Source organism: Sceloporus occidentalis, unplaced genomic scaffold (assembly GCF_023333645.1).
Source record: "Sceloporus occidentalis isolate IW3139 unplaced genomic scaffold, rSceOcc1.0.p SCAF_61, whole genome shotgun sequence".
NCBI lineage: Eukaryota > Metazoa > Chordata > Lepidosauria > Squamata > Phrynosomatidae > Sceloporus > Sceloporus occidentalis.
Genome location: NW_028317041.1, coordinates 3,376,604 through 3,448,692, shown reverse-complemented (window position 1 = coordinate 3,448,692; position 72,089 = coordinate 3,376,604). Strand labels below are relative to the sequence as shown.

The 72,089-nt window shown below is 38.6% G+C and overlaps 2 protein-coding genes across 2 annotated transcripts in view; one reads left to right on the top strand and one right to left on the bottom strand.

Moving 5' to 3' along the window:
• Positions 1 to 10,874, top strand: part of LOC149287417 (SWI/SNF-related matrix-associated actin-dependent regulator of chromatin subfamily A member 5-like) — a 17,468-nt gene extending 6,594 nt beyond the window's left edge. The window contains exons 5-24 of the mRNA XM_089492911.1: positions 108 to 208; positions 1,242 to 1,421; positions 2,786 to 2,941; positions 3,030 to 3,161; positions 3,263 to 3,331; positions 3,652 to 3,761; positions 3,937 to 4,163; positions 4,351 to 4,472; positions 4,675 to 4,827; positions 6,423 to 6,555; positions 6,935 to 7,083; positions 7,523 to 7,642; positions 7,897 to 8,007; positions 8,293 to 8,406; positions 8,499 to 8,621; positions 9,150 to 9,282; positions 9,395 to 9,513; positions 9,611 to 9,823; positions 10,459 to 10,569; positions 10,809 to 10,874. Of these exons, the coding sequence (XP_089349037.1) occupies positions 108 to 208; positions 1,242 to 1,421; positions 2,786 to 2,941; positions 3,030 to 3,161; positions 3,263 to 3,331; positions 3,652 to 3,761; positions 3,937 to 4,163; positions 4,351 to 4,472; positions 4,675 to 4,827; positions 6,423 to 6,555; positions 6,935 to 7,083; positions 7,523 to 7,642; positions 7,897 to 8,007; positions 8,293 to 8,406; positions 8,499 to 8,621; positions 9,150 to 9,282; positions 9,395 to 9,513; positions 9,611 to 9,823; positions 10,459 to 10,569; positions 10,809 to 10,874 (2,642 nt within the window). The remainder of the gene's footprint in view (positions 1 to 107; positions 209 to 1,241; positions 1,422 to 2,785; positions 2,942 to 3,029; positions 3,162 to 3,262; positions 3,332 to 3,651; positions 3,762 to 3,936; positions 4,164 to 4,350; positions 4,473 to 4,674; positions 4,828 to 6,422; positions 6,556 to 6,934; positions 7,084 to 7,522; positions 7,643 to 7,896; positions 8,008 to 8,292; positions 8,407 to 8,498; positions 8,622 to 9,149; positions 9,283 to 9,394; positions 9,514 to 9,610; positions 9,824 to 10,458; positions 10,570 to 10,808) is intronic.
• Positions 10,875 to 26,204: 15,330 nt separating this feature from the next.
• Positions 26,205 to 70,321, bottom strand: LOC149287416 (FRAS1-related extracellular matrix protein 2-like). Its single transcript, XM_089492910.1, has 24 exons — positions 65,290 to 70,321; positions 64,832 to 64,921; positions 53,967 to 54,113; positions 50,324 to 50,554; positions 49,791 to 49,916; positions 46,419 to 46,670; positions 43,273 to 43,422; positions 42,812 to 43,021; positions 41,921 to 42,118; positions 41,526 to 41,690; positions 40,859 to 41,041; positions 40,555 to 40,685; positions 39,526 to 39,684; positions 38,465 to 38,768; positions 37,315 to 37,446; positions 36,586 to 36,917; positions 30,996 to 31,188; positions 30,499 to 30,603; positions 29,873 to 30,000; positions 28,848 to 28,982; positions 28,634 to 28,760; positions 28,235 to 28,422; positions 27,608 to 27,754; positions 26,205 to 26,735 (listed from the first exon to the last, which is right to left on the bottom strand). The coding sequence occupies exons 1-24, from the start codon at positions 70,319 to 70,321 to the stop codon at positions 26,205 to 26,207; spliced, it is 9,396 nt and encodes a 3,131-aa protein (XP_089349036.1).
• Positions 70,322 to 72,089: the final 1,768 nt, after the last annotated feature.

Genomic DNA, 72,089 nt, shown 5'->3' with positions numbered 1-72,089 from the left:
AAATAGTAGCTTTTGAGTATTTCATGAAATGTTTCAGTGTGAGCTCTTAATCTATGTCCCTAATGTGCCTGATATTTAAACAGCTGTTTTATGTATTATATGATCAGATGTGAAAGGTGGTACACTAAGAGATTATCAAGTCAGAGGATTGAACTGGTTAATATCACTTTATGAGAATGGTATCAACGGAATCCTAGCTGATGAAATGGTAAGAGATTACTTGTGTTTAGCATTTACAACCACATTTGAGTAACTTTGTTCTGTTGGTGAAACATAAGTCAGACACAATTGTGCTTTTTATATTATTGAAGCCGCAATAGTTCTTTCAGTGCTTTGATTTTATTAATTTTGCCTTTGTCCATAACTTTTGACTGCAGTCATGTTGTCTGATATGTTGGGTTTTTGGCCAGAACAACCCCTGCAAATTCATCGGGTAGTTTCTGAGAACCAAACTGCAGATAAAAAAACATTATTTCATATAACACTTGGCACTACAGGCTGCCTCTGTCCCTTGTCTGCCCTACTGGCCCATCGTCCCTTCACCCCTTTTCAGCTACGTCATCTGCTCTCCCCTCTCTGGTTATTTTGCCGTCGGCGTGCGTGACTAAATGTAGAGCTTTGTCCTATTTCTGCTCTGTGTGTCTGAATTCAGTGGCAGTGTTTTTCCAACTTTGTGACCAACATAACGGGTCACATGAAGTTGCACGCTGGCAGCAATAGAGGGGAGGGCAGGTAAGGGGCTGGTGTGACTGAAGGGGGGCAATGGCAGATGTCACTGAAGGGGGACCAGTAGGAGAGATGAGGTGCTAAGAAAGCATGTCCTCTAAGTCGGTGTGTTTGCAGTGCCAGAGAGAGCGACAATTACTTGTTAGGGTTAATGAATCTACATCAAGGTCGCTGGGTGGGGGGCAGTTAGGTAGATGCTCAGGTGGCTAAAAAGGGCGTTATGATGCGCATAGATGATGTGAAGTGGTGCTAGGTAAAAGTGTTGGATTTTTGGTGTAATTGTTTATACTGTTAGAGACGCAAAGGGTAAGATTAATGAAACCATTGATGTCATCACTGTCCGCAAAAGTACATGGACTAGTGAACTTTATCTTTTAAAAGCAAAAAATTAAGTTTGGCATTAATGAAACTTGTTTTTTGTCATTGAATTAAAGAATTTATATTTTGACCAGTTATCGGAGTTATAGGAATGAAGTTGCATATTTGAATGAGTTGTTGTTGGTTTTGCTTTATAGGGTCTTGGTAAGACTCTGCAGACAATCAGTCTTCTAGGATACATGAAACATTACAGAAGCATCCCGGGGCCGCACATGGTGCTGGTACCAAAATCCACCTTGCATAACTGGATGTCAGAATTTAAAAGATGGGTGCCGACTTTACGTGCTGTCTGTTTGATTGGAGACAAAGATCACAGAGTAAGAAGCTATACATTTATATGAACCTTTTAATGTAAATGTAATCAATGTAGGGCTGCAACTAACGATTATTTTAATAATCGATTAGTTGGCCAATTTTTTTGTTTCGATTAATCCGATAAAAAAATGCAATTTTTTTTTCAATTTAAAATAATGTAATAAAAAACGTACAATTTACACTTTCATCTCTTTATTGCAATGGCCTCTCTCTCTCTATTCACCTTCTTATTTTACTGACATAATAACAAAAGCTACAAGAACCCAAACACAGTGTTTCTCAAACTAGGTTTTAATGCAAAGTTATTAGTAAATAATTATTCTTATGTTAACTATTTTTCAGATTTAATAAAAACTATGAGAAGAAAGCCTTGTTTAAATTTTTTTTCATTTACCAAACTGCCCCCGGTTATGCACATCTGATCCCCAGCTTGCCACTCCCATATATGCCTTATACCTCTTATATGCCAGATTCCACTGTGCCCCCTGATATGCCTTATACTCCTTATATGCCAGTGATATGCAACTGAGCCCCCTGATATACCTTTTACCCCCAGATATGTTTTATGCCCCCCTGGTATGCCTAATTCACCCATACACCACTCTGGCTCCTCCCCCTCCCATACACCACTCTGCCTCCTCCCCCTCCAATATACCACTTTGCCTCCTCCCCCCTCCCATACTCCACTCTGCCTCCTCCCCCCTCCCATACGCCACTCTGCCTCCTCCCCCCTCCCATACGCCACTCTGCCTCCTGTCGGCAACGGGGGTTCACAAGACACCAGGGAGCCGGGTAGAGAGGCAGAGTGGCGTATGGGAGGGGGAGGAGCCAGAGTGGTGTGTGGGAGGGTGGCTCCCATACACCCCTCTGACTCCTCCCCCTCCCATACACCGCTCTGCCTCTCTACCCGGCTCCGTTACTGACAGGAACTTTCACTGCAGCTTCATAGAAGCCTCAGCGTAAGTGAAGGTGAGTAACGGAGGCTGTCTGTGCGATGCAGACCCCCACTGGCTGATTTTCATTATCGATTATTATCGATTAGTTGTTTCAGCCCTATATCAATGACCAGGATAGTGGTATAGTTACCAGTTTCTAAAAATTCATTAACTAATAGTGACATAATGTGATACTACAATTTGTGACACTTATAGCAAACTCAAAAAATAGATTTAAAGGTTGAATTTTAAATAATGAACAGCTGTGAACGAGACAGTCTGGCCATTTATTGTGGCTTTAAAGCTCAAAAAGGAACATCAAATTTTCTGTGGATTAATTTTCCTTAAATGCCATCTATTAACCAGTTTTGTCAACAGTATTCTAATGCTTTATTATTCCCTTGTAATCTTATTTAATTTGTTTCTCTCAGGCTGCATTTGTACGTGATGTTCTACTTCCAGGAGAGTGGGATGTTTGTGTTACATCATATGAAATGCTTATTAAAGAGAAGTCTGTATTTAAGAAATTTAATTGGAGATACTTAGTTATTGATGAAGCCCACAGGATCAAAAATGAGAAATCCAAGGTACGCTTTTCTACATGTACAGCATAGTGTGCCCTTTTTTTGTTGTAAAATTTAAAACATTTAAACTTTTTTTTTTCCTTTCTAACAGCTCTCTGAAATTGTAAGAGAATTTAAGACCACGAATCGTTTGCTGCTCACAGGGACTCCACTGCAGAATAATTTGCATGAATTATGGGCACTTCTGAATTTTCTGCTGCCAGATGTTTTTAACTCTTCTGAGGTAATACTTTGTGATACTACTTTTCATGTCATTTACTTGGTATTCAAAGCAATTTATCAAAGGGAAAGAGATAATACGTGTGCATGTTTTTACTCCTATAGGATTTTGACTCTTGGTTTGATACCAACAACTGCCTTGGAGATCAAAAATTGGTTGAGCGCCTTCATATGGTAAATATTATTTTCTTAAAATAAAAAAAATATTATGAATCCATGTTTTGTTGATTTTACCCCATTATTTCAGCTGTTTTGTATTTAAAAAAAAAATGTTTTCATTGTCTTTGGTATCCCCTGCTTGTTTGGGCAGGCAAGTCAGCTAGATAGCTCAGCCAGGCGATTGTGGCTTAAAATAATGCTCCATTAGAGTACGTGAATGGAGGGCAAGGGCATTGAGAAGTGGGGATACGCAGCTTCTTGTAGAGTTTTTTTTATTTGTTTTTTTATTTTTATTCTCCTTGTTTCAATTCTTGATTGGATTTTTATTTTTGCAGGTATTAAGGCCATTTCTGCTACGTCGTATAAAAGCTGAAGTTGAGAAAAGTCTTCCACCTAAAAAAGAAGTTAAAATTTACGTAGGTCTTAGCAAAATGCAAAGAGAATGGTGAGTCTTCTCATTGGGAATAATAATGTATAGCCCTGTCGTGTATTGCCCAAAATTATCTAAATTCAGTAGTAAAAGTCACTCGTCCATTTAAAGTTTCCTAGCTGGATAAAGGGATTGATTTTTGAACCATGCAACCGAAGATAAAATGCTAAAATTGCCTTTTGCTTTGTAGGTACACAAGGATTTTAATGAAAGACATAGACATTTTAAATTCTTCAGGAAAGACAGACAAGATGCGACTTCTGAATATCCTGATGCAGTTGAGAAAATGTTGCAATCACCCTTATCTCTTTGATGGCGCAGAGCCTGGGCCGCCATACACAACAGATATGCACTTAGTTACAAATTCAGGGAAAATGGTAGTTCTGAACAAACTACTCCCCAAGCTAAAGGAGCAAGGTAATAAAATCTGTTGGTCAGAAGGACAAAGCCTTGTACATAAATAATGCATAATGGTTACTTGTTCAGGATAAGGTATCGGCATGTACTGTGGGGTTCAACTATAGGGAAGATATTCACGTGGCATACTAAAAAGCACAGCCCTGCTTTCTAAGGTAATTTTTTGCTTTCTTTTTCTGTTGTGTAGGTTCACGTGTACTAATTTTCAGCCAGATGACAAGAGTCCTGGATATCTTGGAAGATTACTGTATGTGGAGAAATTATGAGTACTGCAGACTTGATGGACAGACACCACATGATGACAGACAGGTAGGCTTTTTCATTCTTACTATTACATTATCTTTTATTAACACTTTGTTCATTAATTACTATGAAATATTGACATGCTGGATTTCCAGGGAATAGTTCCGTTTACTCCCCCTCTTCAGTGTTCAAAAAAATTGGGCGGGGGGGGATTGAGCATTACAAGAGAGATTTAAGACTATGTATATGTATTTTATTTGTTTTGCAGGAATCTATAATTGCCTTTAATGCACCTGCTAGTTCAAAGTTTATTTTCATGCTGAGCACTCGAGCTGGAGGGCTTGGAATAAATCTTGCCACAGCAGATGTTGTCATTATATATGATTCAGACTGGAACCCCCAAGTAGATCTTCAAGCCATGGTATGTAATGTAAACATTGGAGTAAATGTAATAGTTTATAGTATTTGAGAAAATTTACTCTGGGCTTGTTGCTGGTTATATTATTTGAACTCTCAAATATGCTGTGATAGCAGAATGACAATGAAACCTTTTTATGAAACAAAAAAATACACAAAAGGAAGGTGTGCTGTATCCGTGACCTATCGACAATAAATTCACATCACAGTGATAAAACGTGGTGTGTGTGTGTGTGTGTATATATATATATATATGTGTGTATATATATGTGTGTATGTATATATATATATATATATATGTGTGTGTGTATTTTATACATTTAAACATTATCCTTATGCAGTCTAAATATACCCAATGTTGGTTTATATGAAGAAGAAAAAATAAAAACCTAAAACTATAGCGTAGGGTTGGCAATGTGGATCCGGTTCTGCAATAAAACACAGGAAACATAAAAAGCATCTCCTGAGACAGCAGCATTTAAATAAAAATAAAAATTAAAATCACCAGTTCCTCCCTTACACATTCTGAAGATGGCATCTGCCCCTCCCTGAGCCTGGTTGCAATAGGTCAACAGTAAAGTGAAGAATAGAGCCAAAGAATCCTGTCCCGTTCCCAACTCACACAACGCGTTAAACTTTACTTGGGAGCTTGCTTAAGATGTGTAGGGATGCAATGAGGATTCCAGTATTTATTCCATCCTCCGCTTCAGGTGAAACCGGAACGTCTGTTTTCTAGTGTTAGTCTTGAAAGATCAAATAGACTCTGTGGCATCATTGGAGTTGTTTGTAAGTGCTATGGAAATCGCGCATGGTGCAAAGCTTGATCCCATAACAGCAGTGGAATATAACAAAGCTTATGTGCTAAAAATCCCAGTAAGCGTAACATAAATGAGTATCCCAAAACACTAATATTTAATAAAACACTACTGTAAAAATAATGCATGAAGTATAATTAAAAGTACATATACTAAAAAGCATGTTAATGATGGCAAGAATAATATATGCAAATGCAGAAAGCTTTTATAGACCTTTCTTTATATTGTGTATATGTTCTAAACACTTTTTTAAGGTTCTGAAGGGTACACCTTATTGTGGTGTTTGCCAATTTGTTTTAAATTGGGTGCTCCTGAGCGCAATCTTTTTTCAAAATGTTCTAATGTGTTTTAGTTGCGTTTTTTTTTTTGTTTGTTTTTTTCTTACCATTTTGGTTTTCTACTGCTTTTGGTGTTAATCAATGAAGTCTAGTAGTATTTAGCGATGTATGGAGAGTTTGTGTGTGGTTTTCAAGGTGATTTGGTGATAGAAATGTTTAAAGATTATATAACCTATACGAAGAAAGTGAGAAAAAAATATTAAAAGCAGAGAGATGTCAAAGTATGCTTCAGGGAGAGCAGTCGCTACATGGAATGGCTTAATGGTAGAAATGATAGATATACAGATTAGGCGTTTTGTTTTTATTTTATTTCTTTTGTTGACTGCGGGGCTATATATCAGGGTACTTTGAACAAGAGAACCGTTGAAATTGGGTGCAGCATGTTTGAAAACATTTTATTCTGAAACGTTAGAAAACCTTTTGTTTTTTTGTTTCTACGCCAATAGGACAGGGCACACAGGATTGGTCAAACAAAAACTGTGAGGGTCTTCAGATTTATCACAGACAACACCGTCGAAGAACGTATTGTGGAACGTGCAGAGACCAAACTGCGCTTAGACTCAATAGTAATTCAGCAAGGTAAGTGACTGATGTGTTCAACTTAACATCAAGGGGTTTCTCTTCTTTTATTAACCAGCTGTAAAAAAAAATAAAAAATAAATTAGAAATCAGGTTGTCGAGATTGGCCGTAAGGATGTTGTATAGCTCTCAGAGGCACAATGCATTGCTAGTGTAGATCAGCAAACAATTGCACATCTATTCATCTAATTGTTGGTTGTGAACTGTCAAGTTTCCTGTTGACCACTCCTGGCCTGTCAAGTTCCTTTATGGAAAATAATAAATCCGTAACTGCTCCTTGACCTCCGTGATGATTTTACTTTAATGTGCTCCTTTTTATGTAAACCTGAATATATGAGGGGAAAACTGTATATTCACAACAGAAATGTGTTGTCCTTAGGACGGTTAGTGGACCAGAATTTAAATAAGTTGGGAAAGGATGAAATGCTTCAAATGATCAGACATGGTGCCACTCATGTGTTTGCATCAAAGGACAGTGAAATCACTGATGAGGACATAGATGCAATTTTAGAAAGAGGAGAAAGAAAGGTAAGGATATTAATGTCTCCTGTGTGTGTTTGGGGGGGGGGGGTTATAAAAAGGTATTCCTGGTGAAATGTGGCCATATCACCATTGCACCTGACAACTGCACTGTCCTGCTTGTTGCTATAGAGATAAAACTACTTTTCAAACTGTACCAGAATCACTTTTTATACGCAAGTCCCAAATGTAACTGCTGAAATCCAGTCACAAGTAGTTTGTATAAATGAAAACTATGGTCATGACACAATTTGCCTCTTCTCAGGCCATATGGGTTCTTCACGTAACTCATCTTTTTTGTTGCTATTCACTGAATTTATCTTAGCTCCCCCAAGTCCAAGTTTTTGGTAGCTAACACTTGAGCTAATGTGTGTTTGGGATCAGTGTTTTAATTATATTTTCCCCCACATATATATCCTATATTTGACTTGAATTACTCCTTTTCCAGACTGCTGAAATGAAAGAGAAACTCTCAAATATGGGTGAAAGTTCACTGAGAAACTTTACTATGGATACTGATTCTAGTGTTTATAATTTTGAAGGAGAAGATTACAGAGAAAAACAAAAGGTAAATTATTTTTTCCCCAGCTGCATTAATCTATGTACAACTACGAGTGAACTGTTTCTATGTGCGATAGTGAAGCCACAGCCTGATATTTTGTAAATAATTTGTTGTTCCCTTTAAGCCACTATTAAAATAAACCTGGATATGAACACATTGCTGTTACAAACAACCTGTTTATCTATATTTAATAAAGACTTTAATGTTCCTTTTGGTAGTAGTTCTTCAGCTAATGTTTTGTTTTTTTCTTCTTCTGGAAGTTGGCATTTACCGAGTGGATTGAGCCTCCTAAAAGAGAACGTAAAGCTAATTACGCGGTGGATGCATATTTCAGGGAGGCACTTCGTGTCAGCGAGCCCAAAATTCCAAAGGTAAGTGATTGATGCAAAGTACTCGAATTGCCCTAGGTCATAGGAATTTTATTTTGAGTACAATTGGCTGTGAATACAACCTATGTTTAAATCTTCTCATATTGTGGTGTAATATCATACATGTTTGTAACCCTGCACACATATGTGTGTGTGTATATGTATGTGTATATGTATGTATATGTGTGTGTGTATATATATATATATATATATATATGTATACATATATTAGTCTGTGTGTGTGTATATATCATCCATTTACATGAGGATTTTTTGTTTTCCAACCAGGCTCCTAGACCTCCAAAACAGCCAAATGTTCAGGATTTCCAGTTTTTTCCTCCCCGTTTGTTTGAATTGTTAGAGAAAGAGATTCTCTACTACAGAAAAACAATTGGATACAAGGTAAGAATTGTTTCATGAGTGTAACAGTTTAGTAACGTTGTACTATTAATGTAATGTAATAATTGAGTTAATGTTTGGTATAACTATTTTAGGTGCCTCGTAATCCTGATTTGCCTAATGCAGCCCAAGCACAAAAGGAGGAGCAGTTAAAAATTGACGAAGCAGAGCCACTCAATGAAGAAGAGCTTGAAGAAAAAGAGAAGCTGCTTACGCAGGTATGTAAAGGGGTGCCGCATAAGGTGGAATCGTTTTATCTTGTTGAACTTATTATCCCTCTTGTGGATGTTGCTGACTCCATAGTTTAAGGACTGACCCCCCCCCAGTGTTGTCAGAAAAACTGCTTTTAGTCATATTTCCGCTTTCTTATCTTTTATGAGAATTTTGGATGTATTGTGCCATGTGGCCCATCTAGTTTTTGTAAAAGGGACAATTTACTGTCCCACCCCTCTGTCTGTGAGTACTTTTTATGCTTCCAACCACTTATGTAGTGCAAAGTTGTTTATAGTATAATTTTTCCATTGAAACATCTTTACTATTTATTTTTATTAGACAACTTCACTGATTGTTACACTCCTAAAATGAATTTCCTCCCTGTGACAAATTCTGTACGTTTCTTGTTTGCTGCTTGATTTGATTGGACAACATCACGGAGATAATCATTAAAGTGAACATCTTGCTTGTGGTTTTGGAAGACTTAGACATTGTGTGCCATAAGATGAAAAATATATTTCTTTACTCTTCAGGGTTTCACCAACTGGAATAAAAGAGACTTTAACCAGTTTATAAAGGCTAATGAAAAATGGGGTCGTGATGACATTGAAAATATTGCTCGAGAAGTAGAAGGCAAGACTCCAGAAGAAGTTGTTGAATATTCGGGTAATTATGTTAAACATTTGTAGTTATCATTTTAAGATATACGCTACATCTGCAGATTTTCCATGTTGTCTTCTTAAAGCTGTTGTGTAGTAATTAAATTTTCTTTTTAAAGCGGTCTTCTGGGATAGGTGCAATGAGCTTCAGGACATTGAGAAAATCATGGCGCAAATAGAAAGGGGTGAAGCTAGAATACAGAGGCGGATTAGTATTAAGAAAGCACTAGACACAAAGGTAATTTCATTTCAGTCTCTATTTTTAGATTGACTGCTACGTTAAATTTTGTCACCTTTCAGTTTGAGTTCTGAACATTGTTTTATTGCACTTGTAGATTGGCCGGTATAAGGCGCCTTTCCATCAGCTGAGGATATCCTACGGCACCAACAAAGGAAAAAACTACACAGAGGAAGAAGATCGTTTTCTTATTTGCATGCTACACAAGCTTGGCTTTGATAAAGAAAATGTATATGATGAACTTAGACAGTGCATCCGAAACTCTCCTCAATTCAGATTTGACTGGTTTTTGAAATCAAGGACTGCAATGGTAAAAAAAATCCCTTTAACTGCAGATGTACCTCTCAAGCTTTTTTTTTTTTTTTGGCCGAAGTTTACGGAAACACACGGCTTCTTGAACCCTTTAACAGATTTCACAGGACACCTGGGCCTTTGTTTAGTTTTAGGTCAGTTTTAAAGGGACAGTTTAGTGCCCCAAACACCTCTGCCACAGAAGAATGTACGTTTTTAGGTCTTCTGTGAGTACTTTCATACACATTCTTCCTAAACGGGGGGGGGGGGGAACAAAATACTTACCTGAGACAGAATTTCTAGCCATAGTGTTAAAACCTCCATGATCCAAAACTTTGTGCTGCAGATTGGCTGCTTAAACTGTCAGTTCAGTACCAATGCTTATTAAAGTAATTTTATTATGCCTTCCTCAAACTGGGAAGAAAAAAAAATGTTGCTTACCATTAAGAGCACCTGCAATTCCCCCTCCATGGTCCATTTTTTGCACTATTGGCCCTTTGGTCCCAACGAAACTCTTGCTTTGTCAGTTCACATAGGCAGTGTCTGCTGGCAATTTGTTCAGCGGAACACATCTGCAGGACTAATCAATGTATTAATTTTGAACAATTGCTCTTGAGATCCTTGAAAATTAAAATCTTATTTTATTTCTTCAAGGAACTGCAAAGGAGATGCAACACTCTAATCACTTTAATTGAAAGAGAGAATCTTGAGCTTGAAGAAAAGGAAAAAGCAGAGAAAAAGAAAAGAGGACCAAAGGCTTCATCGGTAATTTGTCTACATATAGCAAAATTCATAGGACTTTTTATCTTAAGTCTAACTGCTGTAGTTTGTTTATAAAATGCTGATTCTATTTTTATTGATCATGTGCCAAAATATCCATGTTTTCAGTCTAATTTGAAATCACTCAACTCAAAATGTGTTTTGTTTTTTTTTTTTAAATTGTTGGTTGGCTGACACTTCGTTTTCAATTTTAATTCCCAAAATGTATGTCTTTAATATTGCAGGCACAGAAACGAAAGATGGATGGGGCATCAGATGGCAGAGGAAGAAGAAAGAAGCTTAAGCTTTAAAATACAAATTTTGAATTTCCAATTTTCTGAAGTAGTTTTTTTACTTTACGGGTTTTCAAAAGATGTACTGTACAGTGATCAGTTATTTTCAACGTCATCAGCTCATCTGTTTACTAAACTAGGAACCATAGTACTTAGTGAATTTTTTTTAACCATTTGATGTAATAAAACAGGCTACATTGCTATTCATTAACATTTTTGCATTGTGTAGCTTAACTTGCGCACAATAGCCGTAAGAATACACACACATTTCATAATCATTGTGTGCCTCTTAGTCTATTTTGTAGTACTAGTCACATCTGTGAACGAGTCTATTTTGTGCTTCCACAAAAGTTTTGTAAATGAACCATGGAACTTCCTGTTTTAAGATGTAAAAATCTGTTTTCCCACAGTTAGAAACATCGGTGCCTTTCTAACCATTATCCACTGGTCCCTGATGTGGTACACTGCAGAATATTTGTAAATGCTGTTTTATTCTGCCGTGTCTGTCATGCAAAGTCTCGAAAGCAGTGGTAGAAGATACATATTTCCACTTTGTGGGACCAAATCTGCCAAATTGCTCAAGCAACTGGTATACTTTTGTTAAAAATATGGCTGAACGTCAGACGTAGTTGAATAATGTACTTCTAAGTGGGCTTCTACCCATCATATTTAAAAACAAAATCTGATCACTAATGACCTTTTGTCATTGTGTGCAATTAAGTTGATTAACATTTGCCACTAATATACTAAAATCTTTGTTAAAAAATGTAACCTTTAGGAGATTTGGGATAAAACTAGCACTGTGCGTTTGTTCTACAAAGTACTGAAAATGGGTGGTGCTTCTTAAGGTTTATCTGTACTTAAGGCCTGAGCAGCTTTGGTGTTTTCATTTAGCATATTTAATGAAAATGCTAAATTAAACACGTAGTGGCTTGGTAGAATATCCTTGGCTGAATCATGACTTTAAGCAAGAGATGGTGACCAAAGAGCATTACTAGTATAGCTATTCAGTAGGCATATTTACAACAAATCAAAGGACTCCAAACCTCCACTAAGTGGATCAAAACATCTGTGTCTGTTTTGTCCTTTTGTGTAAATATATTTATCCAGTGTGTTTTTCAAAAACTATTTTTACTTTTGGATACTACTTTTTGAATAAAAAAGTTTGACTACAAAGTGGAACTTCATTGTTGAGTCAGTGCCAACTTATTTTTTGTTTGATTTATGATATGCATTTTTCTACCTCATATTTCTACTAACATGCAGGTTGGAGGAGTTTATTCAGTATAGCAGATACGTTCCAACCTCTGCCTTTTCTGCACAAAGACTAAATACGGCCCTCTATAGTGTAGTGATAAATTGAATTTCTTGTCTATCTGTGCGCTGTGCAGTTTGTTGGGCAAGTTCAGTCTTTGAGGCTGCTATAGGTACTTTGGCAAATTTAAGCTTATTTTCCTCACTGAAACTCATGCTTTAGTGCCTGTTATCTTTTGCTGTATTTTATTTTAGAAAACAAGCACACCTGACCCTAAATAAATGTTCTTTTCTGTGTTGGCATCTTAAGGTTTTTTGTTTTGTTTTTAGACTGGATAAATTTTGTCCACTTAGTTCCCATATGCATATACCACTGTATGGGTTGTTATGAGTGTCAACTCCTGCAAACGTGTCATTACTGTAATTATGTACATGTTTGTGTTATTATATTCCAGTTTACACTTTTGTTTTGTAACACTTATTGGTATGTCTGTTCAGAAATATTTAGAGATATAATTTACTTTTTTATTGCATGTATTCCAAAAGTGATAGATGTCACTGAGATTTGTCTACTGATTGATATCATACGGCTATAGCCATTTTTCTCTATTTTCCTTGTGAAAAGGATGCCAAAACCTTATGTATCTTTTTTTTTGGTTGCTGGCCCAACATAATGTATCCACTTTAATGAAATGTATACTGATGTAGGTATAGTGAACATAGTCACAAAAACACATTTAAAAAGAAAAATAGAAGATGGCCATCTAGTGGGAGAGTAGGAGGCATAAACCTTGTGGGATACTTTAGATGATAGTTGTAAATAATGGGCATTAACCATTTGTGGGCTGGGGCACATTTTTCTTCTAGGGAGATGGGGCCATCCTCCTGTCTGATAAAACCAATGATCATGTTACCTTAAACTAGATATCTGAATAGTGTAAATTACACACACAGACACCCCCCTTGGTAAAGTGCAATTTGTTATTCAGATTCAAGATTATGAATGTCCCTCAAAGGGAAAATGGAGCCTAAAAGATATGCAGTTCCTTGGGCCCTAGCATAAATGAGGATTCCTCAACAGTTTATTCTCCAGCATTGGGATGGAAGCCACTTCTTCACTATCATGTCCAGCTTCCCACCTATGTCAGATTGTCCCTCAGCTGGTGGCTTCAGCAAAACCTGCTCTTAGTGGTCAATTGCTGGTCCACTTCAGACAAAGATCTTGACTACTGGTTACAGAATTCCTAATTGCCTCCAGATGTTGGCGGTGGAGAAAGCTCTCTGCCATTGACTGATGTATCCAGCTAGCAAGAACATCCTAATGCACCTGGGCCACCCTCATCAGTCAAGTAAATGGTCTCTTCACACACAGATTTTCAGCTGATCTCCCTGAGATGGGCTATACCTGAAACAACTGGTGCCATCCAGGGTCAGTACTCAAGAGCCTGCTTTCTTTTCTATGAATTTAGGAGACCAACCACTACCTGTGTGGATGTTTTCTCTCAAGCTTCAAATTTACATCTTGACTATATTTTTCCTCCCTTCCCTTTCATCACCAGCGTGATTCAGTCTTTACAAAGGAGGCTGACCACCAGGAGCTTTCGTGACACTCATATACATCAAAATTATTTCTCATTGGTCACTAAGTTACTTAGTGGAAACAATGACTTACAAAGTGCTTGGTTTTCAAATTGACCAAGCCAGAAGACACTTTAGCTAGACAAAAACAAACTAGCGTTCAGGATTGTCTCACTTCTAGGCTTACAGTGCCTTGCAAAACGTATTTATCCCCCTTGGCACTTTTCCTAATTTGTTGGATTACAACCTGGAATTAAAATGGATTTGTTGAGTGTTTGTTTCATTTGATTTACACAACATGCCTACCGCTTTGTTTCACAATAAAACAAATGTTTTGCATCTTCAAACAAGAAATAAAACAAAAAAAAAAATACAGAAAACTTGAGTGTGCATAACTATTCACCACCCACCAAAGTCAATACTTTGTAGAGCCAATTCCATTTTTTGTCAAGGCAAAACTGCTCCAGCTCCTTCAAGTTGGATAGGTTCCACTGGTGTACAGAAATCTTTAAGTCATATGAGAGATTCTCAATTGGATTGAGGTCTGGGCTTTAACTGGCCATTCCAAGATATTTAAATGCTTCCCCTTCAATCCCTCAAGTGTTACTTTAGTGAACCTCCGTCCCAGCCTCAAATCTCTGGAAGACTAAAACAGGTTTTCCTCAAGAATTTCTCTGAATTAAGCGCCATCCAGCACTCCTTCGATCCTGACCAGTTTCCCAGTCCCAGCCAATGATAAAACATCACCCTCTGCGTGATGCTGTCACCTCCATACTTTACTGTGGGGATAGTGTTCTCAATATGAGGTGAGAAGTTTTGGGTTGGCGCCAGACATAGCATTTTCCTTGATGACCAAAAAGCTTAATTTTATGTATGACTTAAAGTGGTCCTATAGACAGATACTCCAATCTGCTGTGGAGCTTTGTATCTCCCTCAGAGTTATCTTTGATCTCTTTGTTACCTCTCTGATTAATGCCCTCCTTGCCTGGTCCGTGAGTTTTTGTATACAGCCCTCTCTTGGCAGGTTTGTTTGTAATATTGGAATTAATGGTGCTCGGTGGGATGTTCGTAGTTTCGTATTTTTTTTTTATTTTTTTTTTAATAACCTGGCCCTGATCTGTACTTCTCTTCCCCATATTTGTCCTCGACCTGTTTGGAGAGCTCCTTGGTCTTCATGGCGCTGCTTGCTTGGTGTTGCCACTTACTGGGACCTTTCAGAACAGGTGTATATGACAGATCATGTGACACTTAGATTGCACACAGGTAGACTTGATTTAACTAAAACATTGCCCACATGCATCCCTTCCTAACACAAGATGTCACTAAGGCTCTTGTCCATGCCCTCATTCTCTCCCGCCTCGGTTATTGTAACTCTGTCTTAGCTGGTCTCCTTCTTACCCATCTCGCCCCTCTACAATTCACCATGAACGCTGCTTCTTGACTTACCTTCATCTCCCATCACTTTACTAACACCTCTTCCCTCTGTCAGTCTCTTCACTGGCTGTCTGTGTGCTTCAGGATTCATTTCAAAATCCTAACTCTTACTTTCAAATGCCTTCATAGCGAAATGCCTTCCCCTACGTACATCTCCTTACTCATCTCTTAATACATTCCTAACCTGTTTCTCTGCTAATCCAAAGATCTACTTCTGTCCTGTACAATTTCTAGCTCTCGTGCACGCTTACAAGATTCTCAAGGGCTACCCCTGTCTTCTGGAATGCCTTCCTTGGCTATCCGTCTTTCCCCCTGACTTCATCCTTCACATAATCCCTCAATACTTACTTTTTTAAGGACACTTACAACAGTGCACATTAACACCAAGGAGAAATCTGACTGCCGTTTTGGGGTCAAGAAGGAATTTTTTTCCCTGGTTAGGGCAAAATTGGAAAGAGCCAAACTGGGTTTTTTTGCCTTCTTTTGGATAAACAGCAACAAATTAACAGATATAGGAAAGGCGGAACTTTCAGCCTATATAACTATGTAACACCCTTCCATATTCGTTCAGCTCACTATTCCTAGTCCATCTCCTCGAATATTTATACTAATGTGGCTGGTCTATCCCTAACAATGGACTTTTACATATTGTGCAATACACCCTAACCCCCTCCAGATTGTGAGCTCATTTGCGCTTACCTTTTGTTTCTGTAAGTCAAATTGTTATGTTATATACTAATTGTTATGTCCTATTTACCCTTTGTACAGTGCTGCAGAATATGATGACGCTTTATAAAAAAATAAATAATAACTGCCAATCATTATCTCCACTGGCTTAACAGCATTGTAGGCCCTTCCCCCTCAAAAAAAATTATGTACACAAGTATACGCATACACTGCCCTTACAAACACCTGCCCATACACACACATATACAGTACAGATACTGTACATATACACTGCCCATATACACATATACAGTTCTGCTCAAAAGTTTGCATACCCTAGCAGAACTTGTGAAATGTTGGCATAAAAACGTATTTAAGGCTAATGATCATATGAAGCCATTTATTATTGCATAGTTGTTTGGCTCCTTTTTAAATCATAGTGATATCACCCGAATGGCCCTGGTCAAAAGTTTACATACCCTTGGATGTTTGGCCTTGTTACAGACACACAAGGTGACATACAAACAGGTTAAAAATAATGAGACGGGGCGTGGCCTGGCAACGGAGCTGCATGGACGTGTGAGAGACAAGCTCCGCCAGCACACGAGCGACACCGCGGCTAAACACAAGATTTTTACCGGGCAAAGTCTTCTCCAAGTAGCTTCTGGATTCCTGAAGCGGGGAAGATGTCTCACAAACATGGGAAGAAGACCCCGAGCAAGCTGCAACACTATTTTCCCAAGCGCACCAGGCCGGGGGTTGAAGACCAAGATGGCGACGAATCTTCCTTCCCGCCATCACAGCCTGAACACGCTGATGTGGATACTGACCTCGATCCTGATGCTCCCGTGACCCCAGCGATCCTGAGACACATGTTGGACTCCATTCAATCCTCTATGACAGGAGCCATTAAGGATATGCTTTCGGACTTGAAGCAGGATTTGGCACATTTGGGAGCGCGTACTGACCACATGGAGCAGAAATTTTCGGACTTTTCCTCTACCTTTAACGAGTTGGTCGACAGGCACAATGCTTTGGAAGATAATTATGCTGCGCTGCTTGCTAAGGTGGCCGATATTGAGGACCGCTCTCGGCGCAACAATTTAAGGATCAGAGGCGTCTCTGAAGAGGTAACAGCCGAATCCCTGCATACGTACCTACACTCTTTTTTTGCCACGCTCTTACCTGACGCCTCGGACTCGGACCTTCGGCTCGATAGAGCTCATCGGGTGCCGAAACCGAAGAACCTGCCGTCCACGGTTCCCAGGGATGTGGTTTTACGACTCCATTATTTTTCAACTAAGGAGGCTGTTATGCAACAGGCCCGTCAGCGTTCCTCTTTTCCAGCACCGTACGCGCACCTACACATTTTTGCGGACCTTTCTGCTGCCACTCTCGCTAAACGCCGCACCTTCATTCCAATTACCTTGGCCTTGCGAAAAAACCACATCTCTTATAGATGGGGCTTTCCCACGAAGCTCCTCATTACCAGGAACGGGTCTCTTCATATTGCCTGCACACCTATGGAGGGGCTTTATTTGCTGCAACAGTGGCACTTAGTCCACGAAGACGTCACGGCGATAGACCAAATGGATTCTACACCTGTTCCTCGACGTTCACCTACTGACGAGGACGTGGCGAGGCCCAGCAGAAAGCGGACAACGAAGCAACATCATTCCCGCTCTCATGCGAAGGCTGCTCTGGTGCCATCTGTTTCGCCGTCGAGGCTTTCACCTGCGTCTACGTGACTTTCAGATAAGCCTTCTATTCTTGCTGAAATTGGGTCTCTTTGGACTGTTTCCTAAGGATAGTTGCGGTTCTTACCTGTGCTTAGTGCATTCCTGATGTTTTGTTTTTTTTTTATTTATTTTTTTTTTCTTTTCGATGTTCGGCACTTTTGTTTTGTTTTTACATACCTGTACACACGCCGCGTGTGCCGCGTGGTCTTACAACGTAATTTTCCCATGCTACTCAGATATCTGTGGCATTGGTGCCAAATATATATATTTGTGTCTGCACTACTCTCTAAGGGACCCTAGGATGTTGCTCCACTGCATTTACTTTTTCCTCACGCACGCATTGTTATGCATCTGGTGCGCTTGTTCACTACATTCACACGTGCTTCCATTCTCATCTCGCATGTGCTTTATTTTAACGGCACATTTACATCACTCACACACACACACACCTGTTTATTTATTTATTTATTTATTTTTTTTGCGCTCATTTCGAATGTCGTTTTCGGCTACCACCGTATCCCTATTTACTGTTCTTCATGTCTCGAGTAGGCTTTCTACATTATGCCGCGCGAGATTTATGTTAGCGTCGCATATGCATCACACACACACATACGTTTATTTCCCTTTTTTTTTTTTTTTTTTTTTTTTTTTTTTTTCCATTCTTTTCAAATGTCGTCTTCGGCTCCCGTCGTATCCATAATGTTCTACATGCCTAGAGTAGGCTTTTTGAGTTATGCCGCACGGGATTTATTTTGGCACCACACACATATGTCCATTCCTTATTTTTTTTATTTTTTTTTATTTTCTTCTTCCCTCTGGCAGGGGGGGTCTCACACGATATACTTTAAGGTTTTGTGTTTCTGTGCATGCTTTTACACCTGGTTGTACTTGCTGCCTGTTCATTTCCGTGGGAATTTCACGATTCTGTATAAATGCATTGTTTTGGTTCTTATGACTTTTATTGTTCGGGGTTTCTTTCTTTCTTCTGACTAATTCCCTTACACTGTCTTCCGGATGTCTGGAGAAATGTTTAGTTTTCTTAACATTGTCTCGCCTGTGTGCCAGCAAGTCCTAGCCACTGCTGGTTTTTTGCCCCCACATACGGTTCGCTGTATTTCTTGAGCACATCGTTCTGTATAACCATTGAGGTTGTGCGCAAATTGTGTGTTTCTTGAAGTGCTTTTGCTTCTCTTATCAATTCCTTTGTTTCCTTCCCTTCTTGCCTCCCCCTCTTCCTCCCCCACCCCCTTTTTTTATCTATTTATTTATTTCCTTTTTTCTCTCCCCCCCCCTTTTTTTTTTTTTTTTTTTTTCTTTTTTCTCTCTTTCTCTCTCTTTCTATTTTTTCTTCTCTCTGCCAATTAGGTCAGTCGGTCGTTATCCAGTTGCCACTGCTATTGTACCAAGATGCAAATTACCTTCCTTTCTATTAATGCTCGGGGATTAAATACCCCACATAAGCGTCGGATGCTGTTTCAGGAGCTCAAAACGCGTAAGGCTACGGTGGTGTTGATTCAGGAGACCCACCTCGCTAAATCCCAAGCACGATTACTGGCGTCCAAATATTATCCCCTAGAATATCATGCGCGCGCTGCCAACAAGACTATGGGTGTAGCTATACTTATTAGTAGACAAGTTCACTTTCAGTTGTTGTCTCAGACCCGTGACCCGAAGGGTCGCTACCTTATTGTCCGGGGTTGCATTGACGGTACCCCTTATACTATCCTTAATCTTTATGCCCCTAATTCCGGTCAGACCGCTTTCTGTGATCATGTATTCACTAAACTACACAGGCTGAGGCAGGGTAGAGTGATTGCTGGAGGAGATTTTAATCTCGTTTCTGCTCCCTCCTTGGACTCTTCCGCAAAATTGTCTACTAGATATTTGAGGACACTGACGGACCAAGGTAAAAGATTCCAAGATTTGCTTCATCAACACTCCCTTTTTGACGCTTGGCGGGTGGTACACCCTTTAGGTAGGGACTTTTCTTTTTACTCGAATGTTCATTCAAGTTATTCCAGAATTGATATGCTCTTGGTAGATGGTGAGGTCTTGCAGTTGATTCAAAACGCAGAGATAGGACATATATCGTGGTCTGACCACGCTCCTGTGTGGATTTCCCTGGTCAATGGTCCCTCCTTGTCACCATCAGCTCGATGGCGCCTTAATGAAAGTCTCTTGCAACAGACGGAGGTATGCGTGGATGTTGCGGACACACTCGCCGAGTATTTTCGGACCAATGCCACTCCGGAGATTTCACCCTCCACCCTCTGGCTTGCCCATAAGGCAGTCATACGGGGTCATCTTATTAAAATTGCGTCTGCTCAAAAGAAGCAGAGATTACGCACGATCTCAGAACTTACTGACCGTCTGGTGTCCTTGGAGCTTACCAATAAAGCATGTTGGTCCAAAGACACTCAGGATCAGATACGGGAGATCAAAGCTGAACTACATAGACTTCAACTACATTACACGGAATTCGCGTTACGTCGGCTTCACCTGCAGTATTATGCAAAGGGGACTCGAGCTGATTCCTTGTTGGCTCGCAGGCTCCGACTCCAGACGTCTTCCTGTACTACCCATTATTTGCAGACTTCTCAGGGTGGGAGGGTGTATAATCCAAGGGACATCGCTGATCTGTTTGCAAAATATTATGACTCCTTATATAACCTCCGTCTACAGACGGACTTACCGCAACCACGTTCGGTGGAGATTGCTGATTTCCTCTCCTCTCTTTCAATCCCTCGGCTTCCTGCAGATCAGTGGGAGGCTTTGGTGGCGCCGCCCTTACCTGATGAAGTAGAGCGTACCATTGCCGGTTTGAAGTCTCATAAAGCCCCAGGTCCAGACGGCTTCTCCAATCTTTACTATCAAAAATTTAAAGCTATTTTGGCTCCTCGCTTAAGTGATCTCTTTTCCTGTTTCTTGGAGTCCACACCCCTCCCTGGTGAAATGTCTGAAGCCTATGTAGTCACCATCCCTAAACCCGGGAAGTCCCCTTCGGCTTGTAAAAATTATAGACCTATATCCCTGTTAAACACGGATCTTAAGCTTTATTCCAAATTGCTTGCTAACCGTTTGAATACCTTGCTTCCTACCTTGATCCGCAATGATCAGGTAGGTTTTATCTTAGGTCGTCAACCGTCTGATAATACGAGGCGCATTATTAATATTACCCATCTCGCGAAATCTACTAATACACCTTGTGTGATGCTTTCTTTGGATGCGGAGAAAGCTTTCGACCGCATTCATTGGGGGTATCTGCTCTCTACGTTGAGGGCTTTTGGCTTACCAGAGAAATTCGTTACCGCAGTCTCTGTCCTCTACGACCAGCCCCGTGCGCGAGTCTATACCTCTGGCTTTCTTTCGGAGCCCTTCGCTATTAGCAATGGTACCCGCCAGGGTTGCCCGCTCTCGCCGCTTTTGTTTGCTCTAGCCATGGAACCGCTGGCGATTGCCATCAGAGATCACCCCGATATTGCGGGCTTTCCCATACGTTCCGTTGACTCTAAAATTTGTCTGTACGCTGATGATGTCCTCCTGACACTCACTAATCCAACGATTTCTCTTCCAAATTTACATGCGTTATTGTCCACTTTTGGTAATCTCTCGTACTACAAAATTAATTGGCATAAAACGCAGGCTCTTAATATAGGATACGAGACTTCGGTGATTGGCGCCGTGTCCGGGACCTTTCATTATTCTTGGCGTACGGACTTTATTACATATTTGGGGGTCCGCATTACTAAGTCGGCTGGTTCCTTATTTAAATCCAACTTTCTACCGCTTTGGAACAAAATCTGTGACGATTTAAACAGATGGTCAAAACTGGAGATTTCCTGGCTTGGCCGTATTGTCTCTTTCAAAATGAATTCCCTCCCCAAATTGCTTTATCTCTATCGGACTTTGCCCATAGCTTTGCCTTCTGGATTTTTTCGCACGATGCAAACGAGACTGTCTAAATTTTTTTGGCTCCACAAACGGCCCCGGCTTCCGTATCATATTTTACAGCGCTCTAAATTACTTGGAGGTTTGGGTATTCCTAATCTCAGGCTCTATTATCTTGCCTCCAACCTGGCTCAAACCCTTCTTCTCTTTTCAGATCCATCTAGGGTGGCCTGGGTGGACCATGAATCCATGTTTACTTCCCCATTTTTGTTACGAGATCTTCTGTGGCTTCCTAAGAATTCTAGACCTCCACTGCCGGATGCCTTACCCACGACCTCGCTTTCGTTGGCAGTGTGGGACAAACATAAATCCATGTTGCGGTTTCCTGATCACCTTCTCGGGCACGCCCCATTGTCTTCGTTGAAACCCGTTATCCCTCATGTCCACTTAGATAATTGGATGTGTTGTGGTGTCACTTCGGTATCCCACTTGTTCTCCGGGGGTCGTCTACGTTCTTTCCAGGACCTGCAGAGTACTTTTTCCCTGCCCAGTCGTGATTTCTTTAAGTATCTACAAGTTCGACACGTCCTTTCGCGGCTTCTGAGGGACCTCCCTGCCTCCTGTCCTGACTCCCCGATCGTTCGGCTTTGCCTGAAAGCTCCTTGTGTTCCGGGGGCCATCTCGGTTTGTTATACTGCTCTGTTGGGTCACGGGTCTGATGACAAACTTCCATTTATGCTACAGTGGGAGAGGGAACTTGGTAGGGAATATGATGTTCAAACTTGGTATCATGCCCTTTCCTCGTTTCGGGGGGTCTCAAAGAATGCTACTCATTTCGAAACCAACAGGAAGGTTCTCTTTCGGTGGTATTATGTTCCTTCCAGGCTAGCTAAAATGTTCCCCTCCTCCTCCCCCTTGTGCTGGAGACAGTGCGGGGAAATGGGCACCATGCTCCATGTATGGTGGGGCTGTCCTGTGCTTAAACCCTACTGGACGGCTGTTTTTCATCTCATAGTGGAATTGTTGCATATTCCAATAGCGGCCGAGGTGGAGATTGCGTTGTTAGATATGTTTCCCCCGTCATTAGCCTCCCCATTGCGAAAACTACTGGGTCATGTCTTGATCGCAGCCAAGGTTTGCATTGCGCGCAAGTGGAAGGACCCACTCCCTCCCACGATTCAGGACGTCTTGTATGCGCTTACTACAACCCGTACTTATGAACAGATGGCGCATTCCGCCTCTAACACTCCACACATTTTCTATGACACTTGGGCGGCCTGGGATGAGTATTATACTGCTACATTCTGCCCTATGCCTAGTGGTTATATCCTGACAGATTTGCGGACCGTTTGGTATCGGAAGGCGACTCTGGCATCTTGATTACCTTTGGGCTTCTTCTCTTTCTTCTACGGCTTTCTTCTTCTCGCTCTTTCCTCATTCCCCTTTTCCCCCTTTTTTATTTTTTTATTTTTTTTTTTTTCTCTCTCCTTCCTCCCCCATCCCTTCCTCATCCCTCCCCCGTCCCTTCCCCTTCCCTGTTCCTAAAACTGTAAAATCCGAGATCTGTGTGACATATTGTATACATATTATACCCATATGATATTTCTACATTGTTTTTCCGCATTGTATGGCGGTATGTTTGCAGTAATGTCCAATTGTAATGCGCATTTTTTATTTTTTTTTATTTTTTTTTATGTATTTACTCCTATGCATTACATGGAGGATTCTTGTGTTATTTTTATGTCTGATCTCAATAAAAATTCAGTTTCAAAAAAAAATAAAATAATGAGACCACAGGGTCCTGCTGTGAAAATTGCCCCCAAACAACTTGTCTGTGCCTTCTTTGCTCCTTACTCCTCTTCCAACATACACTCTGTGGCACATATGTAAACACACTAACAGAAATTACACCCGCTTACTCATACTCACTAACACACATGCACACATTCATTCTAACACACACACTCTATCTCACCCACTTACACATTCATGCTCTCTCACACACACAAGTACACATCCATGCTGACACCCACAAAATTACATATCCATGCTCACATACATGCATACATATACACAAACACATATACATGCATCCCGCCCCCGATTACCTCTCACCACTCCTGCGGCTTGCTGTCTGGCTGCTCTTACAGCAGACGCTTAGAGGTTTAGCCTTTTTGTTAGTTTTTTTTTCTGTTGTTTCTTTTTATTTTATTGTCCACGGACGTTTAATAAATTTATTTTATACATTCATGGATATCCTTGTTTGATGCTGGTGTCGGCTGGCGCAACTATTTGTTTTTGTGTCCCAGTTTGGAACCTGGACCGGGTCATTTTGGGCTGCACCACCCAGCTATGCTTGGATTTATTATTTGAAACTATATAGGATTGTAGCCTCTCCCATTTGATTTTTTTGCTATCTTGACTGTTTGCATAATGTATTTTCATTTCACCCTTTATTATCTGTGTACCTACCTTGCACTACTCTGTGTGCTGTGCAGTGAAATGTAGTGTGCCTTGTAGATTTAAAATATATATACATTCAGTTGCATGTAATCTGTGCAAACGATCCTGGAAAGTTTGGTGAAAGGAAACAACGTAAATGAATGTTGAAAATATGTATGAATGTGAAATACTTTGGGTTGTCCTCAGTCCAAAAATATATACGTTTGTTGGGGTATTTTGAGCTAATGAGATGCTAAACAGTCCCAAATGTGACATAGGCTTTACAAAATTTGAAAATTTTAAGTTCTCTTTTGTACCCTGTAACATTTAAAAAAACTACATATGTTGATTTTTCAAATTCAGGACATTTACTTTAATACATTTTGTAGTATTTTGGTCTACAGAACTTATTTGGGGATCATTTTCATAGTAAAATTATAGGGGAGGGGGGAGGTCCATCTGTCCTAATCATGGTTAAGGGAAACAAAAAGGGTTATTTTTGTTAAAACCCATCCTATATGCACACAAAGAAAAACAGATATAAGTTTTTTAACCACAAAACAGTCAAATATGTTAATCCTTAATCATTCTAATTAACCAAAATTAGAAATCTCAACTCTGTATTAGAGTGAGATATGGCAGTACAATTCTTGGAAGAATCTTTCAGTATGTAGCAATTACAAAAATGAAACATTTGTGTTTTTTTATTTAAAGAAAGTTTTTTATTTACATAAAAAAATTATTTGTCAACTTTTTATAACATTTTGGACCATGGTTTGAAAGCATAGCTGATGCAATTCTGGGTTAAATAGTTACATTTCAGTCAATTGCCAGAACCCATTGAGTTTTGTACCAACAGGCTCAGTTTATGACTTCATAAACATGGGTCTTCAATTCCAGTTTAGATGCATTTGAACAACAAATTAATGCAGGCATTGGATTAAAAATAGTGAACAACTGGATGTTTAGTCACAAAACCCAAGAATAGGTTGCATTTTAAAGATTGTTAAAATGTTCTACTGCCATCATTCTATTGCGTTTCACTTTAGTTTACAGTAAATTAAATATTGTGGAAGCATGTGAGAACACGCAGAATAAGCACATTTTAATTTTCGCAATGTCTGAAGCACAGTAAGTGTATAGTGGCATTTATAGTATATATATATATATACACTGTATATGTATAGTGGCATTGCATTCTAATACAAATGTAAGACAATGGAGGAAGTCAGGGCTTTTACAGAGTGGAGATACAATATGCCCACTCTCACCTGTCCCTCAGTCTCTTAAAAAATATGGTCAGCAGATACACAAGAAGCACATGTCGATGTTGACCAGAGAGGTATATCGCTTGCTAACCAGTGGCACTTAGTAGTCAATAACAAGTAGCAGCACCCAGTAAAATTACAGTACAATTCCTGTGCCAGTAATGGGCAACCGATTAGGTAGCAGTGATGCAACATTGGGTAAGGCTAGTAGATCTGTAAGCCTTGGGCCTCCCATAACCACCCACCCAACTGGGTGTTTTATATTCTAGAAGTCACTTTTAACAATAATAGCAAACTCTGCAAAACAATTTACAGACAGTAATCCCTTCAAATACGCTGTAAGGCACAGTGCAGAGCATTTTGTATAAAACAATGTTTTTTTAATGAAATAAGTATATTTACTATTTGCTCCCTCATTGTGTTTTGTTAAAGCAGAACGGAATGGAGCTAACTAGCAATGAAACCAATGAAACTAAAGCTAAATGCATAGATTATAAGCTCAAGTATTGAAATTAGGGTCATGTTCAAGAAAAAACATGTTCAGCCAAAATGCACATTTCTTTTGTACAACATTGTGTTTTTAGAACATGCAAATAAAAACACACAATGTTTCCTTAGTCAAAACTTGGGGAAGGACTTTTTAGAGATGTGAGAAATGTTTGCGCAGTAGCCTGCTGTAAGCCAAGGTGGCCAGTTTAACCCTTTAATGGGGAAAACAGTACATGCAATTATAAATAGGCTATACTATGCATTTACATGTATAATTTCTAATATTAAAGTTGCTGTTCTGTAAAGAAAGCAATTGTATTATAGTTATCATATCCTTTCCGCAGCAAACTAATTATTAGGTATCTTTTTTCATTTATAGTAGACTAAGGATGATTTCTGGTGGTTTTTATATCATCACAGTTGCAAATTGCAACATCACCAAAATATTTTTTTTGCACAGAACCCTCCCTTTAAAAAAAAAAAAAAAAAAAAAAGGCTGGCAAATATTTATGAAATGACTGGACAACACATTTTTTAAAAAAAGTAAGCACCAATCAATTTGATGTGCAATAGAAGATTTGCTTAAGGTTTTAGACTTCAGAGCTGTCGCTGCTACTATGTCGAGTGGTCACAGTTTCATTGCTATTGCGGTGACTGCTGGATGGAGACTTTTTCTCCGTGTACGAGTGTCCTCTACGCTTCAGGAGAAAAACAACAACAGCCATAGTGCAGATAAGCAGCAGCAAAGCACTTGTGCCTCCAATGACAGGCAGCAAGTTTCCCTGTGAGCCTTGGCCAGTGACTTCCAAAGCTGGCTTTTCATACTGGCCTCCAGCAGGAAAAGAGTCCCTTTGGCTGCCCAACATTTTACTGGAGTGTTCCAGAGTAATATGCTGGATGTTGGTCCCCCTATTTTTATCAGCTCCGATGTCTTGTATAAGAATTGAAGCCTCTGGGTTTGCTCTTCGGGTTCTCTTCATTACAGGTTGATCATGATGACCAACAGCTCCACTCAGGGCATGATGGTAATCCACACTGCGCTTTCCAATGCCCCTGTTTGCATTCTCTCTAGAACGGACTGTGTAAATGGTGTGAATGAACCACTCACGTCCTGCTGCCACCTGGATAAATACAAATATAAAGACATATTTAATCCTTAAATCACTGAACACCAGCTAATTATTTGGAGGGGAAGGCAGAAACAAGATGGGTATATCTTGAGGCTACCAAAAATTGTTATACATATGACTAAACAGATCAAGGACATATATTGTCATAGGCTCTGATGATCATGCATGCAGTGGTGTAATTTAATGCTGCACACCATTACTATCTCCCCACACCATGATTACAATGCCCTTTTTTGACTTTTTGTCTACACAAAAAGTGGTTGAGCCAGCCACTATGGTTCATGGTCAGAACCTGGGCCAACTCCCATCCTCAGCTTTGTCACTGTAAGCTGTGCATGGCTCAAGCCCAAGAAAATTTCTAGTGAAGATCAAAACAGTGAAGTTGGAACTGGCTTGTATTCCTCCTCTACTCATAAGCCAGGGCCGCGACAAAGGTTGACCAGCTATATGCAAGGCTCAATTTTCCAGAATCAAAATACTAATTGACATTTTCTGCTGATTAATATATTACATATTGATTCTTATCAGGGCTTCTTTCCTTATCATTTAATTTCAGGGGCCAATCAAAAAATTAAAAAGGAAAACTGTTGTCTCATGGAGACAAAGAGGTTGTATGTAAGTCTGTGTTCCTCCCAGCTTCCCTTTCAACATCCGGTTTTCTGTACAACACTAGGTTATATCTCCAGAAAAAGCATGACACACAAGCATAAAATTGTCTGTCTATTAATGTACAACCAAGCTTATGAATGTATGTTAATTTATTTTTTATTTGCTACAGTTTCATTTTCTATTACTTAAGATTGATTGTGATGGTTTTCCATTAGGAAAACATTTATACTTTAATAACATTAACACAAACTTACCTGGAATAATGCAGCAGATGAGATACTGAATCCATCGGAGCCTGGTTGCTTTACCAGTGGCAGAGCATCTGGGCTATCAATGGCTAATCTGGCATTAAATGGAACATTTCCAAACAGCCTGGCTTGAGTTTCTGGTTGTGCTTTGTCCTTTTATGGAGAGAATAACATACAAATATGAAGACCTGATGACATGATATTGTTAAATGTTGCACTAATTAGTTACCGATTCACTAAACTGGCTGTCCACAGAGGATCAAGGATGACACCTGTTGCCACATTTATTTAAGTAAAATGTACAGTAATTAGAGTTCAGAAGATCATGTGAAGACACATGCAGAAAATGCTAGTTTATATATAGTGTGGACATGCTTGCAACTATTTCATTTAGCACCCTATTGTTAGTATTGATTTAAAAACAATTGGTATGAACAAAAAAACTTATTTTCACTTGTTGTCACCATTACCCATTACCCCAAAATTCAGAAAGACCTCCAAATTTTATTATAAGGAATACCCTATTCAATAAATGGCATGGTTCTTATTTTAGTGAATGTACAATTTTGGTGACTTTATATCTCTATCAAATTTACGACATACGGTAAGATTGCATAGTAATTCATAACGTACCAGTATTTTAAATTGATATGTTAAAGTTGGTGAGTCTGCAAGGCACCCGTACTCATTTTTATCCGGGTTGTATTTGGGGACATATCCATCAGCTCCAGTGCAAAGAAATACTTTTTCAATGTTGCAGATGAAAGAATCGCCAAGGTTTTGAACAGGGTCCACCATGACTCGTCCATAGATTGTAGAACCTTTAAAATGCAATCAGGTAATTAAAGATACAGATACCAGTCATAACATGTCTCAAGATTTCACATTTTGGGTTTATGTGAGAGAGAAAAAAAAAACAACAAAATTCAAGGGAAAAGACATCCTCGCATCTTTTGTGTTTTTTTGGGGGGTCCTCCCCTCCTTTTTGGAAATTCCTATACACTGAAATTCTATTCTATTAGGAACTCTTACCTTCAGAAAATGCAATATCTGTTCCTTCACCAAATCCCATTGAGCCATCAGAAAGCCACAACTCCTTCTTTGACAACAAGAACATTTGAGTGTTTAGGCTAAACTCTGCTGCAACAGGATCACTAACCTAATAAAATAAGAAATGGAAATATTTTAAACCCAAAGGTAAAATGCGTATACATAAACAAGTACATCTGATCAGTGTTTATCTTACCTGTTGGAACCTAATATCTATATCAAAAGTAATAGGCTCCCGTGGATTGCATATTATGGGTACAGTGTATTCCTGGTTAGGAGAGGCCATGCATGGGACAAGCTTCACCGTGTATGTTCCTGAATAGTCACGTATCTAGAAAATGATAAAGAACATATATTGTATTTACATTTTTGCAATATTGTAAATAAGATAGATGTATACCCTGATGGTATTATTAGGTATAATAAACTATGTTGGTAAAAGTGGAGCAATCTGCAGGAATATTCTGAGGACCGGACTGCTTTGTTGCTAAAGTGCTTTTATACATACCTTCCTTTCATATTTGTTTATACAAAATACCCAATATTTTGCCCTGTAATTTACAATGCTAATAGCTTGTCATATTAAACAAAGGTTATTTAGGGGTTCAAATATATTCACCAAAACGTAAATATACACCATGAACTATGGCAGTAGCACAATTTAAAAGACTACTTATGTGATAATATACTGAAGGTACTAGCCACTAGATGGCACCACTGCGCTCCACCTCTCTATCTCTTTTTAGAGCCCAATGACTTGTATATTGCATGAGGCATGACTTTAAAATGGAAAGAAAAAAACGATACATAAATTGGTTGCTCCTCAAAAGCTACAGTTGCAAATTAATTAAACAGAAAACTGATTTTAGCTCATCCAGTAATCATCCATCTGTCCTCAAAACCTCAAATGGACAAATGGTTGTAGTTGCAAATAGAGCAAAGATATAGAATCCGCCAATTATTATTATATTCACTAGAAAAAAAAATACTGACGGGATTCTAACAATGGCAATAAAATCCCGGTACGTGTAAGTAGGATTCTGCATTCACTGGGGAAAAAATCAGTAAGCACATAGATCACACCTAAAGAAATATAGCACTGTTGATGGGGTGCTTATTGTCCCCAGTAATATAACCCTCATATATAATTTCAGCAACAGCTCACATGACTGAGTGATATGTAACCAGATTCCAGTGAACTTCTGTTTTACCAATACTTACAGCATAGTCTGAGACAAAGCTCCACTGCTGAACAGGCTGTCCAAAGCTTGGCTCACTACGGAGAAGACTCAGTGTGAACGTGAGTTCGGGGTGATCAGCACACATTACCATGGATGACAGAGAAGTACCTGTTGTGGAAAAGAGGACATTCCATGTGATGCAAGAGCTATGCTTCAGATGCCACTTATTACATTTGATCCACCTAATCATAGCAAGACTCAAGACCACACTCAAGCTTGCAACATAATTAACAGAGAAAGTTATCTTAAAAGGGTTGAATCTAGACATCTTTTTAAGTAACAAAATATTCACCTGTTTGTGCAGTGGCATGAAATTACTTTTTTACTACTAGTACTACTGTCAAGTATATTGCGTTTATTCAGTTTCTACTTACTGTTCTTGCTATTAGAAAATAAAGACAAAGTAGTAATGACAGAGACATAAAAAAATGGGAAAAAAATACCCAGTATTTTCATAGTGACTATATCATTAACTAATAATAATAATATTAATATATACTAAGAATACTATTTTGTTTTCTTGTAACAACTTAAATAAAGGTTGACATCCTGTATAATAAAATAAATTACCTCGGTGAGTTAATATATACTGAGATTAAAAGTTACCTGGATGAGACACGACAAACTGCCCACGGAAACGGATCTCAGTTTTAAAATTCACAACCAAACGTCCTTCTTCATTAATCCTCATGCTGGTGGGATAAAGAGATCCTGAAAAGCAAATTAAAGTGTGCAAAATTATAATATAATAAAATACATCTATCTATACAGTTAGATTCTATTATTAGTTCTACTATTATTAGACCTCACTTTTCGTAGGGGTAAATGTAGTTTAAATATGAAGGTATTTTAGAAAATGCAGATATAATCCTGTTACATTTCCAAAGTGCTAGAGGAACAGGGTACGTACCGGACTACTAAGGAAAATATGGTTCCTTTAGATCACTAAACATCATCAACACAGGTATGGCACAGAAACCGAAGTGGGAAACACCAACGCAGGTGCTCCCAAAGAGCTTTAAATAGATAATAAATGCTTGATATACAAAAATATTAAAAAGGACTAGGTGGGTTGGTAGTAGGAGATTTGCAGTAGGTCTTACCCTGCAGCTCAGACTCTGGTGGGCTGCCAATTCCTTCATTCCATAAGATGGCAGTATCGTACACAAAGGTCAACCTTAGCTCTGACTGCAGGTCAAAGTGCTGCCAGCCGCCTACTGCTGCCGGCGAGTGGAAGACATAGGACACGTAGAGAGGCACTCTCAGTGTGACATAAGACTGAACCAAGTTCAGCACCTGCAAGAACATGGATTGCTTTATTACTCCACTGCATATCTCAATACTGTATTAGATTGCTGATAAATACCAATGCATTATAGCATATATGGCAAACCTACAAAACACTTTCTCTTTGTAGAATATTCACAGTCCAAGAATGTCAAGAATGTGGTTTGCTATTAAATTATCGTATTTAGGTATCTTCATCATAATATTCACAAAACATATATAATTCTACTACTTCTCAGTTACAAATGACACATCAGTGGGGCAGTTTTTTATACTGCACAGGCATAAATGCACACAATCTTGGATCACATCCCTAATATGTGTGTTAACCCTTACAGTTGCCCACATCAATAATAATAATTATTATTATCTTTTATTTATATAGCGCCAACAAAAACTGCCCCATTAGATGCAAAGTACTGGTTTGTTCATAATTCGGTCAATCAGTTTGGAACATAATGGAACAGTATAAGGATATTTTCCTAATTTTGGTACAAACACTATGTACAAAAAGTTGTAAAGCAAGTTGTTGGTTTTATGTCTGATATCCCCAAAAAGGGGGTTAATCATTAGAATGGACGACATTAATGCTTTGTGTCTTTTTGAAAGTCTATTGGCAAAGCGGGTAAACCCTCAACACCTTCCAGACTACAATGAAAGTCTGAAGGACCAGCACCGTCTATTCATCTTCCTAAAAACACACACAAAGTGACTGGAATTCAAGCTAAAAGATAAAAGTGCAGCAAAGTACAAACATCCAGAGGAACAAGAGGGATTCACGTGCAACCGGACACCTATGCCAAAGCATTATTTAATTAGTCTCTAAAACAGGGTTGTCTAAGCTGCCTTGAGTGCTGTAAACACATCTTCTGATATTTATATTTATTTACACCTACAGGTGCAATGTGTTATCCGATTCTGTGTGAAATATAAGTCATATTAGTTTTCTTTTTTGGAGGATTACTGAGAAAATATTGAAACAATTCTTGTAATTTTTTTTTTAGTAAATGTAATCTTTTAGCAATGTTTATCCCCTGAAAAGAAACTGTTAATATGTTGTATGATTTGTGGCAAAATGTGACACAGGATTCTAAAAAAGAAAAAAGGTTGTATAGTATGATAGCTATGACTGGGCGGTTAACATACAGGGTTATAGTCTATTCAGGAAGGATCGGAAAAAACGAAAAGGGGGAGGAGTTTGCCTTTATGTAAAGTCCAGCCTAAAGGCCACACTGCGGGAGAATATATGTGAGGGAAATGATAATGTGGAGTCATTATGGGTAGAAATATATGGAAAGAAAAATAATAAAATACTGATCGGGGTTTGCTATAAGCCACCAAATATAATGGAAGCAGCAGAAGATCAATTATTAAAGCAAATAAACAAGGCAGCTAATCACAATGAGGTGGTTATTATGGGGGACTTTAACTATCCCGACATAAACTGGGAAACCGAGACCTGTGAATCTCATAAAGGAAACCGGTTTCTGACTATAAGTAAGGATAATTATCTGTCCCAAATGGTACAGGACCCGACCAGAGGGGGCGCCCTACTGGACTTAATATTAACCAACAGACCTGACAGAGTAACTAATGTGCAGGTCAGGGGACATCTAGGAAATAGTGATCACAATATGATGCATTATAACTTGTCCTTCAATAAGGGAACTCTTAGAGGAGCCACAAGAACTATGCACTTTAGGAGGGCAAAGTTTGATCAACTAAGAGAAGCCCTTAACACTGTAAATTGGGAAAATGTCCTCAAAAACAAGAGTACAGACGCTCAATGGGAGATTTTTAAGAATATCTTAAATTCTCACTGTGAAAGGTACATACCGTATGGGAATAAAAGAGTCAGGAACAAGAGAAAACCAATGTGGATAAATAAAAATGTAAAGGGGGCAATAAATGGCAAAAAAAAGGCATTTAAGCTACTAAAACAGGAAGGCAGTGAGGAAGCACTAAAAAGCTATCGGGAAAAAAATAAAATATGTAAAAATCAGATAAAAGCAGCAAAATTGGAGACAGAAAGACTCATTGCCAAAGAGAGTAAAACAAACCCCAAAATGTTCTTTAACTATATAAATAGTAAAAAGGTTAACAATGAAAGCGTTGGCCCCTTAAAAAGTAATGAGGGAGAAGTTATAGACGGGGATCAGGAAAAAGCTAATCTATTAAATATATTCTTCTCTGCTGTATTCACAGAGGAAAATGAAATGCCAGGTAATATACAGCAGGATGAGATAAATGCCCCAGTACATGTCGCCTGTCTAACCCAGGAAGAAGTGCAGTGCCGCCTAAAAAAAATCAAAATAGACAAATCACCAGGTCCAGATGGCATTCACCCCCGCGTTCTAAGGGAGTTAAGTAATGTAATAGACAGACCCCTATTTCTAATATTCAAGGACTCTATAGTGACAGGGTCTGTTCCCCAGGACTGGCGCATAGCAAATGTTGTGCCAATATTCAAAAAGGGGACAAAAAGTGACCCGGGGAATTATAGGCCTGTTAGTTTAACTTCTGTTGTGTGTAAACTGTTTGAGGGTTTCCTAAGAGATGCTATTTTGGAGTATCTCAATGAAAATAAGTGTATGACTCCATATCAGCATGGGTTTACAAGGGATCGGTCCTGTCAAACTAACCTGATCAGCTTTTATGAGGAGGTGAGCTCAAGACTGGATCGGGGTGAATCGCTGGATGTCGTATATCTTGATTTTTCCAAAGCATTTGATACGGTGCCACATAAAAGGCTCGTACATAAAATGAGAATGCTTGGGCTGGGGGAGAATGTGTGTATGTGGGTAAGTAACTGGCTCAGTGATAGGAAACAGAGGGTGGTTATTAATGGTACATACTCTGAGTGGGTGACTGTTGCTAGTGGGGTACCACAGGGGTCAGTTTTGGGTCCTATTCTTTTTAATATATTTATTAATGACCTTGTAGAGGGATTGCATAGTAAAGTATCAATCTTTGCAGACGATACTAAGCTCTGTAACGTGGTTAACACAATAGAGGACAGCGCACGATTACAAATGGATCTGCATAGGTTGGAGGCTTGGGCTGGGATGTGGCAGATGAGGTTCAACACAGATAAATGTAAGGTTATGCACATGGGGAAGAAAAATCCAGGCTGGGAATATGTATTAAATGGGAAAACACTGGGGACGACTGACATGGAAAAGGACTTAGGAGTTTTAGTTAACAGTAAATTTACCTGTAGCGACCAGTGTCAGGCAGCTGCTGCTAAGGCAAATAAAATCATGGGGTGCATCAAAAGGGGCATAGATGCCCACGACAAGGAAATAATTCTACCCCTGTACAAGTCACTAGTCAGACCACACATGGAATACTGTGTACAGTACTGGGCACCAGTGTACAAGAAAGATATAGTGGAGCTGGAGAGGGTTCAAAGACGGGCAACCAGAGTAATAAGGGGAATGGGAGGACTACAGTACCCAGAAAGATTATCAGAATTGGGGTTATTTAGTTTGGAAAAAAGACGGCTTAGGGGGGACTTAATAACTATGTATAAATATATAAGGGGACAGTACAGAGATCACTCCCAGGACCTATTTATACCCAGGACTGTATCTATAACAAGGGGACATCCTCTACGGCTGGAGGAAAGAAGGTTTCTACACCAGCACAGACGGGGGTTCTTTACAGTAAGAGCGGTGAGATTATGGAACTCTCTGCCAGAGGAAGTGGTGATGGTAAACTCAATAAAAGAGTTCAAAAGGAGCCTGGACGTGTTTCTTGAAAGCAATAATATTACAAGTTATGGATATTAGATTAATAGGGACAGAACGTTGATCCAGGGATTTATTCTGATTGCCATATTTGGAGTCGGGAAGGAATTTTCCCCCTGGTATGGGGCAATTAGCATCTGCTTCATAAGGGTTTTTTGCCTTCCTCTGGATCAACACAGTAGGGACACAATATGTATATAGGTTGAACTTGATGGACTTTGGTCTTTTTTCAACCTTATGAACTATGTTACTATGTTACTATGTTAAAATGTCGGTTTTATACTTGCAGGTGTTTTAAACAGACTTTTTAATGGGAAATACCTTTCAGTATTACACTTATTCTATCTAAAACACTGCTGCTCTGAAATCATTACACATTTAAATAAGTAAATAATTTTAAAATGACTAAAGCTAAATTTAACATCCCATTTTTAAATCTTTTTGCATATAAGTGAAATCATTTTCAGTGATTTGCCATTTCAACCATACATCACTGGTTCTGGATTGGTTTATGAGTTGGGTGAAAAGAATGAGCAAAGTGAACAAAGTGTGTGTGTTGGAATTAAAGAGTATTTCTAATGATTTCAAAACAAAACTAATAATGTTAATAACTTTAATGGACAACTTTCAGAATAAAAGTGACATTATCAATTTACTGCCACGTGTTAACGTTCCTCAGTTCTCCTATTACATTTGCTTTTAATTATAATGATGAAAATGTGTAGTATTTAACTTTCTGATTTTCTAAGGACAGATAAGAATGGCAAAGTTAGAAATATGGAAAATATTACTTTACTGAAAGACTATTAGAAGCAGGGAGGTTGGTGCTTCTGATGGCAGAGATTAGCTTGCTTCATATAGGACCACATCTTAAAAGGAAATTTGCAAACTGGCGAGGAGTAAATACCAACTAATGTTATTATTACATGTTATATTGCATTTTATTTATAGAGCACTAGAAGATTGCTATACATCAGTGCAGAGTACAGGGCCCAGATTGGCAATAATGATGTGAACAAAATAATGTGATTTCTATTCTCTTTGGGAAAACACAATGTAAGATGTACGCAGTGGCGTCACAACCCGGGTGCGGGGGATGCGGACTGCACCCGGGTGACACCTTACAGGGGCTGACACCACACCAGGCAGGGAACTCTATGGGAACTCTATGAGAGTGTAATCCGCCTGGGATCACCCTACCATAGCGCGGCCGTGGCGGTGCAACCGGAGCGGAAGAGGCAGACCTGGCACTGGCAGATCATCACTGGACGGCGGAGGAGGAATTACGGCACCACGCACCTCGAGGGGGGGACACCATGTGTCATCGCACCGGGTGACACCAACCCTAGTGACGCCACTGGATGTATGATCAAGTCTCAACTTTTTGGTTTTAGTTTTGGAGCTTGTTTTATTTTGTTGAGCTTGTTTTATTTTGTGGAGCTTGTAATGCATTTTGGAAGACAATGACACAACTACGACTATTTCTTTAATTCCATCACCTTCTACATTTTTTCTCTACACATACCCCAACAGGCACTGCAACAACAATTATAAGAGAAAAGAGTGGGCAAAGTGGCATCGGCCCATTCCTATAGTAGGAGCTAGACAGTTTCCCATTTTGCCACATGTTAAAGAGGACTAGAACAATGCTACTTACTTGACCATCTGTGCCAATACTTCCACTGCATTCTGTCAAAAGTTCTGACAAATCATAGTAACTGTTGAATTCCCATAGACAGGCCTCTAGGTTGAGGTTGCGATAGAAGCGAAGGGTTCGAGCAGATCTTAGAGCAGCACTGAATTGGTATGGAGAGGTTTCCCCAATCATTTCAACATTCTTGGTGTTCTCCTCAATGAACCCATGCTTGGTTGAGATCTCATTATAATCCAAGAGATTGGAACACTTATGGTTGCCCACTCTGGTACCATCTGGGCTAAGAGTCAATTCAAAATTTGACATATGCCTGGTTGACACAACTGGAAGCATACCTGAAATCCAAAAAATATTTACACAAAATCATAGATTAATTTATGTTAAGTTACATACAAATATAAGACTTTAACCATATCATGATAAGTTTTTAATTTAGTCAACTGATTCATGTAAGAGGTGAATGCACCTTCCTGCTTTTAAGTCCTTCTAAAACAACAAACATTATTCCTAGATAAGCCATCTTGGTCATCCTGGTCATCCAAGATATTTCTGGAAAGACTGCCAACATGGTTCTATACAGTCTAATACGTGTTTAGTTTTACAGAATTCTCTTTTTATCTAGTATGTGTGCAATCCTTGTATAATAACATAGCATAATAACTGAAATAGGGCATTAATGGAACTTGTTTAAGGAATGGTTGATAAATACAATTGCTTGAAAGCAACCCTCACCATCCATATGTGGCATAGTAACTGTCAACTTTATCAGATTGGGATAATCAGAATCATCAGGTCCAGTGTAACGGATTTTTGCAGAAAAAGGTTCAGCGCCCACTGTTCCAGGCACACGAGGCTGGCAAAGACCTAAGAAAAAAGTAATATAAAATTGAATCAGGTTTTTGTTTAAAATAAAATAAAAGGTAGTCATACCTTCTTAAATCTAAACTTGATATGTCTAGTTTAATAATCATATAGTGAATAGATTTTATCATTTTATATTTTCATGATAACGTATAGGATAAGAACAGAAAAAAAGATTGACACTTATGAGTGACTATTTGGCTGTTGGGGCAGTTTTTACACATGAAACATATAAGTTGAAAATCTATGACGTATCTACCCCAGTGGGCCCTCCAAAGGGTCACACTACAGGGCTATGCATTTTGACTGTGCTCTTACTATGAATTGTAAATGAACTGTAAAGGTGAAAGCATGTGGTTTGTACCCTTCCTAGAGCTCAGTGGAATATTATTCCAGCTCTGACAGAAGGTCACCAATATGGTAATATGGTAAAATATCCAAGAAAGGGATATATGAATGAAATCATTTGGACTAGAAGTGACCATGCAGTCTTTTTATGATCAAAGAAAGTCAGATGCGTTGAATTCAATGCATTGTCATTTTTTTTACAGGGCTCTGACAACAGCCACTGTGCTAACCTATTCTTGTGCCCAGGGCCTGCCCAAGGCAAAATGCCGCCTGGGGCGAATTTTAAAATGCCGCCCTCCCCCCCTTATCTACCCTTCCTCTCCCTCCGTCCCCCCCCCATTATCTACCCTCCCCCCTTGTACTTACCTTTCAGCAGTCCTGCTGCACTCAGCATTACAAGCCGGCACCGAGACCGAACAGGGAGACTCGCCGCAGAGGAGAGAGAGAGGGGTGCCGAGCGTGTACTGACAGCTTGGTAAGCAAAAACCACTCGGCGCCCCTTTCTCTCTCTTTCGCTTTAAAAAAAAAAAAAAAAAAAAGGGCTTGGGGCGGCAAAGTGCCACCCCTTCAAAAGTGCCGCCTGGAGCGATTGCCCCACTCGGCTCCATTATTGGGCCGGCCCTGCTTGTGCCTTAATGGATATATAATTATTGGTCTCTTGTGTGAAACTAACCTTCTTCTCTACTTATGGTAGTAATAGGACTTAGTAGCTCCAATCCAGCGTCTCCATTAGCATTGACGGCTCTGGCTGCACATTGAATCCTTGACCCAGCATGGAAGTAGATGGAGTCTAATGTTATTGACTTTGTGTCTGTGAAAAAGGTGTTGGAGTCAACTTCACGCATGGGGCTGGTGACTCCATCACTGCCACTTGGAGCACTGACCAGCCAGCGATACTGAGTGAGTGTATCATTAATATTCTCAGCGGCACAGATGGAGCCTGTTTTATCAAAGTCAGCATACTTCGGGTTGCACGCCTAAAAAAGAAGGGTTTAAATTAGTATCTATAACATCACACCAAATACTAGTTCAATTATTTGACTGCGTTAATGGGAAATGTCCAGACTGCTAGCACATCATGGTAGGCACTGGCTAGCACACTGCTGGTACGAAGGCCCTTCCTTGTGCACCATATTTTCCTCAGATATAGCAACTAGTCACAATTCATTGATTCGAGTTTTAGACATTGTAAGCTTGAACTTACATCTCATGCTTACAGAATGTGGACAAGGGTGGCATGGAGTGTTAGCAGATAGGGACAGCCTGTCTAATAATAAAAAGGCATTGAAACGCAGGTTTTTTAGGCTACTCTAAACTTCCATAAATATGTAATAGAAGGCTCTTCAGTATCCTCCTATATGGGGCTGTCTTTAAACATCATGGGGTACTGGGCAAACCTATACTTGTGTGTCCCTCTGATGTTCCCCAATTACCCTCTCCATTTCAATAGCTTTTTACACTTTCATACCAGTTCATCCATATTCCTTTTGCCTTATGTTTATTGTGGAATGTTCAAAATACATTGTTGCTTCTAAAGATCAATGGTACCTGTCCAGATATTGAACTGTAACTCAGCCTTTGGACACCCCACAATGACTAACGATAACTGCATCTGCAGTTCAGTAACACAATAAGAGTTATCTACTCGCTAGCTTTGCGTTTGGGTAAGATAAATGTGAGTGAAATAGTATTGCATTAAACAGAAGAGCCTTCGCTGGATAAAGAAATACGTACCGTTACACACACAACAGGGTATCCAGTTACTGGATGGGGGTTCTCTTTGGCTTTAGCAGTATCATCATATATCAAAAGTGACACAACTTGGGGTACAGCTGGAAATGTCACATCAGCAACACTGTCCATTTCTTCAATATACACAATGGCCTTATTCATCTAAAATAAAGGTAGAACATGGCCTAGTAGTCAGAAGTACACCTCTAGCAAGTATATCATTGAAACATTATTTCAATTTCAGAATTGACATTGTGCATCATACTAGGTACATTGCATCTTCCCTTTATTATTATTTATGATTCTCTGTTCTCCCCTTTTATTTTTCTTGTGAGCATTGACATTATGTGCCCACTCAGTTGCTTTTTCATTCAATGTTGTGGTTCGATACCTTTGGGCTTTTAAGGGTACACTCAGTCTTGCTGCATAATGTTCTTGTTATTGTATGCTCTTTTACTGTTTTTTTATGCACAATAAACTCTTTAATAAAATAAACTTCTGTGCACTAAAGGTCTGCCACATGAGTTTCAAAAAAGGTGAGTGAATGGTGAACTAGAGCACCAGGCATTTGTCCTGACTGATGGATCTTGACCGTGTCTCATTTTATGGTCTTCCCATAATGTTTAAATCTCTTATCATTACAACCTGCTTTGAAGATGTGTCATTTATAGACCACCCTTTCTGTGAAATAACAACTTTCACACAAGATCTTGCCAACATTCTGTCAAATAAGTTCCTCATCCACTGTGCAAGAGTTTGAAGAACTTGGTCAAACAACATTGTCTTGAACTTCCATTAGCAAACAGAACACCTTTCATTTGATCCTGGCACATCTTTGTGTTTTATATGTAGTACAAAAAGGACCATTAAATTTATTTATCCTCTTGAGAAGGTACGTGTATACCATCTGTATGTCTTACTTCCTCTCTGGGGTAAAATCTCTCCAGATGACTTGTTCTGGAATAATATCCTAGATATACTTTTTCTCCCCTATAAATTGTATCAACTGTATTAAAAGTAGTAATTTGTTACCTGTGTTTCTGCTACCATATTCTCGTCAGGCTTCAAATGAACTGTAAAGGCTTCACGCATTTCCCTTTTACCATCATATAATATTTCAACTTCAACAAAGTGTTCAGTTTCTCCTTCTTTAAATTCAATGTCTGCGGAAAGAGTAATGCTTCTTAGTGCTCATTTAAAACCAATTAGTAATGTATTTTAATCCCTGTGTAACCCTTCAAAAGTACTTCTAAAAGGTTGCCTGATGCTTTAAAAATAGGACACACTATTCATAATGTTTAATTTGTGTGATACAGACATACACCATTGGCCTTACCTTCAGAAAGTGGATTATAGTCTTCTCCTGAAGTTGCTGAACCATCCTTTGTGTGAATTCGTACAATCGAAACCTTGGAACTGTCTCCTAGGCGTAGTATAGAGATCTTCACCACAGCAATTTCTCCCACTTCCTGTGGCTCTTGGATATTATATTTCATTTCTGAAAACTTGATAATGGGTTCTGTAAAAAAGCATAATGGTCACTAGGGCATATGTTTTATTTTCTCACTAAAGGAAAATCACATACAATGATGCATTTTGTTTTGTCCCTCAGGTGTCGTTATTAGGGGTAGGAGATGAATATTTAAGAGGAAAAGCTAAAGGGAATGTTTATAGGATATATCTAAAAACCATAGTTGCTGTATCAGTGACGTGGGTATGTAGAGTGTGTGTGTATGTAGTTTTTCCAGATATTTGTGAGACACCGACAATCTGTTTGGTATGGTTTCGAGTCCTGGATCCTGTGAAACATCGGCAATTCGCTGGTTATACATTAATTTAACACATATACCAATCAATGCAAAAACTGAAAACAAAAAACCCATAGGCTAACTTCACGGGCATGCATGTGATCATTAAAATAATAATAAAAGATGAGGAAATACAATTCCATTAGTGTAAAGACAGATTTATGATGAATTATTAATCTAAAACAGTAGACTTACTGTCCTCCAAATCTTTAATCTTCACTACAGTTTCTTTTTGTTCTCCAACTAAAGCACCGAAAGGCGAGTCACTTTTTGGTGATCCGAGAATCAACCTGAACTCTTCTTCTTCTTCATAAATTGTATCATCTTCCAGGGTCACCACACATGGCTTTTCGATCTCACCTATGAATACAAATGCTTCCACTGAATCATGGTTGATTACCCACCTTACAAAATGCTAATAATTTCACTGTATTTTTTTAACTTTACGGTAATACATAAATAACCCCCCTCAGTAATTTTGTAGTATATCTACAGAGAAGGAAATCCTAAAGCACGCAATCGAGAGTGGAGATTATTAAAGGTCTAGTGATCACCGGTACCATTTTTTTTCATAAAATACAGGACAATACCTGGCAGAAAGACAACCAGAGAATCATCTGTGTTTGGTCTTTCTTCATAATCCAGTGTGACCTGAGCTGAGCCTTGTCGAGTGTAGCATCGGACTGTAGACTTATGGTTGACATCACCACTTCTGTATATGACAGCAGATACTTGGCCATCCTTCTCATTCACCTTATATATAGCCTCCTTGAACTGGACCTTTGGTACTAGAAATAATATTTAAAATGTATTACTTTAACATGCATTTTTGTATCACCTTGAGTCTGGTTGTTTTTTGCATTACAACTCTCTTTTTTCGATAGACTTATGGTGTGGATACATCTTTATAACCAATGGTAAAACAGTGCATATCATACTCAAGATTTGACCATAGTTGCTATATAAAGAATCTAAAATATTATATTTCTGTGAAAGATCATTCCTCAGGAAAAAACATTGATCTAGCCATTAAAAGTAGATAGAATAACATGGTTTGTCTATGGCTGGTAACAGAGGGTGCAGCGTGCTTTCAGGCCAATTAATTCAACCTACACTTAAAATGAGTGACGATGTTAATAAAAATTAGGATTATGTGGAAATATGAAAAGAATGTTTTGAAATCACATATTTTTGTGACAAATATGGAGTTATGTGGATCATAAAGTGATTTTGGGGCTATAACCATACAATAGTTGGTTATGTCAAATCAGTTAAAGAGTGTCAAATCAGTTAAAGAGCATTTATGGTTTTCCTTGAAATAATTTTTACATTATTTAATGGCACATGTACTAACTAATTTTATGACAAAGATCTGGTATTTACAAACATTTTAATATTCACCAATTTCATTTGAAGCCAATCCAAAACAGAATTTCGATAAACATGAATCTAATAACAAAACATAGTACATATTAACTCACAGTCAGAAACAGTATCGTTGATGGTGACAGTTGTTTTACCAGGCTCCCCTAGCACTGCATTCATGGGCATCCGAAGAACTAATTCAAACTTTTCAAGGCCTTCCAAAGCAGGTTGCCCCAAGTCGTCTAGAATGGTCACCCGGAAGCTCTGCAAATTTACACCAGGAGCAAAGTCTAGGTTTCTACTAATTCCCACATAATCGGTTCCCGCTGGATAGGAGAAAGAAAATTAGAATGTGATATATGATTACAATTTGCTTATCAAGAAAATAAAAAAATGGAATATTATCAAGAACCTCAGAGCATGTTGTAATGATCCAAAAATGCAGATTGTTTTTTGTCTATTCTAGTTTAACTTCTTGGCTAAAAGATCTTAAGGGATCATGCTGAGATCACAATGAAATTGTTTCTTTCTTTACTATAATAACGTACTTTCGTTCCTATAAACCGGATAAACTCACCTTCAGCAGACAGTGTCTCTGTTTTCCTGGAACGGACAGTCACCGTGGCTGCTTTGGAAAGGTCAGTTCCCGTTCTCCATACAAGAACCTCCACATAACCAGCACTTTCATCAACATAGTAATCAGTGTCAGCAAAATAGAAAGCAGGTTCTATGACAAACAAAGAACATGGTCAGTTATCCTAATAGAAATAACATATTTTAACTTATTACTGCAGTGTATGACATGCTGTCTATCAGTTTTCCATGGTTTACTAATCATGTCCCACAGCAAACATTAGCCAAATCTTAAATCAGAACAATAAGTTCTGTTGATGAACCTGTTCTGTTGTTCTTGTAACTTTATACAGAATTAGACATATCATTCCTAGTACTGTTGCATGCTGAAACCCTTTCCCAGAATAATTCTTTGATCATGAAAGATAATTTAACGTTTAATTGTCATGTGACTCAAAAAAGCAGCTTCCTCTTAAACATTTCTGCATTGATTTTGTGTGATTAAAGTTTTAGAGCCAAGAATAAAATTGCAGGTCTGCCAATGTTTGTTTGCTGAGGATATGAGAGTGCAATAAATTTTTCATATTTAAGTGGAACAGCACATTTTGCTATTCTCGGTTCACTTTGTATTACCGGTATTTTAAGAATTCAGCTGGTGGCCACATCTTTTGTCCTTGAAATTTTGTGTCAAATGGCCAGGTCATAAGGTATGATCACAAAATAAAATGAAACATCATAAAACAATGATGCCATAAAGTTAGAGGTTACATGAATCAAGAGACTTAACCCGATCATTCTCTATTTCTATTCAGTAAACTGACCTCAACACTTGAATGGTTAATTAGCAAGAGTTTTTCGTTTTTTTCTGAGAAAAAGGTCAAAATGGAGACCGATGAGATCTGAGACTGAGAGGCTTTGCTTTTGTTTTTGCGGACATAATTACACATCAGAAGATTAAACTTAACAAGTTCCTGGATAATTAACCAACTTCTCAAAGAACATGAAGAAAACTTTCTTTAAAGTTTAGTGAAAGAACACCTTTGGCCTTCCGGTGCTGTGAACTGCAATTTTTTTTTTATACGAAGTGATTAATGGCCATTGGAAAAACAGAAATTCATCCTTTTGTGACTCAATCTTTAAACTTTTTTGGATAGATTGTAAAAACTTTACAAAAAAAATTACAATGTTTATGTATATGCATATACAGAATAGTGACGATCCATTGAATTTTTCCCTTTTATTTACTTAAACTGAGTATAATTAATCATGCGAACACTTAGAATTATTTAAGTTTTGTAACGTCTTTGTTCTAATCCTTTGCACGTTCTCTACCCTGACATGGAAAAGCTACTGCTGTGAATGTTGCATAGACTTCTGAGGTGAAGGAACAATGGCAAAAAGCACTTTTGTGTAATGCTATACATTTTACACATCTAATCCCAAACGTACAACCTTTTCAAATGTTTTTTCTGGACCTTTTTTTCAGATTGCAAGCCACTACATCTCACCTACGCTTGATTTCAAGAGTCATAAATTAGCACTGCGGGTTTCCATTAGGGCAACGTATTCAAGGTGAAATTGTTTAGAGGTAGAAATGAGAGATTCTGAATCTGAGGTAAAAATAGGTGACTTTTACTTAAGTATGCTTTTCTAAATTCTCTCTTTATTCAGTTGAATGTTCAAGTGTTTGAATGTAAATTCATGCACATGTGGTAGGAGCACAATCCACTAAAGACAGCTTAGGGTATGTGTATATATATTTTGGGAAATCATGCCAAATTTTAAGTATTCCTGTCATAAAGCACTAACATACAATTTTAAAATAGCATTTTAAACAAATAAGGCCTATGAAATCTGTAAGGCTCCATTATTTATATACATAAGATGTACCCTTTGTACATCTGCCCATTGTACCAGTTGGTACATTCTACCCATTGTTCAAATATGTTTTAAGTTTAATTATATCTTAATCAAGTACATTAAAAATGCTAACCTCATATGAGTGGCATGGTTAAAGTCATAATTGTGTTCACAGCTACATATAATAGTCTTGTTGAGGCTTAAAAGTATGAATGTATTTTTGATACATTGCTTTCTATTTGTTAATTAGAGATAGGCATACAAACTTTGGGTGCTAAAAATATGGGTTTACTACGTTTATTAAAATAGATGGTATGCCTCAGTTTAGGCAGTAGAGAATGTCTGGTATAATAATATGATTGGATTGTTTCTTTGGGTAGACTCAATGTTCTCCAGCAAAGAAAAGAGTAATAAACAAATACTGTGAAGTAGGAGCCACCTGCAGACCTGAATAATGGCCTTTCAAAGTGTGTAAATGTAGCTGGATTTGGAGAAGGAAATGGTTGCATTTGATATTAATCCAGGCTGCTGATAGGAATAATCTGGTGCCAAATTAAAGCTGGTTGAGACGTACATTAGAGCGTAGCATCATGATCTTATTTCCAGATCTGTAATGTCATTAAGATTTTAGATGGGAGTTTGTCGTGGGAAGCTGACTCTGTCTGGAGGAGTTCCTGGATTTTACATTTCACCAACCTTACACAAAGTTAGCTCTTTAGCTCAGGAGGGAAACATTTCTTTGTGACCCTAAATCCTCTTTTATTCCTTCTTCCTGTTCTCATAGTGAATTAATGACAAGAACATGCTTTGAAACTATTAAAAAAACAAAACAGTTGCCTCTTTTTTTTCTCAAATATAACGATATGTTCTTTACAATTTGGTTTCCATTATTTTATTATTTCTAAGTTGCTGTTGGTTTTGTTAATTACTTGTGGGCTTTTTTTTACCATATTTCCTTCAAATCATTGTAACAGAAATTCCCAAAATAAAACAAAAATATTTTTTTTTATCAATTATATTCTGCTTTAAATAACATTTACATTTATTTTGTAAGTAAACTATGGGGTTATATTAAGGGCAGTTCTGATGCCAAGTGATAAAAGTGGTGAAATCACCATGACATCCAACAAAAGGTTCCTTCGGGATGCTCCTCATTTACTGACCAGAATTGATCTTTATATGTAACACCCACATATTTTATTGCAATTTTAGTATATATACTAAATACTATATTGAAATATTGTCATGAAAACATATATAGTGCATTCTTTTTGAGAGATGCGTTCTTACCATCATCAGTGTCAGCCAAAATTACTACTTTTGCACTGGCGAACTCAGATCCTACTCTACCACCCATGGGCATACTTAGTGTGACATTAAATGTCTCATCTTCCTCATATAGGGAGTCGTCAATGATAAGAATACGACAGTTTTTTTCAGTTTCATCTTTGTCAAACCGAATGATGCTGGTGTGATCATCTGGGCGAGTAATGTAATCAGAGTAAGACAATACTGAAGAAGGAATAGTCCCAGTGGCAGAACCTGTCAAAAACAAATAATTATCTTAATATTAGTAGTAGTAACAGTGGTATTGGGCATAATACTACTACAACTTGTAATGTAATGTTTACCCATTGTACAGAGCTGGGGAAAATGATGGTGCTATACATGACAATAAATAATACGGTAATATTAAAATTAGAGTCAATTGCAGTTACAACAACTTAACTATTATTCTCACCGCTCTCAGCAAGATGGAAGACAGTTATTGCACTGTCCAAATTACAGATGATGTAGGCAGTTTTTAAAATGTAAGAAAAAAAATACAAATATTCTTCTTTGGACACTTTCCAAATGCTATTCAGGGAAGCCCTCCCAGAAATGAAAGTGTATTGTTAACAATGCAAACAAATGAAAAAGCATAATCCCCCTTTTAGTGCTTTAAAATTAGGACAAATGACCTTTGACTCTTCAAGTCTCTGACCTTCAAGAAGTAGTAACAGATAAAAGGCATTGAATACTTGAAAGTGGATACTGAAGACTATATATATAAAGAAAAGCTATATTTCTAAAAGGGGGCTTACTAGGTAGGGAGCTTCATTTTGTTGTATTTTAAATGGCATTATTGTTCAAATATTCAGAGGGAACCTAAGCAGTTTCCTTTTTTCTTATTTCTGCTTGATTTTGCAACTTTACAGCATGCCGGGGGTTAATGGATCAGATGTTTAATGTTGCATTAACAGTTTGTGAAGGAGATATTTATTTAGATAATTCTTGGTCAAAAGTGTGATGCAGATCTATTCGAATATGGGCAAAAAAGTGTTAACTCTTGTCTGTCAGGTAAAATAATAGGTTCATGGCATATTTTAGGTCTCTAATAGAATTAATACGATATGCTAGATACACTGACTGCTTTGTATAAGCGCTTCAAATGAGATGTCTAATCTTTCCTGTTCATGGATTCTTTTCTGGAGACGGTTGTTCAGAGAGATTATTAACAATGGAAGCACAAACCACAAACTAGCTATTAACAATGCACTTTTTGAAGCCCTTGGGAAAATTGCTGTTGCCAGAGTCCATAATAGCAAGGTATCCTAATCTCTTGAGAGAGTATAGAACACTCAACAATGCTTTCATCTTCGGACACAGCTGTGGAATCCCCAACTATAAAACACATGCCTTAAACTGTAACAAGCTTTATTATTGGCCAGGTGTGATAAAGTTCCAAAATCCCATTTCCTTTGTTTATTTAATTTTGAACCTGGGCCTCCAATTTGTTTTTTGGCACATTTTAGAAGAGTAGCATCACCCAATGCTACACTCATTCCCACCTCCCTCTTGCTTTATTTATTAGTGCTTAAGTTATACCTAATACCTAATACTTGGTGGTCACTCGGTTTCTAGCCTGTTAATGCAACCCCATACTGTGGCATCACATGACCTTGTGTGTATGTGCTGTGTGTACAGGGGCACATCATTTCAATTCCAAGCCCAGGCAGCAGCATGTCTTGGGCTAGCCTTGAGTGCATATCATTTAAATAATTTATATATACTGTGAGCTGGGATCATGTAACCACACAGTCTTAAGGTTTGAAATACCACATAAGGCTGAATTATTTTTAGAAATTGTAGCCCTTTTATTAAAACAAACATTTAGTCTGTAAACAAACATAAATAAAACAAACGAAAAGAAAAACCTTGCTCTCTGAGCACTTACTGACAAACAGCAACTAACTCTCGTTGGACGGCTTACCCGCTACCAACAAAAACATTTACCACAGACCTTTTCGTTTAGGAACCATTCAGTAGATTCTTTAGGAGAAAAATGCAGTCTCACTCACTGCTTGTGTGTTTCTCACCTGAATAACTCACAGGGCTCCTTTTTTGTAGCAGCCCCCTGCCGCTCATTGGTAACAGGTGAGTAACTATCTGGGATAACCAGAACTCCTGGACTGGCTTCCTCACCTGCTGCAAGTAAACTGTGGAGTGGAGCACTGGCCCTCCCTTCTCTCCAAATGCTCCACCCCAGGGACCCAAACGTAACTACAGTATTACCATTATTTTGTCAGTAACAAAACATTCTCCCTGGGGTTATCAAATACATTGCACTGCAGTATTTTGTGAGAAATGTATATGTTATCCACCACCATGCCCTGTTCCCTGTCACAATACCTATTGCTCATTGGCATATTTGCCAACTTTGTTTCTATGGGTCCTTAAGGGGACAGTGTTATGCAACGCTATGTGACATCAGGTTTGATACCACCATACCTGGGCACTCAGGTATGGTGTTGTTTCTCTGGGTCAACATCCGAATCCTCTGGATTGCAGGAGCTGGGTCTTGACACGCCCCACTCCCCGCCCTGTTCCCCTTTAAATGGGGGTGTTTCCTGCAATGTCAACGGGAACGCCCACGGACATTGGCGGGAATGGCCCGCTGGCCACGTCCCACAAGGGTTGGCTCCGGATAGCCAAAGCCCAGAAGTTCCCAGGTATGGATACCACTGTGTTTAACATATTGATAATATGTTAGCTTGTTGTTTATGTCACCACTATTGCCATTATACTGGAATTACGATTTACGAGTAACATTAGTACAAAAAAACATTACTAAGGATTGTTTATGGTCTGGTATAGGAGGTCTATGGGGGTGACTCCATGAGTTACTGTACTCAAGTGACTCCACAAACCCTGTCTGTTCTGGGCAAACTGCCTACAGTCACTTTCTCACTAGTTAGTTCTAGATATATAAATATGAAAACTTGCTTTAAATGAGGTCGTATGTAAGATACATTAAGGTAGTGTTAGGCAAGTTGTAAAAGTCTATGTTACATACATGGATTATAAAATGTTAGTTTGTATTATCTTGATGATTCAAATTTTGTCACATATACAGACAATTCCATACCTCAGTTTCAGTCAATACAAATATGAAGAATCAATATACAATTTGTGATTTTTTCAAGTAAAAATATTATTAACATTATACTTCATTATTGTTTAATTTATATAGCACCAAACATTTCCACAGCTCTTCTTACAATACATACATTCAAAATGTATGACAAAACTAGAATTGACAGACTAAGACAAACCAATACATTAGATAAAGAGGGCCCTGCTGTCCACGTCATAATCTAGAGGATCCTAGATATGATTTACCTTGATGTGTTGAGCACACAACCATGAGTTCTTCTCTAATATCTCCAGATCTTCTAATAGGGATTAACAGTTCACCGATATCTTCGTTAATTTTATATTCTACTTGTGGAATATATACAGTTGATTCTGTAGAGAAAGGCAAGAAATCAGGATATCAGACTCTACCATAATCTGGCACATGTGAACCCATTTAATTGAAGAGGAACAGATTGAGTTAAATATGGCATAAAGAATCTGTGCACTAAGAGGGGGTACGCTTTTGGTTTCATAGCCACCACCATGTGTAGTCTTTTTTCTAAGTTGTTTTAGATGAGTGCTGAGGAACATCTGACTTTTAGCTTAGTGTTCCTCACAGTTACTACTAGGCTAACAAGATAAAATCTGAAATACGGAATATTGCATCAGAGGCATAAAATTACTTTATTTTATTTATTTGAATGAACATAAAGAATGGAGTAGCGAGCAATGAGATAAAATACACTGATAAAACATCTCTGTGTAATATCTTTTCAGTTCTGCACTGACACACATACCGTCACCAGGGTCCACAATGTCAATGGTTGCCTCTTTAGGGGACTCTAATGCAGACATTACAGGATCAGATAAAACTATCTGAAAGGTCTCCAAGTTTTCATACTCATCATCTGCTATTATCCTAACTTTCCATGTAGCTGTTGTCTGCCCGGGGTTGAACTGGACCTGCTTCTGAGCTTTTCCTTTAAAGTCTTTATCTTTGACAGCTGTGCCATCATTGGTGGTTATACCTTAAAGATCAGGCATAAAGGAATAATTACTTAATTGGGCAAATCACAACAACAGATCAATGAATTAAGCAAGCAGAAACATGTACTTATGTAGACAAAAAAGAACAGGAAAAACAAAAATAAGAAAAGTAACAGTAAACCTAAAAAAAGAAAAAAATATTTGCTTCAAAAACTAAATCAATTTGTTAAAAAATGTTACTAATAATTTCAAACCAAAATATGTTCATGTGCTAAAACTCACAATATATTCCACAGTAAACATGCTATATACCGTATTTGCTCGATTATAAGACGAGGTTTTTTTCAGAGCAAATGCTCTGAAAAATAGCCCTCGTCTTCTAATCGGGGTCGTCTTCTAATCAGACCTCAAATAGAGGTCTGATTATGAGACTAAGATCCAGATCCCCCGCACCGCTGCAGGGGACCTGGATCCTCCTGTCCCCCCCCCCACTTAACACCCCCCACACACACTTACCGGTGCTTCCGCGTAGACAACGTCCGCTGCAGCCGAAAGGAGGTGTGGCTAGCAGCGGGGGTTGTCTGCGTCCGTCGCGCATACCTTCCCCGACTGTCAGAGGTCAGAGTTCCCCGCACCGGTGCGGGGAACTCTGATCTCTGACAGCCGGGGAAGGTATGCGCGACGGACGCAGACAAACCCCCGCTGCCAACTCCACCTCCTTCTGACTGCAGCGGAAGGAGACGTCAACCCGCTGCCCCGGCAATACAGCAGGAAATTGGAAGCACCGGTAAGTGTGTGTGTGTGTGTGTGTGTGTTTGTGTGTGTGTGCGTGCGTGTGTTAAATGGGGGCATAGGGCATTTCTGGAATGCCTTATACCCCTATATGCCACTCTGGCACTTAGGGGGTTAAAAGGCATATTATGGGGCAGAGTGGCATATAGGGAGGTATAAGGCATTTCAGGAGGCAGAGTGGCGTTAAGGGGGCATTTAATAGAGCACTCTGCCTCCTGAAATGCCTTATACCTCCCTATATGCCACTCTTCCCCATAATATGCCTTTTAACCCCCTAAATGCCAGAGTGGCATATAGGGGTATAAGGCATTTCTGGAGGCAGAGTGATCTATACAATGCCTTTAAACTCCCTTAATGCCACTCTGCCTCCTGGAATGCCTTATACCTCCCTATATGCCACTCTGCCCCATAATATGCATTTTAACCCCCTAAATGCCAGAATGGGATATAGGTGTATAAGGCATTTCTGGAGGCAGAGTGGCACATAGGGGGTCAAAAGGCATACCATGGGGCACAGTGGCATATAGAGGGTTAAAAGGCATCATGGGCCGCAGTGCCATATTGGTGTGGCAAGCCTGGGGGCAGATGTGCGTAACTGGGGGACAGGTTGGAAAATACAAGGAAATAAAAACAAAAAAAATATTTTTCTCAATCATAGCTTTTATTTAAAAAAATAGTTTACATGAATTAACATTTACTGGTAAAGCTTTTTTCCTTTAGGGTCGTCTTATATTCAGGCTTTTTCTTTTTTTTCTAAGTTAATATTCAGATTTTGGGGGGTCGTCTTATAATCGAGCAAATACGGTATGTACAATATTTCATATATATATATATATATATATATATATATATATATATATACCATACATGTGTTAATGCCTTAATAATTCCTTCCAACCCTATGAATTATATTAATGAGGATTCATTACTGCAATTTTATATGTATGCAGGTATTTATTATACATATGACTTTTCAGTATTTCTTTATGGTTTTTTATATACAATATAACCTGTGTTTGATTTTTTAGTCTTTCCCACTTGTTAAGTATAAAATACCGGTATATATTAACACCAGAACAAAACAGTTCTAAACATTGTTTTAACTGATTAATACTGTAAAAATAATTTAACACATTAAAATAATATAGTATTGGAATTGTAACTCCTAGGAACATTGGCCAAAACATTAGAGACAATTAATTTAAATCTACCACGGGAGGGGGTACATATGTTCAATGCTTCAGTACCATAGTATCAGACAAAAATATGTGTTTCTGTCAAATAATGAAAATTACTTTTCTAAACATATTAGGGTACTCAGTGAGTGATTCTGTTCTTGTGAACGTCCGAATAGTATAGAATTACAGTCCATTGTCTAGAAAAATAAAACTGATTATCTGAGTTTATATGACCTTGACAGCAGAGATTATAAAACAATCTACCTTCCCTGTACAAGGACAAAAGGGGGCCTTGTCATATTCTAGTCTTTTACCAGCTAATGGGAAAACATGATACCCAAAGGAACTTGTAAATGCTCTGAAGTGTGGAAAGAGCTCTTTTTGCTTACACATATCAGATCAATTAATAAAAGGCTTTTGAAAACAAAAGAAGACTTATTATTATATTCTTCTACGTCACCCATTTGGGTAATGACATTGATATTCTCTCATAAAAAAAAAATACAGGCTTATGTACTACAGGGCAAAATAAATAATCTATTAAAAGGGTTTTTGTGGTTGTAACTGTGTACTAAATGGTCTGATTTAGTCCATTAGCTGAAAGTGCTTATTATATAGGCATGAATCATACAGCAAAAAAAATATCTTTAAGTAGCAAAAGGGAGGCCCATCGTTTTAGGTTTACATCATATATTTGTCACAAATACCCCCCCCCATTATATCAGAGCAAGCATTCTTATGGAGTCTGATACTGTAGGGCAACATGTGTGGGATTAAACACTCAATTTGTATCTACCATCACTGCAGGGAGTATAAGGAGATCTGGTTTAATATTTTCCACCACTACTGGTTGCATGGTACAGGCTCTTGTATAGGGACATATTTTGAGCCCTTTAAAGGGGTCCACTCCATTCCATTTTGTATTGACTCAGGTGCATTTTACTGCATGCAAATTGGTGCACATATTGTCTGGTTATTGGGGTTAGAAAATTAGATGCCTTTCTCTATTTACTCACCATCTGTCTCCACTGAAAAGAGAAATACTTTTTCAGCTCATGAAAAATAAAACTTACAATTTTTGCAACTAGACTGTTCCTGTAAAATGTGTCCTTCCTGGGGCGTATGGCTACCTAATAAACCCCTTCCTGTGTATAGAATTTTATTCAAGGGTAGAACTCACTGACCGCACTTAGTGGTGGTCCAAAGTTAGACTGGGGCAGAAGTAGGCAAGGAGTGAGCAGAACATGAGAAGGGAGTGACCATTACCAAATACCCTTTTCTGTGATTGATGAAACTGACCTGGGGGCCCAGGGAAGCAGCACCTTATCCAGACAATATGGACAAACCTTGAAGGTTTCCACGTATGCAAAAAACATTAACTGTTAGAGGTGAATTACAGTGTTCACTTCCAAAATTCCAGTATACTGCCAAACCATCTCAGTTAGCTTCAATTTAAAAGATAAAACAAAACATTGTTACTTACTGACAAAAGATGTTTCTCCAAGGTATCCCCTGCGTCTAAGAGTGACTTCTAAGAACTTTGAGTCTTCATCTACAGTGTAATAACCTCTCTCCAGAGAAATCCAAGCCCAGTTGAGACGAAATGGCTGACTCCTTAATCTATTGCCTCCTGCAGAAAGACAATTTTCAGACAACAAGTTATCCTATTCAACTATTTTGGATTTGTAGAGGCAGGTATATAGCTAGTGACTCCGATGCAAAGTTTAAGAAATCTTATTACCTTAGCCACAAATGGAATTGCCCAAGCATCGGAAACTTTCAAGGCTTCCAAACATTGTATCTGAATCACTTTTCATACATAATACAATATTTTTTTGTGCTCAGTCAAGAACCATTAATTTGTGGTTGTGATATTTATGTAGCTATATTTACCTTGGTGTTGAATGGACCACAAATGCATTTAACACTTCTATTTAATGTCTATACATACATCAACACAACACACAATAAAGAGCAACACCTAGAATTTTAAAAATTGATCATCATTTTCACATGGCATGGTTCTTTAATCATTTCGTAGAAACTACAATTTGATTATTAGGAAAGGCTTAACATTAGGAAGCTGTATTGTTGTACATTTTCCATAAAAAAACATTACAATAGACTTTCATAATGTAAAGGTGGATGACTTGGATTTCACATACAATCCAACTATTTGTATCAGCCAGCACAGCCAGGTCTCCTGACTTACATCATATCATTCCAATATAAACCCTGCCATTCTAAAAAAAAGTTTCTATAGGCCACCCATGTGTAAGATTGAAAGACGATGACTTATTGAGTGATGTATGGTGTTACATTAACAACGCAGAAAAAACACACATTTTAGACATCCCAAACATTGCAGGAGTTCTTGCAGCCCTATAGGCTTTTACCCTGTGTTGTTTTTTTGTGGTTTTTAAGTACAAGACAGGGATAATTAGTCGACATGTACAGTCTTGCCACTTCAACTCTTGTGTTAGTGCAGCTGACAGACAAGATTAATTGAGGATACTCTCCCAAAACGTTACAATTAATGTGAGATACCGTTAGTTGTGAACTCCCATCTGCACATTCATTCAGTTATAATGAGCACTACCTGTTCTATTTTCTTAGCCAACACATCACGAACAGGATATATATGCTTATGTTTTCAACTGGTATGTACAAAAAACCCACTTGCTTCTTAATACTTTTGAAAACAAGAAAACCATACCATGGTAGTCATAATAACCTTATGACTGAAGTCACAAGTACAGTCTAAAGGCTGTCTTGGACAGCGGGCAATTACTTTCAAGGGTTCCATGTATAAAGTGGCTATAGAGGCAAAGGTGATCATTGTTAACCTTATTTGCATGCACCTTCCCATAATCCCTTGTGGTTGTGGCAGCTCCATGAGATTTCTGAGAGAAAAACAAGCCTTTTGGCTTTGTCTGGTGTCTGTAGATGAGTGTTTAATAATACTTCTACTACCCATACTCAGGAACAGCCTCCCAGTCATGGGCATGGGGCTGTCCTGAGTAAAGGACAAGAACAAGCACTGTTCTGTGTAAGGTTTTTAAAGATGAGGAGGCTAGAATGGTTCTTATCACTCACCAAAGTCTAGGTTTCCATGTACATGTGGATTAAGCATAGAATTAAACGGATACCGCGAGAGAACAGAATTTTGCAGTGGTTTGAATATGTTGTAATAGCAATACAACACCAAACGATGCTACTTATTTCAAATCTTAAAAATTCTTATTTTTAAAATGGTATTTAGTATCTATTTCAAAATCTCTGTTAAGTGCTTAAGAGAAACATATTTACCTTTATTACAGTTTCCGAGCAGCGATAAATTATTTTTTTATCCTAACTTGTGATGTTATCAGCAAAGCATCTTCACTTCCAGAATGCAAAATAAGATGACTATCCACTGAACTTTATTTCACTTGCATAAATATATTGGAAATGACAACTGCTTTCCTATAAAAATATATATAATTCTTCCTTGTAATTTAAATCAAAAAAGAGATTATGTCAATGGCGGCTCTTGGTATGAATGGACTGCTTCCTCTGCTATTAGATTCTTCTGATGAAGATATGACTGCATTCAGTTATAGCATATGCTGAGTATTATTAGACTTTAGGCTAAGCAAATGTTTAGCGATAAAGACCCACTTGCTTTTCTGCTTTGATGCCTGGCTCCAGGGCTAATATGTGCTGAATCTATGTCTGCATTCTTTATATGCCATGTTGCCCTAAGTGTCTTCCCATGTGGCAGCGGAAGTGCCTGAGATTTTAAATAACATTGGCAATAATACAAAATTAAGCTAATCCTATTTATTCTTCCAAAAAGCCACATCAATGATTGAATTGGTGTTAACTAATAAAGTAACAGAAATAAATGCCTTCTCTTATCATGATATTTATTTAGGGTATTTGATAGCTCTAGGTCAAACGGAGTAGTGATTAACAGGTTTTCAGATCTCAATCTGAGGAAAGAAAAGTAAGAAAGAATTAAGAAACAGGAAAGTGATCGTTGTGAAGGGTCACCTGAGGGTAACCAAGTTTTAACATGCTCGCCTGCTCACAGGTCAAGCCCTTGCTAAACTTTAGCTTTTTTATGTTAAATGCTAGTTTTGTATCTGTCGCTCTCAGAAAAATAAAGTATGCCCCTTTACGTAAATTAAATGCAAATGTAATTTGCTGGATGTTATATGCAAATGTAGAACAATGAGAAAATAAAACAAGATGAGCAGTAAGATTCAAATTTTTTGTTTTGGAAAAGAAAAAAATATGGAAACATAGAGTGGTTTTACTGGTGTAAAGACCTAAACCAGTTCTTGCTCTCCTCTTGGATTCAGGATTGCCATATGCATATTAGTTTGTTCCGCTTCTGCTGGGGGGCTTTAATCTACCACTATCTCATTAAAGTACAACTTCTATACATCTAAGCTTTTGTCATTTTTAGATTACGACCTGTTGTTCTTTAAAACCAAGCGTTGGTTTCTTATGGACTACCACTCTCATGATATTTAGTAAACAAGAATTCAGAATGCCACAAAATGCCATGCCAAGTTTTTCAACGGTTTCTCTGACACAAGTTGTGAGTGTGAATGTGTATATGCATGTGACTGGATGCGAGGCTACTGTGGAACTGTGGCTATGATTGCAATCATGTCTCACTTTAAGATAACTTTGTGTGTTTAGATACTTGAAATGGCTGCATTTGTCAGGTGGGTCACTAACTACGTAATTCTGTACAATGGTGAATTAAATAATGAAGTCAATACTATACAATCACCCAATGATGTATTGGCAACCCACTTTTGCAGGCTCACTGATGACTTGGCAACTGTAATTGTCCACTGCAATGGTGGAACGCAACCACGTTCCAGAAAAAAAAGCCCTTCAATATTGTATTCCTTTGCCAATAGCATGTAATGAAATATTAAACAACACATTCATTTGTATGCCCCCAATTCAAACAAGAAAGTGTGAGAAAAAATGTTTGAGAATTCACATGGGAATTACTTGCCTTTACAATTTCATGTAGAAGCTTATGTCTCTGGCTTGGGACACCAAGTTCTCAATGCCACCTCAGAACCAATTATATTTATGCCTAATTAACCGTGGTTGGTCTAGGCTGGGTGGCCTGCAGTGAAATAATCCTCTTAAAAAGTTTGAAAAAAATTCTTTGCATTAACTTGACAAGGGTATGGAATTAATTTGAAATGCTAATGAGCGCTTAGCCAAGCATATCGTAATAATTGGAGTGACGAGAGCAGAATACTCTTTCAAAATAATGACTTCTATGTATGAGATTCCAGTATAGCGAATATCAACAAGTATTTCTTACACATCACTGCATCTAGTTACGGATAAAATAAAGAAAGGAGGGAAAATACTTTTTAGAGACCAATGGCTTTTTGGAGATAACTCTTTAAAGATTCAAAAACATCTTAAAAAAAAACTTTTTATATTGTTTAAGCTAGTTCTCGTGCAACGGAACACTCTTAAAAATCACAATCAATCTATTTTATAATTTTCTTTTGGTTAATAATGTTTTAATAATGTTTTTAATAGCCCTCTGGCAATAAAAAAAGAAAAATCTAAGCATAGCTCGACGAAATTAGACAAAATGGTGAAACAAGGTCCCTCTCTGACACACAGCAGGTGGAAACCCAGGTAAGTTTCTGCTGCAAGAAAATTGAAATAGTCTATTGTTTATATAGGGAGGTTTCATGATTCATACTTTGCGGACTAAACTATTCTTTTTCAAAACAGAAGCGTACATAAAATCTCCATGAAATATACGGACATCAGAGAGTTTCAATGTTCAAGTCACCTGCAAATTCCTACTATAGTAACTATACCCCTATAAGCAGGTGTAGACTGGCCATCTGGCACACTGAGCAGGTGTCCTGTAGGCTGGTGGCCAAAAGGTGTGAATCCTTACACATAGTGCAGTGATAGATCAAGTCCATCAATGTGTATCCATCAGCTGGATACACTAGGCTACACACGACGTTGTATAAAAACATAATGTGTGGCTACATATATTGGCCGTCTAGCTGCACCTCTCTCATTTGGTGACCCCTGGCATTAAGGTGCCTTAACCCTATGTATTACAATATAAATAAAAAAGTAATATACTATATCAAATGCCCTGAGTATACATCACGTCAGTGCTTAAATATCACAATAAGAACCTTTTCTCTATCATGTTGCCATCTGATACAACTAAATTACTGTGGCACTAACTTCTTTGCCAGCTGTGATTAAAACATCATTACATCAGATTTATTCTCCAAAGGAAGTGTGGATCCCATTCAATTTAAACTAGCAAATGTTTTTTTTTCCAGACAGCCAGTCTGCCTTCTAACATAAAACTGTGACCGTTGTGACTGTTCGTAAAGATCAAGCTCACTGACAACAATAGGTTCATGTTTTGTTCTCAGCAGCATCAGATGAATTTAGTAGCGTGGTGGAAGGCCATGTTTTTATATGCTCATCCCTTGAGATTTTAAATTTACAGGTGCTAAACAACTCAGGCAAAGGAAACCAAGCTAAAATAAAAAAGCATATTTGATGTGTAGACAATGCTGTGATATGTTATTAAAACAACTTAAAATTGTATACTTTCTGTTGTAATAAATAACCAACATCATGCAATTTTTACACCATGTTATCTTCCCTTTGAAAATAGCAGCGTTCCAACAACATCAATAGGATTTATATTTGAAACATCAAAGAAATAAAATATCAACCAAGGTAATGCATGCAATATGCTGAATTTATTTACCTCATTTGGCCAACCTCAGTGGGGACTCAACACCCGGTAGGTGTTTTGCACCTAACAATGGTGCCTAATCATGCCTACTATGTGCTATTATTTATTGATTTGTATTACACCATCATGTTCCACAGCAACGTACAATGGCCTTATAAAGTTAGTGAATATCATCTTTTACAGAGCTTTATTTATTTGCGGTTAATTAAAGGATGAAAGTTAATGAAAGGATATTGACAATGGGATTTTAGCCCAGACAAAGCAGTCGGTCCACTCAGTACAAATTAAACCTACTTGTCTTAAAACTTTTTGGCTAAAAAAAAGTGGTCATTCAAATTGGAAATTAACAAGCTAGGGACCCGATACCCTTTATTTATTAGTTTGTAATAACATCAACACTTTAAAGGGCATTATTGGTTTTCTTGCATGAAACGCTAACTGCTGTAATCCTACTAAAGCAGGCTAAATACTAGAATTAATTGGTTAAATTAAACCCCTTGTTGAATCACATTTAAGAAGGTTTGTTCTCTAAATAGTGTGTGTTTTCCTGACTTGCTCATGGGAAAGCAGTTTGTGTTTCAGTCTCTTTGAGAGACAAATCTGTTGTAATGAAAATCCACATTATGCAGAGGGGCCTATATGAAAACACAGTTTTCAATTAAAAATGAGATCTAGTCTACAGCAATATACATATACTACTATAGTATAGCAAATCTAAACATGGGTCTTTAAGTAGGAATACCTGCAAGGCATTTTATGTAGACATGTTTACTAAAAGTAATGTTAATTTTCCATAAATCCTTTACAAAATAATAATTAACTTTGTTTATTATGTTAGTGACTTAAAAAATATTATTATTATTCTCAAAATGATATTTTTTACTCACTACACTGAAAACTCAGAGAAATAATCTTTAAATTAAAATTAACAAGCAAAATCTGATTTTTTTTATGCGCATGGTAAATTGCTTATCTTTTTCTCTATATACTTGATGAGACAACAGTAAAGAACTCTAGTTCTCCACCATCCATGCTATAAGTTAAGTGTGTGTTTTGTGGAGAATGGTGATGTATGGCAGCAAACAATCATGCCATGGGTCCCTTGCTGATCTTTAACCCATTGAAGTCAGTGTAATATGTCATATTGAACTACATAAGTTAAATAAAAGTCTGATTACATAATTTCCCCCATTAATAATACATCAATTCACAAATGCTTTGAGCCAACTGGATCTGTTATATAATATATTTAAAATTAAGTATGTTACCATAGCCCTATCTAGGTTTTAAGATTTCTCACATTTACATGTTATGTGACAAATAACACAGGTATCACTGACTAAATGTGTAAAAAAAACCTGTCTTTGGCAAGTTCGACAAATTACATGCTGGTATAAAAATACTCATCAAACTATATAAATTGACATGATGAGTGATTTAAAAACACACAATAAATAAGGATTAGTTTGAACCACAAGGATTTTTCCAAATACCTTGAATCTTGTTTGAAGGGTAATATACATCACTCTTTTAAAGATTTTGAATAGCGAGGGAAAAGCTCTCTAGGGCAGGGCTGATACTAATGTCAAGGGGCAAAGGTTCTCTAAACTCTAAACAATAGACAAGGCCCCCAGGTGCTGTGAACTGTTTACCTATTTGATTTCCAACGGGAAATAGAATAGGTCTTGGAATGTTCTGTATTCTGCCTGACTATTAGGCTTAGTGCTCAGAGTAAATAAAGGCACAACCACAAATGATTTAATTGCTTATATTCTATAATTTACATTTTGAGGTCTATCTATCTTTCTGACATTTCTAGTGCATATTACCAGACCTTTTTATATGCACACCTCATCCCTCCATACTTAATCTCAGCTTCTGTCCAAGTCTGTGGCTGCATATGTCTATCGCTCTATATTCTGGAAAATCAAGAAAGAAAGAGAATGACTTGACTCCATTTAAGGCAAACAAGGCAAACAGGGCCACATCATCCCACAGGACTCACATCACCTTCCCCATTGCTTTTTTATTTTTACTTGTACCTTGACGATGCAGACCAATTGTATGCCAAGTGCAGAGGTACACACAAACTTTCGGTGGAGTGATACAAATTTAGGTTACGCTGAGATCATGTGTATGTGCATACTCAGCTTCTAGTTGGCCACACTTATTATGGTAGAGCTAACTGCAATAGTTAAGGGAGGTAGAGGATTAGGAAAGGTTAGCAATATAGAGGAATCAAATGTAAAGGTAGAAGTGATGGAGAGATAGGAGGAGTCTCAGAACTGACATGGAAGAGGGGCATATGGGATCTGGATAGGGGCATTTATAAAACTGGTGGGGGACTAAAGGCTCAAGCTTGCATACCTCCCAACATCAAATACAGCTTTGCTATTAGGAAACAGATACACTATGTACAAAGCTACAGGGAATATGAAAATTTGTTAGCAGATTGTTGGTTAAGTGGAATATATCATTGTTCAAATTGTGATATATTCATTGTATATGATTGTAATGTAACACTAGCTACAACTTGATACCAGCTTCAGAATTACTCCTCTTTAGTTATTTTTAGTTCTTTGGTTCAGAGATAGAATTACACAGTACAATAAGCAAACAACACTAATAAACACACAAATCAGTAAACGTTATATACATTAATTAGCAGTATTTCTGGGAGAGACATTAAAGGGTATGTAACAGATATACACCATGAGACCATAATCTGTGCAGTAAACCTGTATGATTAGATCAGTCAAGGTTCTGCATAGAAGGAGATGATCCAGGAAATATAATATGCACACTTGGTTCCAATTCCTTTCTTATTTGATTGGCTTCAGCAGCTTTATTTAATTACTGTACAAGAAGGTTCCGGCCACAGGCTATTTGCAACTTGTCAAAGATCTAGGGATTGATTACTAGTTACCCAAAACAGAATATCTTTCCAGCGGTAAGGTAGTCCTGGTTACCAATTACTATCTAAGAGGTATGTGCAACACATTCCTTATCACAAATGGGTGATACATCCCTCCTACAATACTAAATGGACTGAATATCTCTATCTTTTTTGATTATTTTTAAAGAAAATGTAGGGCCTCTGAGAGTCTGCTAAGGGAGCAGCCATGGTTAATATTGAATTGTTTAATTGGTAGTATAATGGCAGTCAGGCCCGGACTGGGACAAAAAATAGGCCCGGGCATTTAAGCCCAAGCAGCCCATTTTTATTTATTGTTAAAGCCCACCCTTCATGTACCATCTTTGCACTTACTCATTTACACAAATCATTAACACATTCATTAATGCAGTCTCACAAATCATTCAAGCAATTCATCCACACATGAATTCATTAATTGTCATACGCATTCGCACAATTCATCCACACATTTATTCATTCATTCATTCATTCTCATACGCATTCACACTACCCCCTCTCCCCATCTTATCTGCCCCTTCTCACTATGTTCCCCCTTTTCACTATGTACTCCCTCTCACTATCTATCCCCTCTCCCCATTTTTCACTAACCCCCCTCTGCCCCTTTTCACTGCACCCCCCTCCCTCACCCTACTTACCTTGTTGCCGGAGCAAGCAGCAACTGCGGCCGGGCCCGCGGCAGGACCGAACTGACTGGGCCTATGCGGCCTCTACGGCCGCATTAACGCAGGGCATAAGGGGCACCTGCCACTCTAAGGGGCTGGGAAGCCCCCACCAGGGCCGGCCTTAGGGGTCTGCGGCCGCACAGGGCTTCCATTAAAACATCGTTTTGTTTTTTTTAAAACTTTATTTAACATCCTCCATGTTAAATAAAGTTTTTGTTAACTTTATTTAACATGGAGGATGTTAAATAAAGTTTAAAAAAAAACGAAAAACTTTATTTAACATGGAGGATGTTAAATAAAGTTTTAAAAAAAACAAACCGATTTTTTAATGGAAGCCCTGTGCGGCCGCAGACCCCTAAGGCCGGCCCTGGTGGGGGCTTCCCGGCCCCTTAGAGTGGCGGACCCGGACGCAGTTACGGCGGGCTTAAGGGGCAGGTGCCCCTTATGCCCTGCGTTAATGCGGCCGTAGAGGCCACATAGGCCCAGTCAGTTCGGTCCTGACTGGGCCTATTTTAAGGTAGGGGCCTGGAGCTGCAGCTCCATCAGCCCCTAAGTCAATCCGGCCCTGCTGCGGCTGGCCCACCGGCCTGATGGCAGTACACCTAAAGAACTGTTTAATGAGAATAAATTAAAACAATAAAATTGCTGCATTAGTGAATTTCTCTCTTGTCAACATGAGTAATAGAGCAAATTATAAACAGTGAATGCAAGTATCTAAAAGGCAAACTACAGCTTAAATATCTACAAAGATAAACTGTTTTGTAATGTTTAAATAATGCTATAAATTTAAATACCCTGACAAAGCACAATATATATGAATTAGCAATTGTTACTCTTTAGCAGTATGGGGAAGGATGGTTCTCTTGTATCTCTGTTTTGTTTTACAGAAGCATACTGCTCAGTAAAGTGGTCAATGCAGAGGGTTCAGAGAAATATTGTTGTCCTCCAGGCCTGCTTGACTAAGTCTTTGCTATTTTTAATACTGCTTAGGAACATCATTCCTCAAACTCAAGTTGGGTATTGGTTTATAAGTATGTATACCTGTACTCTGGCACAGTCTAAAGTTTGTAAATGTAATAATTTCACATACTAAAGTGCAGAAAATAAGGCTTATGCGACAGGCCATTTTGCTTCTCCAGAACTACAATCTCAACACACAGCATGATCTATAGGGCTATTGACATACCCATTAAATACATGTAGAAATGTAGGTGTATACATGGGCACCCACTTTTCCAAAATTAAACAAACAACAAGGGCTTTGTAGGTTGATATGCTTAACTACTCAAGATTACCACTGAGTGACTCATAACTAACATATCTACTGATATGTATTCTAGAGCTAAACTGAGGAGTGGATAGGGATGTATTCATGGACTCTGCAGTCACTGTATATTGACATTCACAAATAAATGAATAAAAAATAATAAATCACACAGAGAAAAATCTGAAATAATATATGTCACTGAAACAATTGTTCACATTTTTATATCTAAAGATTTTGACACATATCCCAGTTCAGAACACCCTGACTTACTTACTCAGCTTCTCATGTGAATCAATGACCATGTGCCTGTTCTAACATGACAGTGGAAATGCAGCCATTTAGAACAGAGATTATTGCTTTCAGTAATTGCTCTTTCCTCCATTACTCCATTTACATGACTTAAGGGGAAGCCATACAGCATTTACAGGAAACAATACTTTCAAAAGCAGCCTTCTCAGTTGTGATACATTTTAGTGCACCAATGTATTTACATTATTATATAACTTTGAGATATTGAAACAAATTATCAGAATACTTCAAAACACAAAAACAGGTGCCTGGCAAACAGGAGACGTCACAAAAAAATAATACTTGTATCTACTGATTGTAAGTAACAGAATATTTGTGCTGGGAAAAGGCTGTATTAAGAATTATTACCAACAAAATAGGGGCATCATTAGTACCTAAATATAGGATTTTATACACTTACCAGTGTCTTCAATTGAAAAATGGAATATATCACTGGTAGCATTTTCCTGGTCTTTCAGAACATAGCAAATCTTTGCATCGTCAATATCACCTAATATAAGAAAAACAGTTTTAAAAAAAAAAGGTATATGAAAAACGTTCTCTTGAAGGAGTTTCAGAGTAAATGTAAATTTAAATAAATTTAAGTACATTTTTTTTTTTGGGGGGGAAGGGTAATTTTAATGATTTGAATAATGAGACTGTAAATGCATAATACATATAGTCGATCATTTAAGTGAATTCCCTAAGTAGCTAATATTAATTTTACACTACAGTATAAGTAATGTATATGTGGTACATAGTAAGGTTGCATTTTAAATCCTTCCCAGTAGTAAATAAATAGATATGCAAACACGCAATATAATTTACACACAAAAAATCACATATATCATGTGGATGTTCTCAATGCAATGTACTCACCTTGTGTGAATGTCCTGATAGAGTCATTGCCTTGAGCCATGTTAAAAATAAACCCATGCTTTGGACCGTCTGTTATTCTGTATTTCAGCAGTTTATTGGGACTGTCTCGATCTTCTGCTTTTAACAACTTGTTGGTAATCATAAATCCCAAGTGCCCAGACTGAAGGCTTCTCAAAGTAGGGACTCCCTTGTTAACAATAATTTGAGGTATTCCATTATCCATAGAATTTATGCTGATCTTCATCATTTGTGGTTTTCTTGTCTCTTGAGTGGCATGACGCAGCACATAAAACCCAGAGTGTGTGCCATCTGTGACAGTAAAGGAGAAACTATCTTCAGAAGTCTCACTGCCATCATGCTTGTAGCTGATTAAATTCTCATTTAAGTCTTGCTTGGTGAATGTGGTTACCTGATGACTGTTATTGAACAAAATTTGTCCATGAACTGGTAGTTGGGTGACAGTAAAACGAAGCAAGTTGTCACTTGTATCCCTGTCCTCTACACTTAGCTCAAACGGGGTGATCAGTTTATTTTGGCCTTCATTGACCACTAAACCATGTACTGTAAGGACTGGCTTCTTGTTATCCACATCTGTTATTGAGATTCTGAAAGTACGGAACACGGGATTATAGCCATCTGTAACTTCAAACTCAAAACTGTCCATCTTCATCTCATCCTCAGAGGTGTGAATATAATAAACCTTATTGCCAGCCAGTTCAAGTTGAGTGAAGGATGTTATGGGAACCCCAGGCTCGTCTGTGCTCTCTAAATGTCCACGGCTGGGTGCCCTTGTGATACTGAATCTCAGATTTTCATCAGGGCTGTTGATGTCACTTGTGCTGAGAAGGTCTGTAGTTAATGTCACCCTTCCACCTTCCTTAAGTGTAACACCTTTGTTGATGACTTCTGGAAAAACAATGTCAATGCTGCCAATGCTAATATAGAAGTATCTGTCAATAAATGGGTTTGTCCCATCAGTAATATCAAACTTGATTAGGTCACGTATACCTTCTTGCCCCGTATGAGTATACTGGATCAGATCCTTATCAATGTCGTCCTGTGTAAAATTCATACCAACTGTGATATTACCTAAAACGATTCCATCTTGATTTAGACGCTGTAGTAGCCCTTGTCCTGGACCAAAACGAATTATATAAGTCAGAGTGCTGTCATCTGAGTCCAAATCTGTGGCTTTTAGAACTTTGTTTGTAATTAATTTCGATTGTCCGATTTCAACCTCTAGCCCATCGTTAATCGTCATTCTTGGGGTCTCATCATCTACAGGGATAACCATAACGAGTATTGTCTTTTCCACCTTATGCTCACCATCAGTTAACATAACCTCGAAACTGTCCTCCTTAGTTTCAGAGTCGTCATGTTCATACACGATGTTAGAGCTCTCTTTGATATCCTCCAGAGTAAAGTTCAGAATCGGAACCATGCCTGTGGTTTGTTGTTGTACCACCCTACCATGTTCTGGAAGCTTAGTAATAAAAAAGATCAGATCATCTGGGGGCTGGTCTGCATCTGCTGCATTGAGAATCGGGGTATCAATGACCAAGCTCATGCCCTCCATAACTATAAACTCTCGGGTGAAGATTTCTGGTTTCTCATCATTTGTTGGAATGATGAACAAGGAGAAAAAGTGGCGCTGGGAGAAATTGACTCCATCAGAACACCTGAAAGTAAACCTGTCTTCTAAGGGTTCTACTCCAATGTGGATACTCTGCACGTAGTAAATGTGGCCTAGACGGATATCTCTTATAGTAAAAGCGCTGATTGGGGTTCCAGTTCTAGACTTCTCTGAACCAGGAGCTGGAGAAATGTTTTCCACATAGCCTGAAGTTGGCTGGACAATAATGGTGCACAGAATGTCATCTTTAGGCGTGTCCTCGTCTTCGGCATCTATGTTTTCCGTTGTAATAACGTTTTTTCCACCTTCGAGCACTGAAAACTGTTCTCCTAATGTTATCACTGGGGGTTCGCTATCTACAGGTAAGATGGTGATATAAACTCTAACTCCTTTCACCTTGTTGCCGCCTCTCACCCACTCGTCAGAAAGGTCAGAAATTGATAAATTGAATGAGTCATGTTGTCTCTGCGGTCCTATCTCTCCAGATGTATGGACATAGACCACCGCACCATTCAAGATGTCTTGTTGAGAGAATCTTTCAGAGTATATGCCATTGACCAAAATCTCACCTTTCGTTGGGGGCTCTTCTATGATGAAGGTTAGTCTTAGATCATCGGTGTCAGGGTCTGTGCCCTGAATGACATTGCTGGTGATTTCTGTTTCTCCCCTCTCTAGAACTTCAATTGAGGATCCCCAAAGACCTCCTGGGAGCATTAGAGTGGGAGCCTCGTCATCTACTGGCTTAACATTTATTCTGATCGTAATGGGGACTTCATGCACTCCATCTGTGACGACCAAGGAGCAAGAGTCACTGGTCGACTCGTCACCGTTATGAAGATAGGTTATTCTGCCTTTGACTATATCATGCAACACAAATGAAGTTCCCAAAGTCATAATAGCCCCATCAAACTGCAGCTCACCGTGCACAGGTATTTGAAACAGACGGAATACTATGTTATCTGTGTCTGTATCCGGATCTGTGACATCAAGCACGGATTTACTAAGCGTGAATGCGCCCCTTTCTGGAACAGTAAAGCCGGTATTCGTGATTATAGGTGGTTTATTGTCAACAGGTTGTAAAAAGATAGTGAATGTCTCTTGAACAGAGTTACCTGCAGCATCTTCTACGGTGTAGTTAAACTGCAACACTTTTGGAGTTATTCCCAATTCACTTTCTGGGGGTTTGTAAGAGATTTTGTGATGATTAATCTGGGCTTGTGTAAAATTCAGCACCTGAACATCCAGGTGGTCACTAAGTACAATGTGTCCAGTCAAAGCAGGGTGATTGTGATCAGTGTCTCTAGGGTGGCTGTGTAAGATGTACTTGAGGTCTCTGTCATCAGTATCCTGGTCAGTGTAGCGAAGGTACTGCTTCTTGAATGGGGTTACCTCGTATTCTTTGACAGTCATGTGAAGGGTCGTCCCCTTGTACAGTTCAGGAGGTATGTCATCAACAGGTTCTATCCGCACTGTGAACACATGCAACCCCGATTGGTTAGGTGGATCATTGTCATCCAGCACCACGAACAGCACCCTATCCAGTACATCTCGATGACTGTGCTGTCCTACATGTTTATAGTGCAGTCTTCCCTCTAGAATATCGCTTTGGTACCACTCAGTCACTACTTTCTCATACACTCCTTCTTCCTGAAGGTAGTTCCATCCTTCTCCATCTGAAGGTTTATCTGGCTGCCTCAGTACCATCTGCCCAAACTTACTGCGGGGCTCCTGTAGCACAAACAGAATAGTGGAATCTTCAGAATCAATATCAGTGGAACTGAGCATGAAGGGTGAGATCAAGGCAAGGCTCTTCTCGGGTAAACTAAGTCCTGTATTTGCATTAAGCACAGGAGGCTCGTCGTCTGTTGGGGACACTGTAATTGGGTAAAGCAGTTCCACTCGGTGTTTTCCATCATCCAATCTGAGGATGAGATTGTCACTGTAGGTGTCACTGCCATCATGCTGGTAAACCACTACCCCAGCGTGGAGTTCTTGAGGCGTAAATGTGAAGCCATTCTGTCCACTGCGGGTACCTGAGCCTTCCTGCGCCAAAAACAGTTGCCCATGCCGAAGTCCACCTACTACATTGAGTCTCACTTCTTCTAGGTTGTCCTCATCGCTGATGACTAAGTTGTTCATGCCGGACCCTGGTCCGGACAAGGGACGTGACTGGCCCTCCAGAAGCCACAGGCCAGCGTTACGTGTAGCCAGAGGAGCCAAAGTGTTCATGGGCTTTACCACAATCATGAAAGCGAATGAGTCCGAGGTTGCACCATCAGTGTCCATCACGTGCATCTCTAGCTGTAAGATCCTCTCCTGCCAGGACTCACTTGCAGGGGGTTGGTAGGCAATTCTCAATTCGTTTAGATCACTCTGAAAAAACGAAGTTATGGGGGAATTTTGATCATCTGTACTTATCAGATAACCGGAGGTCTCTGGGTCCAAGGGGCTTGTGAGGTTAAATATAAGGTCTCTGGGATCTGACTCCAAATCCTCTGCTGCAAGCATTTCCGATGTTAGGGCTGTTAGTACAAACTGATCAACCTCCATCATCATCATAGACACAAAGCTTGGGCGTGGAGGAGTGTTCTCTGTCCCTTCCTTGATTCTAACTGTGATATGGAAGTGTTCTTGTCTTACTTGGCCAGTTCCATCAGTCAGCTCCACCAACATGGGCAGGTAATCCCTATTAGGTGAGTTGTGTGGGGCAGTGTGCTTGTAATACAATCCCGAGTTGGTGAAAGTGTGACAATCAAGACCCCGTTGTAAGCTGGCAGAAAAGTTTAACAACTGACCGTACCTTGGAAGTCCTCCTGTGCCAACGAGGTGTGTGATTTTGCAGGATTCCTTTGAATGATCGTAGGAGAAACCCAATATTTTTTTATCGATTGGGTTGCTGAGTCCATGGAGCTTTTCTACTACCAAGGGAAGGTTTCGGGTCACAATTTCCAACTGCTGAAATATTACCTCTACCTCGAGAACAAAAGGCACAATTAAGGTATCTGTAGGCGAGTCATACCTTAGTTGGAGTCTCACTTTGTCGCTGGAAGGGCTACGTGATCCCAGGTGGGTGTATTTTACCTCCCCAGGGCCAAAATCGCAGGGGAACCTCTTTGGAGTCAAGAACCCTGGTCTTTGGGATAGGGGATCGTTGCCTAACACAGTCAGGACACACTTATCTCCAGGCTGCACTTGGATGACGAGGTCCTTCACGGGGTTAAGAGACACGGATCTTCCGAAGGGGACGCGGATCCCACGGTTGGCAACAATAATGTGATCAAGGTTGGATAAATGGGTGTCCCCCTGTGCTCCCGCCGAGGTGACGGTAATCAAAATTGCCTTTACAAGGTAGAGAAAGCCAGCGGACCTCCTGTGAGTCCGGTACCGCTGTGTCCCCATCCTACTTCTTCAGTCCCAGCCCGCTGTCAGTAGAACGTAGCGGGGCTTCTGTGAAAAACCTCTGAGAATTGTTACAAGATCCTTGGTGTCTTCTTCAGGATGTTGTTACGGTTCTGCTGTCTGCTGTGAAGACGCGCGAGTGCGAGGTGGGGGACAGGCTGCAGCAGGTAATAGTATAATGGGGAGGGACTAGGTGGGATCTACTAGCTCTGCCCTCCCCCTGCTAGCCCAGAGCCCACCAATTATATTTATCCCTAATTCCAACTTTAGGAAGCCTTCCCTCCGCTCATTCTGCAAAAGAAAAGACTTTGCATGTATACACCCTTCTGGATAGGGATTTTCGTTTCACGTGGTCATCATTGTTTCTTTAATCACACAAGAACTCAATAAGGGTTAATAATCAGAAAAAAACCAATCATTTTTTTTTGGTGGGTTTATATATAAAAGGAGAATGAGTGCAAGGGGTGTGCAGATAGATCCCATCTTAAAAGCCGTAAAATGTGTGTCCATCTTTTACTCTTCAGGAATGATTTCTGAAAAAGTATGAAACATAGTTGCACCACCGCCTCTACAGACGTTCTGTTTTTATATCATAAAACAATGGCATTTAATAATAAATCTCACAGCTATTTGATATTGAATATTAAAGCAGGAGTGAGACTGACATATCAAAAGTCAGATTTGATTGTCTCAGAGATTAGAGCTGGAGTCAGGTTGAAGACGCATAATAGCCCTTCAGATCAAAAAGCACCTTCACAAGGCTAGATAGCCATTAAGTACCTTCTGCCACCTGAAAGCATTTATTGTATTCGGTATCTCAGCTGTGCACAGAGAGCATTCAGGGAGGAAGTGATAGAACAAGTGCTGGGGTTAAATATAAGCAGTGCCTACTTCAAACCCTTCACTTACATTCAATTTAGTTAAGTTTTTAGAAACTTAGAACCATGTCTTGCCTTAGTTTTTTTTAAGTTCCTCTATTTCCACCTTTTCTAGATAATTTCCTTTATGTTTCTTTGGTTCCTAATAACCTCACCCACACAATTGCCCCTCTTCAGGACTGAAAGCCCTCTGCCCCTCTCGTCTCATGTAATGTCCCTCTCCTCTACAGCCCGAAAACTCCCAATAAGGTTTAAATAAATAGCAGAAAATGTTTTTAGGTTTAATTTAATAAAACCCTTACTCATCTTTTAATTGTCTTACAGTGCTGCATTAATAGCTGTGTTGGGGCACTTGAAATGTATGAATAATGCATAATGAATTCTGGGAGCTAACTTGTTTAATTACAATACATTTTAAAATGCGCAATTTACAGGATACCTTAACCTCTATATACTCATTGCAACCCTCAAGTCCCGCATGCAATTTATATATATATATATATATATATATATATATATATATATATACACATATATAATTGATAGATAGATAGTGTATATAGATATATTTCTGCATATTCTTGAAAAAACATGTTCTAGCCCCACCTCCTGGCAGCAAATTAAAATGAAGAGATTATAGCACTAGGTACCAAATGCCTTCATTGCATTTCCAATACAATACACAGGGCTGGCATAAGAAAACTTGGGGCCCAATACAAACCTAAAGAGAGGGCAATGCGTCCCATTACACCCCATGCTTGCCCATGAATGGAACAACTGAACCTCAAAGCTACCTGCTTGCCCCGGCCCCATGCACAAAGTGGTTGTATCTCCTGATGATGGCACAGACAATATATAAATATTTCATTTTTTGGGGCTGGTGCTAGTGA

Excerpts from the sequence above, each read along its gene's own strand:
- LOC149287416 (XM_089492910.1), bottom strand. The coding sequence starts at position 70,321 with ATGGGGACACAGCGGTACCGGACTCACAGGAGGTCCGCTGGCTTTCTC. Across the intron at positions 64,922-65,289 it reads TATCAGGACATTCACACAAG|GTGATATTGACGATGCAAAG; the intron begins GTGAGTACATTG and ends TTCTTATATTAG. Across the intron at positions 36,918-37,314 it reads TACTATGCCACATATGGATG|GTATGCTTCCAGTTGTGTCA; the intron begins GTGAGGGTTGCT and ends TTTGGATTTCAG.